The following is a 72,089-nucleotide window of genomic DNA, read 5'->3' on the forward strand; positions in this document are numbered from 1 at the left end:
ATCCATTAGATACACTCCAACTTTCTTTGATATACTTTAATAATCTCTTACCTGAATGACCATGACCACTTCCTAAGTAGTCTCCTTGCTCCTTGCCTTGCTTTCATCACTCCATCCTTGTCCTGCCAATGTTCCCTTCATTTACAGTAAAATTATCATCCATTATTAACATAAAGTGATAGTTTCCAATATAGTATCATCAATCCTCTGATCAGATCCTTCTTTGGTTTCTCCTTTTCTTTTGAATCAAGTACAGGTTGTCCAATATGACTTCAAGGTCATGCATGATTCATTTCTGCTAACTTTTCTGGCTGCATTCTGGACCTCTTCACCCATGGAAGTGTACTGCTTCAGGCATTCTAATTTTTTTGATAATGTAGTTTCCCAAATTTGTAATCCTTTGTCTTCTCTGGCTCTTTTTCTGTTCCTCTCTTTTTCTCCCAAATACTCTTTCTCTACAGTGTCTGTGTCACCCTTTACTTATTTTGGTTGTCTGGGGTGCCTGCTTACATGTAACATCTTACAAGTCTACCTGCTTGACCCCTTAAATTTAAGATTGACAGCCCCCCTCTATGCTCTCATCACACTCAGCACTCTATACAGACTTTCTTAAAGCATTTGCCAGACACTGTTTTGTCCAGCCTGCACATCAGATTGAGCTCTTTGAGAGAAAAAGAACCCAGTGTTTTTAAACATATAGTCATAGGGCCCTGGCCGGTTGGCTCAGCAGTAGAGCATCCACCCAGCATGTGGAAATTCCAGGTTTGATTACTGGTCAGGGCGCACAGGAGAAGTGATCATTCTCCATTCTTCTGCCCCTCCATATCTCTTTCTTTCTCTCTCTCTCCCTTCTTTCTCTCTTCCCCTCTTGCAGCTATAGCTTGAATATTTCTTTTTTTTTAATTTATTTATTCATTTTAGAGAGGAGATAGAGAGATAGACAGACAGACAGACAGAAAGGAGGAGCAGGAAGCATCAACTCCTGTATGTGCCTTGACCAGGCAAGCCCAGGGTTTTGAACCAGCAACCTTAGTGTTTCTAGGTCGACACTTTATCCACTGCGCCACCACAGGTCAGGCCAATATAGCTTGAATATTTCAAGCAAAGTTGGCCCTGGGTGCTGAGGATGGCTCCATGGCCTCGCCTCAGATGGTAAATTAGCTCGGTTGCCAAGCAACAGAGCTGCAGCTCAGTGGGGCAGAGCATCATCAGGTAATGGGCCTGCTGAGTGAATACAGGTTGGGGCGCATGCTGGAGTTTGTTCCTTCCTCACAGCCTGCCACTTTATATATTTACTCATAGTCCTCACAAAATCCTTACTATATAGTAGGTACACACTATTTTCATGAACGAGTAAATGAATGAATGAGTTAGTGAAAAATAATAAATAAAATGCTCTGTCCTCTCCTTGATTCTGTAACTCTTCTCTATATTTGCCAGTCTTAGTGGAGTAGGTCTCAGAAGGCTTCTCACTCATTCTTATGGTTAGAATAGGTTTTGAACCCTGAGACGTGCCTACTATTATTATGTCATGACTGTACAATAATTATCCCTGTATGCATGCAGGTATTTCTGTAGGAAGAAAAGAAATCTCTATTTCTGAGAAACAGAAACCCAACTCTTCCTTGAAAAGTGCTTTTATTGCCCAAGGATTAATAGCAGCTCTCCTTCCGGTTCCAGACTGAATACGTATGAGGAGGAAGAGGTCCGCATTGGGCAGAGCCGAGTGGTTCAGGGAGGCTTCATGTGCAATGGAACCAGACTGTGGGTCTGAAGTTACTGAGTTGGGGTCTGAATCCTCATTGGGCCATTTTTTTTTGAGACAGTCTCACACTCAATAAAAAGGGAAAATATTATCTCCCTCAAGAATTATGGTGAGGGTTAAATGAGTTCATAGACATGAAAATTCTTTTTAATTTTTTTTTATTAAGTGAGAGGCTGGGATGCAGAGAGACAGACAGACTCTCGCAGGTGCCCTGATTGGGATCCATCCAGCAGGCGCACTAGCCCACTAGGGGGCGATGCTCTGTCCATCTCCAGTCGCTGCCCTATTGCTCTGAGTGGAGCTACTTCAGGATCTGAGGCGAGTCCATGAATCCATCCTCAGCACTCAGAAACAAATTGCCATGGGAGCCATGACTTCGGGAGGGGAAGAGAGCAAGATAGACAGAAAGAGAGCAGGATGGAGGAGGGGGCATAATGGTTGCTTCTCCTGTGTGCCCTAACCGGAAATCGAACCAGGGACTTCCACATGCCTGGTCGATGCTGTACCGCTGAGCTAACCAGTCAGGGCTGAAAATTCTATAAAAATAAATGAATCTGCAAATATAAAAGTTCTCATTTATATTCCCAAAGGAGTTATCTTTAGTCTATGGCTAAGGCGTATCTCCACTGAAAATGGTTAAGGAAATGCAATAATTACTCCCAAATTGTCCCTTGTCTCTAGAAATTTATGGCCCTGGTTTCTCAGTCTGGTTGATAGAAGTGGATACCTTTGTCATTACCTGGATCTGGTTTAAAAGACAGAGTGACCTTGTCCTCACTTTAGGGTTAAGTTATTACCTTATCTTTCTTTCCTGATCTAAGACTTTTGGAGAGAAAATGAAATATTAGTTCATACCCTGGGGATGACAGTATTTGAATCTATCACTTCTGAGCTAGGTTAGGGCAGTTCTTGTAAGCTCCACTCAGCAAAGTGTGTGTGTGTGTGTGTGTGTGTGTGTGTGTGTGTGTGTGATCTGTGCCAGACACTTTATATAATTTTGTTGTGTCCTCTTGAATAACTTAGGTGAATGGAATTAGCTTAATTCTTCAGGGTTGGTACTTTTCTCTCTGGGAAAATGTTATCCCTTTCATAGTTTTGCTGCCTATCTGACCAGCATCCAAGCTATGAGCACGACCTTCCAGGTTGAAAAAGAAAGTGCTCTGTATTTTTTGTGAAGGATTGCAAACATGCCAGTGTATACTTTTCTGTTATGTTCTTTCAATTATTATAATATAAGCTTTTCATGACCTCCTTTTATTGGTTATGTGTTATCATTTCCATGGATGTGTCCCATAGCTGCCTAACCTTTCTCGGGAGTCCATCAGAAGCATCATCCAAGGTCTGATCTGCCTTTGTCCTGGAGTCCTGAGAAATTTGCTTTAAGAACAGCTGTCTTTGTAAAGTCAGTAGGTGGTATCCTAGCTTCTCTACTCACTTTCCATCATCTGATGAAGGACTAAGGCAATACATCTGTTCAAAAGCTTTTGGGAAATTTTAAAACCCATCTTCTTTTTAATGCAGAGCAGATGTCATTTTTGGGGTCAAATCATGCTCTGATAGAGAAAATGTAGTGTGGTGGTTAGAAACATGGATTTGAAATCAGATAAACCTGGGGTTGAATGGCCTGTCCATCATTTTCATGCTGAATGTTTTAGGCAAATTACTTACACTCTGTAAGCCCTAGTCTCCAACTGGGTAAATAAGAATAATGCCTTTTAATGTGGCCCTGTCAGGCTGATATAATAAAGTAATACATCACAGCAGTTGGCCTGTATTCCACAATCAATATATGATTCATGAATGGTTTTTATTATAATTGTTATTATTGTCACTTATTATTATTATTTTTTTTTCATTTTTCTGAAGCTGGAAACAGGGAGAGACAGTCAGACAGACTCCCGCATGCGCCCGACCGGGATCCACCCAGCATGCCCACCAGGGGCGACGCTCTGCCCACCAGGGGGCGATGCTCTGCCCATCCTGGGCATCGCCATGTTGCGACCAGAGCCACTCTAGTGCCTGAGGCAGAGGCCACAGAGCCATCCCCAGCGCCCGGGCCACCTTTGCTCCAATGGAGCCTTGGCTGCGGGAGGGGAAGAGAGAGACAGAGAGGAAAGCACGGCGGAGGGGTGGAGAAGCAAATGGGCGCTTCTCCTGTGTGCCCTGGCTGGGAATCGAACCCAGGTCCTCCGCACGCTAGGCCGACACTCTACCGCTGAGCCAACCGGCCAGACGTCACTTATTATTGATATTAACATCTAGGAACATATCTTGAGACCATAGGTTTTTCATTCATTCTCAAACTTCCTGATTTATTTCTTAAAATCTTAGAGTGCTCTCAGGCAGCAAGGACTGTCTTACTCGAGAATATAGTTAATAACGCTATAATATAGTGGGAAGTATTTAGTCTTTGAAGCCAGATAGATCTAGGATCAATCCCAGGTCACCATATATTGAGCAAGTTTCATCACTGAGTCCCAGTTCTCTCCTCTGTAACATGAGACTTAGAACACCTATGTTGAAAGATTGTAGGAAGAAGTGAGCACTATTTGGACACACCCGGTGTAAATTAGGTGCTGAGTCAGATTTTATTAACAATGTGACTATTTCTAGGCCTATTGCAGCCATCTCAGCCAAACTGGAAAGATAATAAATTTGCTTTCAGGGTCTGTAGCCTCTGCTTTCACTCTGCTTGCAATCCCCACTCCTCAGCCCTATCCCTCCTCACTTCCTCTGAGGCCAATGCCCTTGGTCAGCCATCCAGACCTGGCCCCCAAAACGTATGGCTCCCAGCCACTCTGTCCCAATGAGAGTGTTGAACAGAGGACTGTCTGTCCTGGGAATACTTACCTTTACACCTGATCTGTTTTCAGGACCTTAAAGCCTTTCACTCTGCTGAAAGAATCGAAGGTATCAGCAGGCTATTGAGGGAGTGTTTAGGGAAAGAATATGGAAGCCTCAATGTTCTGGAAGTCACACTACCTGTGGCTGTGGTTCTGCATGTCCCCTAAGTAAAACTGACACAGGTAATTTGAAGAATCTCCAGAAATGTAAGAGAGTATTTCTTTGCTCCTTTCCCATGACCCATGGAGGTTATTGGGTGAGGTTTGGGTCCAAAGTGCTGGAATGTGTGAAGAAAGCCTTCTCTGTCTCCAGGAATAAGTACCAAACAACATGTACCTGTTTCTGGAGACCTAATGATTATTTGTTAATATTCTGATGTGATATCTGGTTCCAGATATTCTATGGAGCCAGCTGGCTGCTTTGCTGCAGTTATTGAAAGTCACCATTTGGCATGAATTTTTATTTACTTGATTAAGTTGGCTCATAATTACTCTCCTCCTTTCACTCAGTTGAGGGTGGCGGAACCAGGTCTGGTGGCACAGAGCTGCCTGCTGAAGCCAGTTGACAAAGTGACGGTAGAACTCTGGGCACTATCTTCTTTTCCTGCTTCTCTTCCTTGTGGTGGATGGAGTATGTTTAGGTAGGAATGACTGAAGCAGTCTTTGCCCCTTTATTAAATGGGACATGATGACCAGGGCATGGAATCTGTGCCTCCTATAGCATCATTATGACAATAGTTTTCTTAGGCTTGACTAACTGGCTGAAGAGCAGAAGATTTGACCTTTGCCACATACTGGTGGGAATGACAATTTGCTCATTGGCTATAGAGGTTGGTTCAAGGGGTTGCATGAAACTTTAGTATTAAAACATATCTAAACTGCTAGTAGGAAAATATAAGATTAAAGGAATACTGGAAATGGACAGGGAAAAATAGAGGGAGACACACAGTCTTTATAACATTGATTATTAAAAAGTCATTCTGTAAGGGTCTAAATATTACCATGCTGTGCAGGGCCCCAATCAAATGGATAGTGTATGATTGTGAACTGGCTTTACCCAGACAGATGTTTTCTAGATTTGAACCTTCCTCACTCTCCATCCTGCCTCCACCCCTCATCCTCTACCTCACCCTTCTCAACCAGGAACATTCTCTGGAGAATGTGATCTTAGGCATGTTTCTCTTTTATTTAGAACAAAATCTTGATTATTTAGTATTGAAAAACTTAATAAAATATGTGACCCCACGTATTCACACTCAGGTTTCACAAATATTAGCATGTTGCCACATTTGTTTTGACAATTAAAACCAACAACATAGAATGTTGCAGACACAGCCAAAGCACCATCCACCCGCCCCATTCCCTTCCTCCTTCTCGATAGGGTTCAGTGCTACCATGAAGTTTTTTATACTTTTTACTGGTTCTTATACATTTATCACATATATGTGCCACAAATAATATAGCGTTGTTGACTGTTTTGATAGGATATCATACCATAAGCATAATTTTGCATAATATTATTATTTTATTGATTTAATGATTGATCTATTATTGATTGATTTTTTTAGAGAGAGAAGGGGATGGGAGAAGTGGAAAGCATCAAAACTTGTAGTACTTGCTTCTCATATGTGTCTTGACCTGGTAAGCCCAGGGTTTCAAACCGGCAACCTCAGCATTCCAGGTCAATGCTCTATGCTCTGCGCTACCACAGGTCAGGTAATTTTGCATATATTTTAAACCAAAATTAATTTTTAAATATCTGTTCTTGTAGACACTGTGGTTTAAAGTCCATTCAGTTTTACTGCTAGATTGATAGGGTTGATTGTATGACTAGACTCACCTCAGTTAATCTATTTCTTGACTATTGGACAATTAACTGTTTTAGTTCTTCACTATTACAAAGTTGCAAATAATGATGTCATCATCTTCTTTGTGAAGGGAATGAGCATTTGTCCACAACAGGTGTAGTCAACAGGTAAAGTCAACCACTTTTGTATCTCTGTTAGTAGTAAAATTTTCTAACCACCCACTGGTTCCACAGCAATGGTGATTTATAAAGTAGGGAAGTAACTTTACTTTATAAAATTTATAAAGCAGAGTTATAGCAATATAAAGCATATAATAATAATTACTTACCAAGTACTTTATGTTGGATTTTTGCTAAATTTGGCAGAATAAGTCTTTATAAAGCAACTTACTATAGTTAAATCTATCTTTTTATTTATACTTTGGTTGCTCTGCTACCGCCCACCATGAAAGCTGGAACGCCCACTAGTGGGCATTAGAGACCAGGTTGACTACCACTGGTCTACAACATCTATGGAGAAAAACTAGCATATCAAAGAGGCTATAAATCTTCAACTTTGTAAGATACATTCAAAGTAGAGAAACTGCTTTAAACATCCAATAGCAATGTCTGAGAGTTTCTTTCCTTCACATGCTTCTCTTTGCATGATGTGCTAATCTATATTTAAAATTTTTTATCAATGTTATTTCACTGTGGTTCTAATTTGCATCTCCCATCACTTGGAAAATAAATACTCTTTTGATTTATTGGCTATTTTAATTCCATTTAATGTGAATTTCCAGCTCATATTGATTGAACTTTTTGTCTTGTCCTTATTTATTCCCAGGAGTTCTGCGTGTATCCCAAGTGCTAGTCTTTTGCTGATTCTGGGCAGTGTGCATTCTCCCATTCAAGCTTGTCTCTATGTGGCTTTGTTACAGGGATAGTTGTAGCTGTACTAACAAAACTTTATGAAATCGAATTTATTTTTATGTTGTATGCTTTGGCATTCTTGATTAAGAAATGTGTTACTATCCTAAGATTATAATGTAAGCTACAAATTCTTTTTCTAATGTTTTTGAAATTTTACTTGGTATATTTAGGTCTTTAATACTTCTGGGATATTAAAAAATGTATGATGTGAGGTAGGGATATAATGTGATTTTTCCCTACAGAAAAACAACTACCTCAGCAAGAGTCTATATTTTATTCACTGATTTATAATGCCACTCTGTGAATTGCAAACACCTTATTATAAATGTGTCTGTTCTTAGGCTCTCCATTTTCCCCCACTGTTTTATTGGTTTACCTCTGTAAAAACAAATTATTTGTTGTAATCATTATAGCTTTATAATAAGCTTTGATATGTTAGATTGAATTCCTACCTTTTAAAAATATATAGATATTTTAATAATTAATGATCTGGGTTAGGAAATAAATCTCTTACATGCCATTTTAGAACACTAAAATGATTAGAAACATGTTTTAAAATTATGTTTGACTTGTAGAATGTACTTCTTTGAATGTTTTGCTGTGTGGCAACTAAAAACATGTGGCTCCAGGATTATTAGTTTTTAACCTGGGTCTTAAATAAGGCCTGAGGTAAGTTTCTTGGAAGGTTGTATTTTTCTAGGAATTTATCCATTTCTTCTAGGTTGTTGAATTTAGTGGCATAAAGTTTTTCATAGTATTCTACAATAATTCTTTGTATATCTACGGTGTCCGTGGTGATTTCTCCTCTTTCATTTTGGATTTTGTTTATATGAGTTCTTTCTCTTTTTTCCTTGGTAAGTCTTGCCAAGGGTGTGTCAATTTTGTTGATCTTTTCAAAGAACCAGCTCCTTGTTCTATTAATTTTTTCTATAGTTTTTCTGTTCTCTAATTCATTTATTTCTGCTCTGATTTTTATTATCTCCTTTCTTCGGCTGGTTTTGGGTTGTCTTTGTTCTTCTTTTTCTAGTTCCTTAAGGTGGGAAGTTAAGTGGTTCACTTGGGCTCTCTCTTGTTTGTTCATATATGCCTGAAGCGATATGAACTTCCCTCTTATCACTGCTTTTGCTGCATCCCATAGATTCTGATATGTCGTATTGTCATTTTCATTAGTCTGTATATATCTTTTGATCTCTGCGCTTATTTCTTCTTTGACTCATTCATTTTTTAAAAGTATGTTGTTTAGTTTCCACATTTTTGTGGGATTTTTTTCCTCTTTTTTGCAGTTGAATTCTAGTTTCAAGGCTTTATGATCAGAAAATATGCTTGGTACAACTTCAATTTTTCTGAATTTGCTGATGTTGTTTTTGTGGCCCAACATATGGTCAATTCTTGAGAATGATCCATGTACACTGGAGAAAAATGTATACTCAGTCACTTTGGGATGAAATGTCCTGTAGATGTCTATCATATCCAGGTGCTCTAGTGTTTTGTTTAAGGCCACTATGTCTTTGTTGATTCTCTGTTTGGATGACCGATCTAGAGCCGTCAGCGGTGTATTGAGGTCTCCAAGTATGATTGTATTTTTGTCAGTTTTTGTTTTAAGATCAATAAGTAGCTGTCTTATATATTTTGGTGCTCCTTGGTTTGGTGCATATATATTAAGAATTGTTATGTCTTCTTGATTCAGTGTCCCCTTAGCCATTATGAAATGGCCATTTTTGTCTCTAAGTACTTTTCCTGTCTTGTAGTCAGCATTATCCGATATGAGTATTGCTACACCTGCTTTTTTTTGGATGTTATTTGCTTGGAGTATTGTTTTCCAGCCTTTCACTTTGAATTTGTTTTTATCCTTGTTACTTAGATGAGTTTCCTGTAGGCAGCATACAGTTGGATTTTCTTTTTTAATCCATTCTGCTACTCTGTGCCTTTTTATTGGTGAGTTTAATCCATTTACATTTAGTGTAATTATTGATACTTGTGAGTTCCCTATTGCCATTTTATATCTTGCTTTCTGTTAGTTTTGTGTCTTGTTTGATCCTTCTCTTTCGTTTTTCTATCTTTTGTTTTTATTTGGTTGTATTCCATACATCTTTCCTCTGTTGCTATCTTTTTTATCTCATGTGCTTCTGTGGTGGTTTTTTCAATGGTGGTTACCTTTGAGTAATGAAAAGGGTCCCTACCCTGTTCATTGTAGCGAACTATTTTGTGAGTACTTTTGCACTCCATCGTCCTTTGCTACTGTTAATCTCCGTCTTCTCCCCCTCTTTCTTTTTGTTGTTGTCACAGTTTAAATTTGGTTTTATTGTGTTCTTCTTGGAGCTTTTACTTGTGGCTCTGTTTTTTTTGTTCTTTGTATCTGATTGGAGAACCCCCTTTAGTAATTCCTGGAGTGGGGGTTTTCTGATGATAAATTCCCTCATCTTTTCTGTATCTGTGAATGTTTTTATTTCTCCTTCGTATTTGAAGGATAGCTTTGATGGGTATAGTATTCGTGGCTGAAAGTTCCTCTCTTTCAGGACTTTAAATATTGGGGTCCACTCTCTTCTAGCTTGTAGAGTTTCTGCTGAGAAATCTGATGATAATCTAATGGGCCTTCCTTTATATGTTGTATTCTTCTTTTCCCTGGCTGCCTTGAGAATTTTTTCTTTGCTGTTGGTTTGTGTCAATTTCATTATGATATGCCTTGGAGTAGGTTTGTTGGGGTTAAGAAAACTTGGAGTTCTGTTTGCTTCTTGAACTTGAGGCTTTAGTTCTTTCCACAGGCTTGGGAAGTTCTCATCAATTATTTGTTTAAGTATGTTCTCCATTCCATTTTCTCTCTCTTCTCCCTCTGATATACCTATTATTCTTATGTTATTCTTTTTGATGGAGTCAGATAATTCTTGTAGGGCTATCTCATTTTTTTTAATTTTTGAGTCTCTTTCTTCTTCTCTCTGTTGTGCCTCAAGTTGCTTGTCTTCTATTTCACTAATCCTCTCTTCTATCTGACCTGTTCTATTAGCTAAGCTTGTTACTTCGTTTTTCAGCTCGTGAATTGAGTTTTTCATCTCTGTTTGATTTGTTTTTATAGTTTCAATTTCCTTGGACATATATTCTTTGTGTTCATTGAGTTGTTTTCTGAGCTCCCTATATTGCCTTTCTGTGTTTTCTTGTATATCTCGGAGGATTTTTAGGATTTCTATCTTGAATTCTCTGTCATTTAGCTCCAAGGTTTCCAATATATTAAATTTTTTCTCCATAGATTTTTCCTCATCTAGCTGTGTTACCTCTCTTTCTTTTGTATCCATGATATTCGATTTTCTCTTCCTTAATGGCATCTGAGGGTGGTTTTGTTGATAGTATTAATGAGATTTAATAAAGAATAAAAAGTTAAAAAAAATAAAAAAAATAACAAATCGAAAAGAGTTGTTTTTTTAAAAAAAAATTAATAATGAAATAAAGAAAAATAAAATAAAATAAAAATTTTTAAAAAAAGGAAATTATTCCCCCCCTCTTTTTTTCCTCTCCTCTCCTCTCCCCTCTTTCTTGAGAAAATCTTGTGGTGGACTGTGAGTTATAACAAACAATGCCTGTGATGGAGGGCCTGAATTGGGGAAAAGTAATAAAGGGGCAAAAAAGAGAGAAAGAAAAAAAAAAAAAAAAAAAGGAAAAAAAAAAAAAAAGAAAAAAGAAAAAAAAAGAGCGTATGGACCCACAAAAAGCAAATAAGGAAAAAATTTGGGTCAAGAATAAAATGATTTGCTTTTAGGTGTTGGTTTTCTAAGAGTTATGATGAGAGGAATAAGAGGAAAATGGAAAAATGGGGGGACAAATTAAAAACTTACTATTGTATTTAGTGGAACAAGAACTAGATAATATGGAGAGCCAGGGATGGGAGCACTGCTAGTGAGTTAAAAAGGTGAAGTAAAAACCCCCCAAAATGCCACAAACATAGGTTTGAGTCCGAGATAAGATAATTTGTTTGTTATTGAGGTTTGAATGAGAGGAGATGTAAAGGAGAAAGGAAGAAACTAATATAGAGGGAGAAAAGAAAGAGAGAGAGAGAAAAAAAGAGGGAACCACTAAGAGAAGAAAAAAGAAAGGAGAGAGAGAGAGAGAGTTAAGGGTTTTGTAGTGCAACCCTCATAGAGAGAAAGGAAGAGAAGAGAAATGATAATGGGAGATGTAACACTTATGGGTAGTGTAGTTCAGGGAGAGGAGAGAGTAAGACCGGTAGAGAGTTAATCGGCCAAATTGGAGGAGGAAAAAAAAGTCTCAAGAATGAAGATAAGAGAAACAAATGAACAAATATAATAAAATGGGATAGGTTATAAAGTCTGCAGATTATTCTTGATTTTGAGAGGTTATCTTCTTGCTTTTTCTTTTGTCTCCCTCTTCCTGGTCGGTGACTCTGTACCCCGGGTTCTGCCCCTTTGGCACGCTCAGGTAGAGGTTTGCAGTTGATAAGTCTCTATGGCAATGTCATGTATTGTGCTTTATTCTCGTTGGGAGTCGAGGCTCATTAGCATTTATAGGCTCCGACAGTGAGAGAGTCTGTGTTCCTGGAGCCTTTCTCCTAGTCTTTCCTTCCTCAATTAGTAGCCTGATAGTCCAGGTATGGGGTTGCTGCTGCCTCTGCCTGGATAGTAAGAGGCTCAAATTGCTGGCAACTCCCCACTCTATTTCCACTCAGCACAGGGCTCTGGGTAAGGCTCAGTCAGTCAGAGCTGCTAGCATAATCAGGCGGGCTTTCCGCCCACTCGAAGACCTCTGGCTCTGCCACTCTGTCCGGTAACACAAGCGGGCGCCCACTTCCGGGGCGCTTGGAGGAAACTCTCACTCACTGTCTGCAACCAGGATATCCGGCCAGCAGTCTCACGCTCTGAGTGAAACCCCCAACCGCAGGGAAAAGTTGCAGCGTTGGAATTGAGTCTCGCTCCGTCCCCGTGTGCGGCTTTTGCAAGGCGCTGGGGCGGCCCGAGATTCCTCTTTGGCCCACACAAAGGCCCCTGACTCTGCCCCTCTGTGCGATAACACGGGCGCGCACTGCCGAGGCACTCGGAGGAATCGCTCACTCCTTATCTGCGCGCGCAAACCAGGATATGAGGCCGGCCGCGGTTCCCTCTGAGTGAAACAGCCTCCAGCACGGAAAATCTCCACCGTTGGGATTCGTTCTCACTCCCTCCTGTGCGTGGCTTTCCCAGGGCGCTGGGGCTGCCCAGAGACTCTGCCCTCAGCCCACAGAAAGGCCTCTGACCCTGCCTCTCCGTGGGGCAACACGGGCACCCACTTCCGCGGCTTAGGAAGAAATCTCTCTTCCACTAACTGCGCACCGACCAGGAGATCGGGTAAAATGGCCGCTCCGCTTGTCTTTCTTTGTTTGGGTTTGGCGCGAGTGTTAGCTTGTATTGCCCGGGTTGCCACAGGATCAGATTTTCCTCGGCTTGTATCTCTGAGCCACAGCCTGGTTCGGCCGTTTTTGCTGTGGTGGCCTGGATCTATTCACCCCCTTTGCCCGCCTCAGTTTCTATATTCACAGTTACCAGAAAAAGCCGCCCTGTTTAGGTTAGTGAGGAAGGCGGAGCATTTCTTACTCCCTATTTCCTTCGGGGTTTGGTTATATATTTAGCCAATTTTTCACTCAATCATACCTTTGGGTGTATTGCGAAGAATCTGGAAGCTCCAAGTATAGGTTTTTCTGTTTCTGGTTGAAGATCTTGTTGAGTTTTGGGGGAGATTTATCGGTATCGCTTCCTACTCCGCCATTACTCTGACGTCATCCCTGAGGTAAGTTTCTTAAAGAGGCTTCCATGATGAATTTAATTTGGATGTGCCACCTTTTATTTGGTCAATGAATTTATATTGTTTATGCATTAATTATTTGTATGATACATTCTGGGTCTACAATCAATGAGCCACCTTTTCCACCAGTGTCCTCCAGCTAGTATAGCAGCATGGGGCCCGAGAACCAGAGCAGTGTGTCTGAGTTCCTCCTCCTGGGGCTCCCCATGTGGCCAGGGCAGCAGCGTGGGTTCTTCACCCTGTTCCTGGGCATGTACCTGACCACGGTGCTGGGCAACCTGCTCATCATCCTGCTCATCAGGCTGGACTCCTGCCTGCACACGCCCATGTACTTCTTCCTCAGCCACTTGGCCTTCTCTGACATTCTCTGTCATCCGTCACTGTCCCGAAGATGCTCACGAACATGCAAACCCAGCACCTATCTATCCTGTATGAAGGCTGCATTTCACAGACCTATTTTTTCATATTCTTTGCTGATTTGGACAGTTTCTTTATCACTTCAATGGTGTAGGACAGGTATGTGGCCATCTGCAGTACACCAATATCATGAGTCAGAGTGTGTGTGTCATGCTAGTTGTTGAGTCCTGGGTCATTGCTTATGCTTGTGCTCTTTTACACACCCTTCTCCTAGCCTGGCTGTCCTTCTGTGCTGACTACACTGTGCCCCACTTCTTCTGTGACCTTGCTGCCCTGCTCAAATTGTCCTGCCCAGACACTTCTTCCCTCAACCAGTGGGTAATCTTTACTGCAGGATCAACTGCCATTATGCTTCCGTTCTTATGCATCCTGGTTTCTTTTGGCCTCTTTGGGACCACCATCCTCTGGGTTCTCTCTGCCAACAGCATCTGCAAGTCCTAGTCAATGTGTGGACTTTCTATTATGGGTCAATTATTGTTATATATTTTCCTTCTTCATCCAACAACATCAATAACATAATTGCTTCAGTGATGTACACAATGGTCACTACCATGCTGAACCCCTTTATTTATAGCCTGAGAAATAAGGAAATGAAAGGGGCCTTGAGAAAACTCTTGAATAAGAAAATGTATTCTTCCAACTGATATCTACCTTTCTTTTAAAAATATCTGTGTCATCTTATTTCCTTAATAACGTGTAGATACAAATTGTTAAAAATATAGCTCACTCATCTTCCTTCTATAGCTGTCACTCATGAACCCTGGCTGATAGTATTCTTGGAGCTGTTGGGGGCTGGAAAAACAGGATACACTTATAGGACTTAATTTGCTCTTTTCTTGGATAATGGGGATTGTAAGCTACTTTGAGGGTGCTGTGTCACTTTGGCTGGTCTCATTAAATAGAAGCTGTCTGGGCTGGTTTTTCCCCCAAGTTTTGTTGTTGTAAAAATGTGTTGGACTTTTCACACCTCCATTGTTAGAGAATTTCCCATTTTGGTGATAATATGGCTTCTCTTTTCCTAGGCACTCACACATCCAGGGATACTGAGTACTTCTAGAACTTTCAGGGAGTAGGTATTAAATTTTACTTACACAATGGCTAACATACTGCTTTCTTGCCCTTTATGAATATATCTCACATATCCTTTCTCTCTAACACATGCATGTATTTAGCAGCAAAATAAATGTCACTTCATTATTTCAGGTACCAGTCAGAGAGCTTAATATGCACTAAAATTATCACTTTTTTTTCCAAGTTAGAGGAGGAAAGATTGAGAGACAAACTCCTGCATGTACCCCGCATGGGATCTACCCAGCAACCCCCATACAGGCCGATGCTCTGGGGCCATACTCATGGCTGAGCTATATTTAGCACCTGAGAAGGAGGCTCCATGGAGCCATCGTCAGTGCCCAGGGACATTATACTCTAACCAATTGAGCTACTGTTGCGGGAGGAGAAGAGAGAGAGAGAGAGAGAGAGAGAGAGAGAGAGAAGGGAGAGTGGGAAGGGTGGAGAAGAAAACAGATGGTTGCATCTTTTGTGTGTTCTTATGGGGAATTGAACTCAGGACAATCACACAAACGACTGACCTTCTACCACTGAGCAAATAGTCAATGCCAGAATCATCACTTTTAATCCCAAGAACAACCCTAAGAGATGTGTGGGAAAACTCAAGCTCAAAGAGGTTAAGAACACTTAAGTTTTGCAATTAGTAAAAGGAAGACATGAATTTTGGCTGTCCGACTCCAGAGAAATTTAACAAAGGACTATAACCATTTACATAGAACACTGTGTTCTGAAGAGGAATGATGAGCTCAGCGTAGTGGCAGAGGATATAGGACAAACTGTCCAGCCAAGGTGTTGTGTTACCAAAGACTTAAGAAATCAGAATCTTCTAAACATACAACGTTCTATCTTGTCCTGATGACGCAGGCAGAGGAAGCAGCATGTCTCAAGATGTACAACCGGAACTTCCAACTGAGGCACCAAGACTTCAGGGACACCAGATACCAAAGTGAGTTGTAAGACAGAACCTAAGGATGTTTATAGGAAATACCCAATAATCAATTTCCTAACTCTTGAGCCTCTGAACCTAGATGTGGATTTAAAAAGTGCTTAGAGATAGAGATGAGAGGTTCTTGTTAAAGCTGTTTCTTTTGGATAAAACTGTGCGGTGAACCTTGTGTTCTCTCTTGGAGGGAGTTTCTTTCTTCTCACATTAACCTTAGTGGGAAAAGCCACATTTGGAGAGTTTGATATATATCTCTTGATTTTATGAGAGTGAAGGGCAATGGAAAAGATGAAATGAGAGGATGGGGAGAGAGAGAGTTAGGTTTGGGAAATACCTTCACTTATTTTCATAGTGGGCAATAAAAGCAACAGTGAGTCCTATGGACCACAGGTGGATTGTGTGTGAGAGAGAACTGATACGTTACCACTTTCAGTTCCTCCCAAGACCCTATTTGAACATCTAGGGAATTCCCAGATAGAATAAGAGATGTGATGGGGATGTACCACCACCAAACTGGGGGGTATGGGGAGAGACATTCACAGGAAGAAAATATAATTTAGTTATATACAGAGGATGTGTGGCATGGCAGTCCAGTGCAGAAGTCTCTGAATGTCCCCTGGCCTGGACACAATAAAGAAATACCTAAAAACATTGGTATGCGAAGACACATGCACCTCCATGTCATCTCAGCATTATTCGTAGTGACCAAGACACGGAAACAACCAAAGTGTCCTTTGATAGCAGATTGAATAAAGAAGATGTGATACATATATACAATGGAATACTACTCAGCTATAGAAATGATTACAGATTGCCATCAAATGGCAGCAAAAGAATGAGTTAGTTTTAACCACCAGCCAGGCCTTGTCAAGTATGGTAAGAACCAAAGAAGCATACTATTGTCACCCCTTTCTCACGTTTCCTCCCATGCTCCGTCCTCCAAGGGTGGGCACAACATTAATGCAGCTAGACTTTGGGAAAGTGAGTTGGAAAGAGATTATAAAACCATTCTGACAACTTCCTGGACCTCAAAGTCTTTCCTTCAGCTGGATCCCATGAGGGAAAGGGAAATTTAAGTGTAGAACTGAGGCTGTGATGAAAACTAATCTTTGCCCTTTCTGATACTTGAGGTTTAGAAGTGAATTTATGGGGTACCTAGGAGTTGTTGTTAAGCAGAAGAGGAAGACAAATCCTCAACTAAATAAGTTTAGGAAATATTACATTTTGAGTAGTACCCTTTTTATAAAACTTCCATTTTATTAATTTTTTAAAATTTTCCTTAGAAAATGATAATTAATAGGGTAACATTGATCAGTCAGAGTGCATAAGTTTTAGGCAAACATTTCTATAGCATTTGAACTTTTGATTATGTTGTGTACTCATCACCGAATGCTAAATCATTTTTGTCCTCCTGTATTTGGCCCTCTTCACTCCCTTTTCCCCGAGTCCATCCCTGTGGTAACCACTTCATTCTTATCTATGTCCATGAGTCTTAATTTTATATCCCACTTATGTGTGAAATTATATAGTTCTTAACTTTTTCTGATTTTCTTACTGCACTTAGTATAATGTTCTCAAGACCTTTCCATGTTGTCTTAAATGGAAATATGCCATCATTTCTTATGGCTGAGTAGTTTCCATTGTATATATTTACTACATCTTCTTTATCTGATTCTATATTGATGGAGATTTTGGTTGTTTCCATGTCTTGGCCACTATGAATAATGCTGAGATGAACATGGAGGAGCCTGTGTCTTTGTGTACCAATGTTTTTAGTTTTGTTTTTTTAATTGTGATTGTATATAGACATGGTTCTGGGTTCAATAATCACTTAGATTACTTATTTTATTTTACCCTTTATTCTATTCATGGTAGTAATTTGTAATATATTTAGGTTTATTTGTTTTGTTTTGTTTTATCTTGCCTTATTTACCACCTATTCTATTTATTTTTTAGTGGCAAAACACAACATAGTCAAAACTATACAAATAATCATACTGATCTTCTGATTCTTCTGCCCCATGTCCTATAGGTAAACAATGTCATTAGTTTCTATTTATTCTTCCTGTGTCTCTGTGTTTTCAAATAGGCAGACATATGTGCATTGTATTTTTATTTTATGTTTACATTAAAAAGTAGCATGTGATAAGTGCTCCTTTACACATTACTTTTTGCCCATTTAATCAGATATCCCGAAATTTCTCCATATTGATTCATAGATATCTTTGTTCTTATTTTTTCACATCTGACAAAACGTTAAATGTACTGATGTTCTACAGTGTGTTTTTTAGGGGTTGCGAATGAGATATGGGTGATGTGTGTCCTTAATGTCAATGAATTGTAGACATCAAAAGGCTAAAGTAGTAAATTTTATGTCTTGAATATTAAAATGCAATTTAAATAATTAAGGAGAAAGTAAACAATAATATCAGCATATATCACAGAAAAGAATTATTAAATTATAATAATATTGAGTAGTTAATTGATTAAAGACAGGTTTTGGAATATCAAAATATTTGTTTAATAAATCAAAAGGAGAAAGGCGAGAAAAAAATGTGAAACAGGTATATCAAATGCACAATTTCTAGAAATATCTCCTAATTATAAATGAAGTAGTGTATTGTTAAATACTTTTGTAAATGTCCCCCTCTCTCTATTTTATAAGGCCTCATTTTGAAGGACCTACACATCTTTATATTGCAATTATTCTGACCATAGCTAATTGCAGTCTACCAAAAAGATGCCATTTAGTGTGAGTTGAAAACATTGTGCTGATGCAGCTTAAAGCCAGTAGAAGCCAACATAAAGAAATCACTTTTAAAAAAAAAGCCAAGTTCATCAGGACCAGATTATGATGTTAAATCATTGTGTCCCTATGACATAAATAAAAGCTGAAATGTCTCAAATGAAAAATGACAAATTTCATTAATAATTGTGCAATATTTTGCATGATATTTTGCATACATCTAAGAAGAGATGATGAACAAGAAAAGATAATAATTAGGAATAAATAATTATTAACAATCTAGGTGGCAAACTTAACCAGGTTGACATGTTAATAATACTTATACATGATAACAGAATGCATATTTTATTAAAGTTATATGGAGATGTCAACCATACAATATTTTAGAAGATAGAGCTCATTGTGCTCCTGACTGCACACTAACTGTGCTGAAACACATTTCCAAGGCCTGTTTGATGTCTCTGTTCCTCAGGCTGTAGATGAAGGGGTTCAGCATGGGGGTAACTACTGTGTACATGACCGAAGCAATGATGTCTTTGGAACCCCATGATGAGGAGAAAAAGTAAACACCTACAAGTGTCCCGTAGTATAAGAACACCACAAAGAGATGGGAGCCACAGGTGGAAAAGGCTTTATAGAGTCCCTTAGTGGAGGGGACCCTCAAGATGATGCTCCCTATACGAACATATGAGCCTAAAATAATACACAAAGGCAGGAATGAAAACAGTCCTCCCTCAGTGAAGATGACCAGCTCATTGAGGGAGATGTCAGAGCAGCTCAACTTCAGGACTGCAGTGAGGTCACAGAAGAAGTGGCTGATGGTATTGTTGACACAGAAGGACAGTCGGACCAAGAGGAGGGTGTGCAACAGGGCACTGCCACAGGACAAAATCCAGGAGCCAGCCACCAGCAGCACACACAGACCCTCTCTCATGATGGTGGTGTAGTGTAGAGGGTGACAGATGGCCACGTACCTGTCATATGCCATTACTGCTAGGAGGAGATTGTCTATACAAACAAAAAATATGAAAAAATACACCTGAGCAATGCATCCCACATAGGAGATGGATTGTTGCCAAGTCTGCATGTTTGTGAGCATCTTTGGGACAGTGACGGATGACAGAGAAATGTCAGAGAAGGCCAAGTGGCTGAGGAAGAAGTACATGGGCGTGTGCAGGCAGGAGTCCAGCTTGATGAGCAGGATGATGAGCAGGTTGCCCAGCACCGTGGTCAGGTACATGCCCAGGAACAGGGTGAAGAACCCGCGCTGCTGCCCTGGCCGGATGGGGAGCCCCAGGAGGAGGAACTTGGACACGCTGCTCTGGTTCTTGGACCCCATGCTGCTTCCTGTCTTCTGGGAAGGAAGGAGGTTTGGGACTCTCAGCATCCTGGAAAAGATGACCAGGACCATCACATCTCAGACTCTAATTCTCTAGGAAAACTATGATTTTTAATCTACCATCCTATTAATTTATCATCTTCACTCTACCACAGTCTGGTTCCAGGAACACTTTGCACCCAAAAGTAGTCAACAAGACCTCATTACACAGAAGCAAGACTGCCTTCTATGTTTCATTCATCATTATTGATTGAATATCGAGACTTTGTTTCTACCTCTTACAAAGATTGAGAGCAGGACTGAAAAAGAAAAGCAAGGTCCCAACTTCTGTGAGGTTAGATCGTGATGGGCATGGAGTGATCATTTTTCCACCACTCTAGAGCCACACCACACTAAGTCAGTGTGGCAGAAATAGAGGATAACCCTGGAAAAATGGTTTTAGTTGTTTATGCCTTAAAGTAACATGAGACTCAGTGCTGCTCTGGTGTGGTTGGAGCGGTGTTACACTCTTCCTGTGGATCTTCCAGGTACCATTGACCTGCAGCTGTAAACTCACGGTCACTTAGAAACATGTGGCCATGGAAAGCCCTTGATGCCAGAATGGCTCCAAAGCCAGAGTAGTCCACAAACTACCGTTCTTAGTATGCTGAACATTTTGGTGAACATTCAGCACTGGGCTGAGGACTTTATCCAAGTTTCCTAATTGGATCCACACATCAGCTTTAAGTCCCTGGTTTTAAGAGCTGTTCACATCTGCACTAAGAGTTTGTGTTTACTAACCTATTTTAACTTTTAAGGGATAGACGCTTAAATGATACAAATGCTACAGGCACACAACAGTGCAGTAGGGGACAGCATGGCACACATACGTGTGTATATCTGTATCTGTATGTGATGTGTAGTGAATACAACTGATATATATGTACTATCATTTCCTATAAATTAAAAATTTCCAAGTATTGGCTACTTCACGGGGTTCAGTCTAACATGTGTGTGATCAGAACCCTTGCTCTTAACCATCACACACGGGATCCCCCCTTTTGTTGGTTAGGGAAGCCAAGAACAACATATTATTTTAGAGCTTTGAGGGTGCAAAGTTGTCAAAAGCTTTTTTGTCCTCTTCCTCAGTAATTTAATTCCTTCATAGTTAGGTACTTTCAGCTGACAAAGCCTTCTCAGATACCCTGACCTCTGTTGGCACAGCAAACACTGCCCGAGCGCCTCTGGGGTTCACGAGGCAAGGGCCCTTCTTTCCTCTCCATGGATGTGGAAACAGGCCAAGGACTGAGGAAACTTTCCCAGAGTGTCAGTGAGATTTGTCAGAGATTTTGCTGAAACTTCTGCCAGCATGATGACTAAAATGTTTTTTCTTTAGGATGTTTAATAAAAGTAAAGAAAAAGTTTCAAAGCTCAAATCAACTGACACTCAGATACATGAAATGACAGCTGATCTGTTTCATGCAAGAGGAAGTTGCTTAGGGTTCGGTTTTCTCAGTCATCGGAGCTGCAGAAGGAGGACACCTTAGGAAATATGTGAGGTCATGGGTGCAGATCACACACACAGAAATGCACACATGTTCACGCACACACATGCTGCTTATTTGAGAATTGGTCACCTGTGTCTAACTTCCCATCCTAAGGAAAGGATCACCGATATGTGATTCAGCTCATAAACACTTATATACATACATACAAGTCATAAGTAACACACAGAATGAGACATATACAACACACAATTATGTATCACTCAACCACAATCACACTCACAATGCACATCAACAACCCGACTCAGGAACCACCTGCTAAACACTTCCCTTACCACATAGAACTCTAACACTGAACGTAAACATCTCTGAAAACCCTCAAGAGTATAAAAATTCAAAAATCATGCATGCATATCCAGCCACACTGACTACAACATCAACACACACACTCCTATTACTTAAAGTCTTGCTCCTGCAGCCCCTGACTCACCCCCCGCTGGGGGAGGGCAGTCAGCATAGGGCAGGCTCGCCTATTCTGTCACAGGTGTGGTCATTACACCACCATCTACGTGTCACATGCACATGGTAACCCACAGACAGAGGAAACCAAACAATACATTTTCCTGCTCTCACACACGAGTGTATCACTCAAACTAGCTAGCATGGGCAGAAGCACACTCTGTGGAGACAGGTGTGAGCCCTCTCTGACCTTGGTCCCCGGTGAGGTCGGCGTCTTCTTGTCCAGCAGCCGCGATGATAGTGTCACTCCTGATGCCCAGCTGTGCTGTAGGTGTTTATGGTCACAGACATGAACCAGGGGTCCCTAGTCACACAGCAGAAGGTGATCATTTTGTCTATACCCGCTATAAAAGGGTTCCAATGAGTTCTAAGTCACTAAAAAGATTAGGCTATGACTCAAGACATTAGCGCACACACACACATACACACAGAGCTATTAAACAGCATATACACAAGCATACACTATATATAAAAACATACACACATGCAGACACACACACACAGTCATGGACACAGAGTCTCACATGACCCGTAGCACACAGGCAGACCCATCGCCAAGGGCAGAGTCCCAGCCCCTCTGACCTGTGCCTGTCACTGCTGAGTCAGACCCTTCTGCTCCAGACTGCTGCGGACTCCTCAGGTTTCTTCAGGAGGCCTTAGTTCCAGACACAGAGAAGAAATATCTGTGGCTCTGGCCATGGCCCTTCTAGAGACCTTCATTCTCCTCCACCAGCTCCAGGGAAATGAGTCCAAGACAAGACTTATTACTAATGAGTGGCTGAAACCCAGTCCCCAAGCTTTGGGCTACTTTCTGACTGCCCTTTGGGGAGCTGTGTGTCCCGGAGCCAGAGGGACTGGAGTCCTGGGGGACAGTGTCCCTGATTCCAGTGATGCTCTGGGCTCCTTCCTTCTTGGGCATTGTTCCAGCTGGATAGAGAATTTTTCCACTTTTTCTTTCACAGTGATTTTCAAGATATAGAAAAGTTGTGAAAATGATATAAATATTTCTGGACAGACTTCACCTTGATTCTCAAATGATTAAATTAATATTGTATTATGTATGTATTCTGTGCTTATGTATGTGTGTATTTATATTTTATGGTTAGATTTTCATCAGATATGCCAGAGTGCTTATTATTAGTTATGATATTAATTTTATTTAATAACTAGGGTTTTTATCCTTGATCAGTTAGCTAAGGTGGTGACTGCCTGGTTCTCTACTGTAAAGTTACCACTTTTTAAATGACATATGATCCCACTCATCAGTGAAATCTAACAAACACAATACACTGATGGACAAAGTAGAAACAAAGGCCTGGACACATGGACTAGATACACAGTCATGAGAGGGAAGGGGTGAGGGGACAGGATGAAAGGAGGGGAAGAGATTAGCTAAGAAAACATATACACATAGCACATGGATACAGACAACAGGGAGGCCATAGCCCGAGGGAAAGGGGTGAGGAGGTGGGGAGAGAAGTGTAGAGTGGGGGGTCGGGGGCAGGGAGAGATCCGCATGGGGCAAGGGTGCAGGAAGCTGCGTGTGGATGGGGTGATATTGAGTTGGACACTTGAATCGTGTATGGTTTGGTGAACCATGTTACCCAATTAATTTAATATAAATTTTTAAAAGTTACTGTTTTAACCTTGTAATTTATAGGTATCATTTGAGTAGATGCATTTAAACTAGATAAACATAACTATTTTCTTTTTTTTATTAATTTTAATGGGGTGACATTGATAAATCAGGGTACGTATGTTCAGAGAAAACATCTCCAGGTTATTTTGCCATTTGATTATGTTGCATACCCATCATCCAAAGTCAAATTGTCTCCGTCACTTTCCATCTGATTTTTTGTGCCTTTCTTCTCCCCCCACCCTCCTCTCCCACTACCCCTGGTAATCGCCACACTCTTTTCCATGTCTCTGAGTCTCATTTTTATGTCCCACCTATGTATGGAATTATATAGTTATTAGTCTTTTCCGATTTACTTATTTCACTCAGTATAATGTTATCAAGGTCCATCCATGTTGTTGTAAATGATCCGATGTCATCATTTCTTATGGCTGAGTAGTATTCCGTAGTGTATATGTACCTCATCTTTTTTAGCCAGTCATCTGTTGAAGGGCTTTTTGGTTGTTTCCATGTCTTGGCCAATGTGAACAATGCTGCAATGGACATGGGGCTGCATATGTCTTTATATAGTGTTGGAAATTCTAGCCAGAGCAGTCAGAGAAGAAAAAGAAATAAGGGCATGATACTGGAAAAGAAGAAGTAAAGGTTTCACTTTTTGCAGATGATATGATCCTATACATTGAAAACCCCAAAGACTCCACAAAAAGACTACTAGAAACAATAAACCAATACAGTAAGATCACAGGATACAAAATTAAGATACAAAAGTCCATTGCCTTCCTATATGTCAACAATGAAACATCAGAAAATTAACTAAAAAAATAATCCCCTTCATGGTTGCAACAAAAAAAATGAAATACCTAGGAATAAACATAACAAAGAATGTAAAGTACCTATATAATGAAAACTACAAGCATTGTTAAGGGATATCGAAAAAGATACAATGAAATGGAAAAATATTTCTTTTTCCTAGATAGGAAGAATAAATATAGTCAGAATGACTATATTACCCAAAACTATTTTCTTATTATAATTTCATCCACTATATTTAACACCCTTTGGTGATTCTTATATGACAAAATTATTGCAAATATGTTTGCCAAATGGTGATTTTTCTACTTTTGTTATTTCTCCTTTGTTGTTTAATTGTATTTTCTGAAAAGAATTTATCCTTGCTTCCCACTCATTTGCTATTCATTTATTTATTTATTCACTTATTTATTTATTCATTTAATTGTTTATATCATTATAGTCTAATAATTATTGTTATTCTGTTAGTTATAAACCATTACTGTTGTTACTCATTTTGAACTTTAGGAATGTTCATTATTTTCAAGGCTATTAAATGATCTCAGAGAAGCCAATGTGTATATATAGAAACACAAGAAGGAAAACCTAGAAACTAAGAAGCTAAAGGAATATTTAACTATAGGAGGTAAGACAGGCGTGGGACAAAAAGAATGGGAATGAGCTTGAGCAGGTGGTGGCACAGTGGATAGAGCATCGTCCTGAGAATCAAACGACCCAAGTTAGAAAGCCCAAGGTCGCTGGCTTAAGCTCAGGCTCACCAGTGTGAGATCGGTGTTGCTGGCTTGAGCATAGAATCAGACATGATCCCATGGTCACTGACTTGAGCTCAGAGGTCACTGACTTGAAGCCCAAGGCCACAGGCTTGAGCCCAAGGTTGCTGGCTTGAGCAACATGTCACTGGCTCTGCTGCAGCCCCCCTCGTTCCCATCCTTGGTCAAGGGATGTATGAGAAAGGAATCAATAAAGAACTAAGATGCCACAATGAAGAATTAATGCTTCTCATCTCTTTTTCTTCCTGTTTGTCTGTCCTTCTCTCTACCTCACTTTCTCTCTCTCTCTCTCTCTCTCTCTCTCTCTCTCTCACTAAAACAAAACAAAGCAAAACATATGTGGGATGGGAACACTGTATATGTTGACATAGAACATATATATTTTTATCTGTTTATACTTTCTTAAATCCATGAGTTGACATCTCTAATTCTAGTTTGACCGCAGAGAATTCATTCCAGCCTCTCTTTCTGTATGTACACAGCACCTTCTCCATGAGTGAGGACTCACTCCTTTTCCTCTATATTAATTTTCTGAATCTTTGGACACATGGTGAACTGTTTCAGAATCTTGAAATCAGCCCCGGCTGATGTGCTCATTGGTACAGCATAAGCCCATTGTGTGAAGTCCATGTGTCGATTCACAGTCAAGACACACAGAAGAAGCAAGTATTTGTGTTACAACCCCTCCCATTTTCATTAGACTCTCAGTCCTTCTCCCGCAACCATGGCTCAAACAGTTTGAACGAGTTGACCCCAGTTACTGAGGATGGCTCCATGGCTTCGCTTCAGGTGCTGAAATAGGTCAGTTGCCGAGCAATGGAGCAACTGCCCTTAACGGGCAGAGCATCACTTGGTAGGAGGCTTGCTGGGTGGATCCCTGTCGGGGTGCAAGCGGGAGCCTGTTTCTCTGCTTCCTGGTCTCCCCACCTCTCATTTAATTAAAAAAAGAGAACCTTGAAATCATAACACTGTTAATAATGAACTACAGCTAAAACTCTGTTTTCACTTTTTTTTATGATGGTAGTATATAGACATGATTCTGGGTTCAATAATTACTTAGGTTACTCATTTTATTTTCCCCTTCAGTCTAATTATGGTAGTAATTAGCAATATAGTTAGATTCATTTGTTTTATTTTATTCTATCTTGCTTTACTCACCACGTCTTTTTTTCTTTTACTTTTAAAAATACATTATTTTAGATTTTGGAGAGAGAGAGAGAGAGAGAGAGAGAGAGAGAGAAAGAAGTGGGGAAGCAGGAAGCATCAACTACCATATGTGCCTTGACCAGGAATGCCGAGGGTCTTGAACCAGCAACCTCAGCATTCCAGGTTGATGCTTTATCCACTGTGCTACCACAGGTCAGGTTCACCACCTCTCTATTTATTTTATATTGGCAAAAGACAACATAGTCAAAACTATACAAATAATCATACTCATCTCTGACTCTTCTGCCCCACATCCTGTAGGTAAACAATGTCATTAGTTTCTATTTATTCTTCCTGTGGCTCTGTGTGCTGAAATAGGCAGATATATGTACATTGTATCTTTCTTTTATTTTTACATAAAAAGTAGCATGCTGTAAGTGCTGCTTTACATATTGTTTTCTACCATTTAACCAGATATCCGGACATTTCTCCATATTGATTCATAGATATCTTTGTTCTTATTTTTCCACATTTGAGAAATACTTAAATGTATTGATGCTCTATGATGTGTTCTTTAGTGGTTGTAAATGAGATATGGGTGATGAGTGTCCTTAATATCAATAAATTTTATACATCACAATGCTAAAATGATTAATTTCATGTTTTGAATAATAAAAGCAATTTAAATAACTAAGGAGAAAGTAAAAAGTAATGGCAGCACATAGCACAGAAAAAAATGATAAAATTATAATAATAATGAATAATTAATAAGTTTAAGAGGGATATTGGAGTAACAACATATGTATTTAATAGATTAAAAGGAGGAAGGCAAGAGAATAAGTGTGAAACAGGTATATCAAATAAAATGCATAGTAATATGAAAAATAGAAATTTAAATATATTATGATTACTTTAGATGTCAGTAGATAAAATTGTCCACTGATATGCTAATGTTGCTTTACATAAAAACAGCAAAATTCAACTTTACACGATTAACAATGGACTCTTCACAGATATAAGCTCATAAGAAAAGATTAAAGTGATGGGAAAGAAATACCATATAAACCTTAACCTTAAGAAAGCTGCATCATTACTTCCGATACTATAACAGTATCTCTGTTTCTCTATCTCTATCTGTATTGTGTCTAGATCTATAGATACCGGTATAAATATCAGAAGTAGGTGAGGTGTTAGGTAGGACCCATTGATAGAGATATCTTCTAATCATAAAAAGAGTAGTGTATTGTTAAATACACTTATAAAAATCTCCTTCTTTTTTTTAAAAAAAACCTTCCTTTTTAAAAAATGGGCAAGTACTCCTGCCCATTTTCATAGTGTAATTAGTCCAATCATGGCTGCTTGTGGTCTACCAACACTATGTCATTAAATGTGATTTGGGAAGAATTACGCCAAATCAGCTTAAAGCTGGTGTAAGCCAGCATAAAAGAATGGGTTTAAAAATAAAGCCGGGTTCATGGGGAGCAGATCATGATGCTAAGTCAGCGTGTCTCACAATATACAGAAAGACGGACATGTCTCAAAGGAAGAAATACAAATTCGCATTTAGAATTGTGCAATGTGTTGCTTAAGTTTTTGCATACATCTTAGAAGAGACAAAGAAAAAGGAAAATATATTAATCAGAAATAAATAATTATTAACAATCCAGGTGGAAAACTTGACTAAGGTGACATATTAACAACACTTATACATGACAACAGAATGCCTGTTCAATAAAGTTATATGGAGATGACAACCATACAATAACTTTAGGAGCTATGTCTCACTTGCTCCTCCTGACTGCAATAGGAGGATTAAGTGACTGCCATTTAAAGACGTTAACCTTCTTGACACACATTTCCAAGGCCTGTTTGATATCTCTGTTCCTCAGGCTATAGATGAAGGGGTTCAGCATGGGGGTAACTACCGTGTACATGACCGAAGCAGTGACGTCCTTGGAATCCCATGATGAGGACAGTAAGTAAACACTTGCAACTGTCCCGTAGTATAAGGACACCACAAAGAGATGGGAGCCACAGGTGGAAAAGGCTTTAAAGAATCTCTCGGTGGAGGGGACCTTCAGGATGATGGTCCCTATACGTATATATGAGGACAAAATAAAAACCAAAGACAAGTATAAAAGCATTCCTGCCTCAGTGGAGATGACCAGCTCATTGAGGGAGATGTCAGAGCAGCTCAGCTTTAGGAGTGCAGTGAGTTCACAGAAGAAGTGGCTGATGGTGTTGTCGGCACAGAAGGACAGTTGGACCAAGAGGAGGGTATGTAACAGGGCACTGCCACATGACAGAATCCAGGAGCCAGCCACTAGCAGCACACACAGCCCCTCCCTCATGATGGTGGTGTAGTGTAGAGGGTGACAGATGGCCACGTACCTGTCATATGCCATCACTGCCAGAAGGAAATTGTCAAGACAAACAAAAAACATAAAAAAATACATCTGAGCAATGCATCCCACATAGGGGATGGATTGTTGCCGAGTCTGCATGTTCGTGAGCATCTTCGGGACAGTGACGGATGACAGAGAAATGTCAGAGAAGGCCAAGTGGCTGAGGAAGAAGTACATGGGCGTGTGCAGGCGGGAGTCCAGCCTGATGAGCAGGATGATGAGCAGGTTGCCCAGCACCGTGGTCAGGTACATGCCCAGGAACAGGGTGAAGAACCCGCTCTCCTGCCCTGGCCGCATGGGGAGCCCCAGGAGGAGGAACTCGGACACGCTGCTCTGGTTCTCGGGCCCCATGCTGCTCCCCGTCTGCTGGGGAGGAAGGAGGTTTGGGACAATCAGCAACCTGGAAAGGACACCCAGGACCATCATGTCTCATGCTGTCATTTTCCAGGAATACCATTCTTTTTAAACACAGAATAATTTATGACATGTGTAGGAGTGTGTGTCCTCGCTCTAACCCAGAGTGGCTCCAGGAAAACATCGCACCCTTAAAGCAGCTGTGAGACCTCATTACAGTCCAGAGGGTGTTCACTGTTGCACTCACCATTGTTTATAGAACACAGAGTCTCTGTCTTGATCTCTACTGAGGACTTAGATGGAACAGTAAACAACAACAATAAAAAAGGAAGGTCCCTACTTCTGTGAGGTTAGATCGTGATGGACATGGAGGGACAGTTTCTGCCCCAGGCCAGAGCCACACCACACTAACTCACTGTGTCAGAAATAGAGGATGAGCCCAGAAAACTGCTATCAGGTGTTTATGCCTTAAAGTAATGTGAGACTCGGTGCTGACTGGCATTGTTGGAGTGTTCTCATACTCTTCCTGTGGACATTTTCAGTCCCACTGCCCTGAAGCTGTAAACTCATGGACACTCTAGCAGTGGGTGGCCATTAAATGTCATTTATACCTGAATAGCTCTAAAGCCAGAGGAACCCACAAACTCTCTTTCATAATAACGGTGAACACTGTGGTGGACATTTGGGTACTGGGCTGAGGGCTTTACCTACCTTTCCTGATGAAGTTCACACATCAGCCTCCATTCTCAGAGTTAAAGACCTCTTCACGGTGGCACTATGCACTTGTGTTCTTCCAACTATTTTAACTTGTAAGAATTGGAAACATAAAAGGTACAAATGCTGTCAGCGCAAAATTGTACATTCCCTAGACAGAATGGCGCACACGTGTGTATATCTATACCTATAGTATATGTGATATGTAATCTATTAACGTAATATATGTAACTGTTTTCTATAAGTTAAAACTTACCAATTTTTAGCTACTTTGTGGGGTTCAATTTACCATGTCTGTGTGAGCACAACCCTTGCTCTAAACCATCACACATGAAAACTTTTTTTTCTTTCTTAGGGGAGCCAAGTACAATATATTATTTTAGAACTTTGAGGACAAAACGTTGTTCAAAATTTTCTTAGTCCTCTTTCTAGATAATTTTTTTTCTTTATATTTATATACTTTTCAATTGGAAAAAAATCTCCAATACATTGACTTCTATTCATACAATAAGCATGTACCTGGGCCTCTGCAGATTCACCACCAAGGGTCCTTCTTTCCATTTTATGGATGTGGAAATGGAGGGCAAAGCACTTCAGTAACTTTCCCAAGATCTCACCCATATTTACAGTGATTCTGCCAAATAACCTCACATAGCATGGTGCTTGGGTATTTTTTCTTCTTCTTGCCTGAGATGTTTAATAAAAGTAATAAAAGATTTTAAACTTCTAAGTGACACAGTCACATGCAGGAACCTGAAATGATAGCTGATCTGTTCTAAGAAACAGGGAGTTGCTTACAGTTTGGATAGCTCAGCTGATGGAGCTCCGGAAGGAGGACTCCAAAGGAAATACTTGAGGTCATGGGTGCAGATAATACACACACACACACACACACACACACACACACGCACACACGCACACACGCACACACACAGAGTCATGGACACAGAGTCCCACATGACCCGCTAGCACACAGGCAGACCCATCGCCAAGGGCAGAGTCCCAGCCCCTCTGACCTGTGCCCGTCACTGCTGAGTCAGACCCTTCTGCTCCAGACTGCTGCCCGACTCCTCAGGTTTCTTCAGGAGGCCTTAGGTCCAGACACAGAGGAAACATCTGTGGCCCTGGCCCTTTTACAGACTTTTAATTTACTTAACCAGCTCTAGAGAAATGAGTGCAAAGATAACAATTACTAATGAGGGGCTGAAACCCAGTCCCCAAGCTTTGGGCTAATTTCTGACTGCCTTTTGGGAGCTGTAGCCAGAGGGACTGGAGTCCTAGGGGACAGTGTCCCTCATTCCACTGATGCTCGGGGCTCCTTTCTTCTTGGGCATTGTTCTAGCAGGGTAAGGGACTTTTCATACTTTTGTTTTGAAATGATTTTAAATAAACAGAAAAGCTGTAAAAATGATATAGAGAATTCCAGGAAGGCTTTACCCAGATTCCCCATTAGTTAAATTAACATTTAACTATGTTTTTTTTCTATGTATATGTATATATGTATATTTCAGGCTTGGATTTTGAGCCAATATAACACAGTGCATTTTATTAGAAGATATTTGACATTAATTTTTCAAGTTACTTATGTTTTTATTTATGATCTGTTGGCTAAGGTGGTGTCTTCCAGGTTCTCTTCTGTAAAGGTACCATGTTTATTCTTTAAAAAATGTTTTTCTTTAGAAAATTAAATTTAATAGGGTGACATTGATCAATAAAAGTACAGAGGTTTCAGGTAAACATTTCTATAACATTGGAACTGTTCTTTAGGTTGTATACTCATCACCCGACGTCAAAATCTTTTCAGTCACTCTCTGTTTCTCTTTACCACCTCAACCAACTCCCTTCCCTTTCCCCTCCCCCTGGTAACTACTTCACTTTTATCTATGTTTATGAGTGTCAGTTTTATATCCCACCAATGCGTGAAATCATACAGTTCTTAGCTTTCTCTGATTTACTAATTTCAGTCAATATAATGCCATATTTCCAAAAGCAATACACAGATTTAATGCAATTCCCATCTAAATCCCAATGTTATTAAAAAAAAAGAATAAGAAATCACCAGATTTGTTTGGAACCATAAAAAAACAACAACTGTATAGTCAAAGTAATCCTGAGGAAAAAGAATGAAACCACAGGTATCACAAAGCGTGCCTTCAAATTATACTGTAGAGTCACAATAATCAAAACAGCATGGTATTGAGAAAAAAACAGACATACAGACTAATGGAACAGAATCCAGAGCCCAGGAATAAAACCCACATGTATATATGGACAAATAATTTTCGACAAAGGAGCCAGAAACATACAACAGAGATAAGAAAGCCTCTTTAATAAATGGTGCTTGGAAAATTGGTAAGCCACGTACAAAAGATACCATTTTCTTAAACTTACTCTTTTAAGCTTGTAATCAATAAGGATCATTTAGGGCCCTGGCTGGTTGGCTCAGTGGTAGAGTGTCAGCCCATCATGTGGAAGTCCTGGGTTTGATTCTCAGCCAGGGCATACAGGAGAAGCACCCATCTGCTTCTCTACCCTTGTCCCTCTCCTTTCTCTCGGTCTCTCTCTTCTCCTACCTGCAGCCAAGGCTCCATTGGAGCAAAGTTGGCCCGGGTGCTGAGGACAGCACCATGGCCTCCTCCTCAGGCACTAGAATGGCTTCGGTTGCAACAGAACAATGGCCCTGATGTGAGGATCATCGCCCTCAAGTGGGCATGCATGTGGATCCCTGTCAGGCACATGCAGGAGTCTGTCTCTCTGTCTCTCTGCCTCCCCACTGCTCATTTCAGAAAAATACAAAAAAAAAAAAAAAAAGATCATTTAGGTAGATATTTTGATACTATATAAACATAACTTTTTCTTTTTTAAATTTTACCCACTATATTTAACATTTATTGGGGATTCCTAAATGACTAAATTATTGCAAACATGGTGCCAAATGGAGATTTTTCTCATTCTATATTTTTCTTTGTTTATTACATGTAATCTCCTGTAATAAGAAACTTACTCTTATTCTGTACTTGTTTGATGTTTATTTATGTATGTATGTATATCATTAGGGACTCATGGATTCTTAATTACTCTCTGAACTATAATGCATTACTGTTGTTATTCATTTTGAAGCTTTAGGTTTGTTCATTGCTTTGAGGATTCCAAATGTTCTCAGAGAAGCCAACTGGGAAAGACATAGAAAAGAAACACAAGTAAAAACTAGAAAGTATGAAACTAAAGGAATATTTACCCACAGGAGGTGGGTCAGGAGTGGGACAGAAAGAATTGGATATGGGAACTGTATAGATTTTGACCTATAACATATAAATTTCTATCTATTATACATGTAAAATCCTATGAGTTCAAATTGAGATTGCCAATTCTCATTGGACACCACAGAGTTTTTGGCAGCCCCTCCTTCTCCGTGTGCACAGCACCTTCCCCGGGAGTGGGGCTCCCTCCCTCTGCCTCGGGGTTACTTATTTGCTGAATCTTTGGATGCACGGGGAAGGGTTTCAGAATGGTGAACTCATGCTACAGTTAATGACACACTAAGTACAGCTTAAAACTTTGTTTTTAGTTGTTTTTTTTTAATTGTTGTGGGAGTATATAGACATAATTATGGTTAAAAATTATTTAGATTATATATTTTCACTTTTAGTCTAATTATGGCATTAATTTGAAAATGTAGTTCGGTTCATTTGTTTTTCCTTATTCTATTTTCCTTTATTCACCACTTTCTTTATTTTTATTTATTTATTTATTTATTTTCTTCTTTTTCCCAGTGAGAGGAAAGGAAGTAGAGAGACAGACTCCCACCTGTGCCCTGACTGGTATCAACCTGGTGACACCCATCTGGGACCATGCTCACAACCAAGCTATTTTTTTTTTAGCACCTGAAGCTAAGGCTCCACAAAGCCATCCTCAGTACCTGAGGTTGATGCATCGGTTCCAACTGAGCCATGGCTGTGGGAGGAGAAGAGAGTAAGAGAGAGAAAGTGAAAGGGGAGGGGTAGGGGGAAGAGTGGAGAAGCAGATGGTTGCTTCTCCTGTGTGCCCTGACTGGGAATCGAACCCGGGACATTGATACACCAGGCTGACGCTCTACAACTAAGCCATTCAGCCAGGACCTATTTTTATTGTTTTTAGAGAGGGAGAGAGACAGAGACAGACCAGAAGAGAGATAAATGAGAAGCATCAACTCGTATTTGCGGCAGTCTTAGTTGTTCAATTGATTGCTTTTTATATATGTCTTGACCAGGTGGTTCCAGCTAAGCTAGTGACCCTTTTCTCAATTCAGCAATCTTGGGCTCAAGCCAATGACCTTGGGCTCAAGCCACTGACTTGGAATCAAGCCAACAGCCTTAGCTCAAGCCATCAAGCTTTGGGTTCAAGTCAGCACTCAAGCTGGTGAGCCTGCACTCAAGTCAGATGAGTCCACACTAAAGTTGATGACATCAGGGTTTTGAACCTGGGTCTTCAGCATCTCTAGTCATTGCTCTATGCAATGCTCCACTCCCTGGTTAAGCTCTTCTATTTATTTTTTTTAGGGGCAAAGAACAACATAGTCAAAACTATTCAAAGAATTATACTCATTTCTCATCATTCTGCCCCACCACCTACAGGTAAAAGATCTCATTAGTTTCTGATTTATTTTTCCTGTGTCTCTGTTTGGTCACATGAGCAAACATATGAATATTTTATTTCCCATTCATTTTTACATAAAAAGTAACATGCTACAAATGCTCTTCCACAAATTGCTTTTTTCCCCCATTTAACAATATATTCTGATATTCCTCTATGTTGATAGATAAATATTTTTCTTTTTATCTCTTCACAGTTGCAAAATACTCAATTGAATTGATGTTTAATACAGATTCCTTTAGGGCCCCCAGAATGAGTAATTGATGATGAATGTTCTAAATGCCACTGAATTGTATTCCTCCAATGGTTAAAATCTAAATTCCATGTTTTTTATATTAAAGTATAATTAATAATTAAAGGGAAAGTAAGAAGTAATCGCTGCACAAAGCAAAGAATTACACACTAATTATAATCATGTTTAATTAATAAATTAAAAAGGAAATAGAATAATTTATATATATGATTAATCAAGAAAAGAGTGAGACATGAAAGAACAAATGTAAAACACATATCATCATTAAAAAACATAGCAATATGAAAAATATAAATTAAACTTTATTATGATTGCATTAGATATACATAGGTAATACTCTTCAGAAATAGAATAATGGTTGCTCTACATAAAAAGAGCTAAATTCAGAGTCACAGTTAACAATGAACACCTCACAGAAATAAGGACATAGAAGGGTTTTAAATGGTGAAAAAAAAATACCATATAAAAACTAACCACAAGAAAGCCACATCTTTATTACCTGTATTATTTTGGTATCTCAATTTCTCTATCTATATCTGTGTATGTAACATATCTATAACTGTATATATTAGTACCTATACTCTTACAGCATCTCTAATCTATATTTATATATATAACTATATCTATAGTTATAGCTATAAATGATATAATAATATTAGAAATAGATGAGATGTAAAGGTAAGACCTTTTGCTTACCTTTTATATCTCCTGATTACTGATTTTTTTGTTCCATAAAAGGCACCTTAACATTAGACACAACTTGGGTTTTAAGGAGGAAAATAAGAAAAAAAATATTCTGAACCAAATGGTGTGTTAAAATATTTAATAAAATACCATTATTATTCGCTCCATAAGATACATGGGAATTTCCCCATCGACTTTTGGGGGGAAAAATGTGCGTCTTATGGAGCGAAAAATACAGTATATTTCTCCTAATTATAGACATATCTCCTCATTATAAATGCAGTGGTATGTTGTTAAATGTATTTATAAAAGCCTCTCTCTCTTTTATTAAAAAGGCCTAGTTTTGGAGCACTTGCCAACTTTCATAGTGTAATTATTCTTACCATGGGTGATTGCAGCCTACCAACACAATGTCATTGAATGTGATTTGGGAAGAATTATGCCAAATTAGCTTAAAGCCAGTGTAAGCCAGCATAAAGGAATCAATTTAAAAAAAAGAGTTCACAAGTTCTCCAGAAGTGAATCACGATGCTAAATCCATGTGTCGTCAATACCATAGTGAAAATACACATAAGCAAAACCTACCATATCCCAAAGAAGAAGCTGGAAAACCCATAATTATAATTATGCAACATGTTTTGCATAATATTTTGCATATATCTTGTAAAAGTTGATGAATAAGAAAAGAAATAATTTAGGAGTGAAGAATTATTAAGATTATTAAACAGTGCAGTTAACAAACGTGACCTAGTAGACAGAGACAGAGACAGAAGAGGGACAGATAGGGACAGATGGACAGGAAGGGTGAAAAGTGGGAAGCATCAATTCTTCTTGGTTCCTTAATTGTTCATTGATTGCTTCATCATGTGTGCCTTGACCGGGAGGCTACAGCAGACCGAATGACCCCTTGCTCAAGGCAGCGACCTTGGAAGCCGATGAGCCTTGTTCAAACCAGATGAGCCCACATTCAAGCTGGCGACCTCGGGGTTTCCAACCTGGGTCCTCCATGTCCCAGTCTGATGCTCTATCCACTGTGCCACTGCCTAGTCAGGCTAGTTGACATTTTAACAACACTTATCCATGACAACAGAATGTGTACTCTGTTGAAGTTATATGGAAGTGACAACCATACACTGTTACAGGACATGTATCTCACTTGCTCCTGACTATAATAAGAGGATGCAGTGATTGCCACTTAAAGCAGTTAACCCCGTTGACACACATTTCCAAGGTCTGGTTGATATCTCTGTTCCTCAGGCTGTAGATGAAGGGGTTCAGCATGGGGGTAACTACCGTGTACATGACTGAAGCCATAACGTTTTTGGAATCCCATGAGGAGGAAAATATATAAACACTTGCAACTCCCCCATAGTACGAAGACACCACAAGGAGATGGGAGCCACAGGTAGAAAAGGTTTTTAACAATTTCCTAATGATGGGGACCCTCAAGATGATGGACCCTACATGGACATATGAGCCCAAAACAATACCCAAAGGTGGGAGTACAACCATTCCTCCCTCGGTGAAGATGACCAGCTCATTGAGGGAGATGTGAGAGCAGCTCAGCCTCAGGAGCACAGTGAGTTCACAGAAGAAGTGGCTGATGGTGCTGTTGGCACAGAAGGACAGTCGGAGCAAGAGAAGGGTGTGTGTCAGAGCATGGGCACAGTTGATGATCCAAGAGCTGGCCACCAGCAGCACACACAGCCCCTCCCTCATGATGGTGGTGTAGTGTAGAGGGTGACAGATGGCCACTTACCTGTCATATATCATCCCTGCCAGAAGGAAACTGTCAATAACACCAAAAGGTATGAAACAATATACCTGAGCAATGCATCCCACATAGGAGATGGATTGTTGCCGAGTCTGCATGTTCGTAAGCATCTTTGGGACAGTGACGGATGACAGAGAAATGTCAGAGAAGGCCAAGTGGCTGAGGAAGAAGTACATGGGTGTGTGCAGGCGGGAGTCCAGCCTGATGAGCAGGATGATGAGCAGGTTGCCCAGCACCGTGGTCAGGTACATGCCCAGGAACAGGGTGAAGAACCCGCGCTGCTGCCCTGGCCGGATGGGGAGCCCCAGGAGGAGGAACTCGGACACGCTGCTCTGGTTCTCGGGTCCCATGCTGCTCCCCGTCTGCTGGAGATGAAAGGACAGTGAACAGAAGTATAATTAACAAATGTTGATCCTGGGAGATGTCCTACAGTAGGTGACATTGATGCCCTTAAATATAAAATGCAAAGTCCTCCGGTGAAGAAACTCAGCGCCTTGTCTTTAGTGGATCTCAGGCGAATGTAACTGAGGGAGTAGGTATTTCCTGCGTCCAAGGTTTGATGCCCTTGATAAAGGTATGCAGCTCTACTAGGGATAAAGGCAGGGCATCCTCGAGCAGGCAGCTGGCTCTATTCCTCATCTCCCCCAGGCTCACGGTTAACGTTATGAGAGCCACTGCCCAGAGGTGATTGTGCAGTCCCTGTCTTAAGGAATTAGTAATAAGAAGTGAGTTCAGCAAGAGCACAGAGAAGTGATGAGCACCTGTACACACACACACACACACACGCACACGCACATGTACACGCATACCTGCTCCTAACAACAGATACCCAATCTGCTCTAAACTTATGCTGAAGTCATCTGGCCTCCAGGTGTATGGACTTGTTTCTCAGCTTTTCTTTAGGACACCTGGAGGTTTCTGGGTCCTAACCTTCTCATTGACATCGGAAAGAACAGCCACAAACCTGGAGTTTACTCTTCTCAGTTCACCAGCTTCAGAAATAGTGACATGAAGATGCTACTCTACCCACCCGAGAAAGGAGCCAAGGGAACAGGGCGCCAAGCTCTTGGTTAGAGACGTGCACTAAACATGTATTAATTGCTCAGTTTCCTTCTTACTCCCTCTGGGACAGATGCCTTGGGGCAGTGGTCCCTAAACTTTGATGTTTGGCATCATCCCCTGGGGAGCTTGTTAGAGATGCAGATCGAAGCTTCTCCTCCAGAGATGGTCATCTATGAGCTCTGGGACTGGGTAATTCTGAGGCAGATGGTTTTAGGGGCACACTGTCCTCAGGAAGAACATCAGGGTGGATGCCCTGTGAGTGTGAGCCCAAACAGAGATGTAGAAAGACTTTCTGACTGGCCCTGCCCTACCTGAATTTTTTGGCCTAGTTAGGCCATAACTTGGGATGTAAAGGTGCATTTTTCTCCCCAATGAACATTCTTCTTCTTTTTTTAAAGTGAGAGAGAGGAGATAGTGAGACAGACTCCTGCATGTGCCCCCACCTGGATCCACCCAGCAACCCCTATCTTGGGCTGAGGCTCGAAGCAACCAAGCTATTTTTAGCACCCGAGGTTGAGACACTGAGACCGACCGAGCTATCCTCAGCACCCGGGGCCAACGCTGGACCCTACCGAGCCACTGGCTGTTGGAGGGGAAGAGGGAGTGAAGTGGGAGAGGGAGGGGGAAAGGAACAGATGGTCACTTCTCATTTGTGGTCTGACCCGGCATCAATCGCAGGATGTCCATATGCCAGGGCAACACTCTATCCACTGAGCCAAACTGCCAGGGTGATATTCCTTTTTGGTTTGCTGCTTAAACAATTAATTCTGCTCTGATGGGAATCCAAACAATGTAGACATGAAAACAAAGCATAAAGTCAAATTACATCACCCCTTCATTATTCATTTTCCACTTTTCAAAAATGGTTTTTATTCATAAAATTTTATTTACACAAATAAAATTTATTTAAACAGTATGTTATAGCTTTCTTCTGCTATAAGAACGTAACGTTATTAGCATTTCTACTGCTATGCATACCAATACATAGGCTACACACAATATCAATATATCAATCTACTTAAGCATTTTGTTTTAATCAATCTTTTATTGAATTAACATGAAGACTTACTGTGAGATTTTTTAAAGATTATACCAAGCCTTGAAATCTCTATTTCAGTCATCTGATCAAGGCTACATTAAAATCTCCAAAAGTGTCTATTTCAATGGGCTCCATGTTTCTTAGTGCCTGTGTCTCGCTCCTTTGAAAAGAACCTAACTTTGAAAATGCCCCTAAAAATATATGAAGAATCCAAGTCCAGGCGGAACCCCGTGGAAAGACAGGCAACAAAGCCAGATTGTTTTCATTTACTGGTTGCCTAAGTGAAAGTTTACAGAATGGCATTAATGAGTAATAAGGGAAAGTTGCTCTTTAATAGTCGACACATATATCAAATATCAAACTCTTTTAAATATTTTGATTTTCAGCTCACACCTCAAATAGACTAGAGTTTGGGGCTTCACCACAGCCTTAAATGTCACTCTCCCTGTTGATTATATACTAAGAAATATTATATTTTTGAATAAAGTTGGGTAAACATACTGTATTTTGTAGAGGGCAGTCACAGAAACAGATGAAAACAGGGGTAAAAGCTTGATGCCCACAGTAACGGTACTATGGATGGGATTCCAGACAAAAGCTACCTTGTGGACTATGTCAAGAAGCATGGCAAGTCAAATGGGGACTTTTAGACATGAATGAGCTCATAAGCCATAAAATTGTTCAGGGCCTTGTCAAGAACTCAGGTGTCCCTTCGTGGACATACAGACGCTCTAAAATCAAGTCCTGTCTTATAACAAATGTGCCTGATTTCAATGGGCTGATCAGGCAGTAGGGCAGTGGATAGAGTGTCAGACTGGGACACATAAGACTCAGGTTTGAAATTACGAGGTCACTGGCTTGAGCGTGGGCTCACCAGTTTGAGAGTGGGGTCACAGACTTGAACATGGGATAATAGACATGACCCCATGGTCACTGACATAAGCCTATAAACCCAGAGGTCACTGTCTTGAAGCCCAAGATCACTGGCTTGAGCCCAAAGTCACTGGCTTGAGCAAGAGGTCACTTACTCTGCTGTAGCCCCCCAGTCAAGGCACATATGAGAAAGCAGTCAATGAACAACTAAGGTGCCACAACAAAGAATTAATGTTTCTCATCTCTCTCCCTTCCTGTCTGTTTGTCCCTATTTGGTCCTCTCTCCATCTCTGTCTTTCTCTCTAAAAAACAAAAAGAAAACAAGAACAAATGTACATTTGATTGTGCATTGTATGTGAAATAATTGTTAGTTAAAAGTATTAAAATTTGTTTTTGAATGTCGCTAACAAAATTACAAGTTGCACTGAAATCCCACAGAGCTTAATAAAGACAAAAGCCGCTGAGGGATATAGGAGTAATTTTTTCAAATTACTCCTTTGAAAAAATTTGGCTTCATTTGCCTTGAACACGTAGTCTGGTGTGGTGATACACAGCATGTTCCTTAGTATCTGATATGTCAATATTACATATGGAAGAGCATCTGATAGGTTAGGAAAAAACATCTGACATTAGAGAGTAGAAAAAAGACATTTACTGCAGCCTAATCAATCTGAAAATATCCACGTGAACTGCGCATTTCTCTACTGCTAAAATAATTGAAACATTCCCTTGTTTCACTCCCCCCTCCCAGAATTCAGGGAAAGTGTTACAAATGTGCAGCCCACAAGCTCCATGATCTGATCCCTTACACCAGTGCTCTTCACACCACCGCTCACTGACCTGCAGCCTTAGAATCATGTGGGAGCAGAAGATGTGCAAAGTTGGGGGCCCCATCCCTGAACTACTGAGTGGGAATTCATGGTGGTAGATCCCGGGAACCTGCGTTTTAACCAGCTCTCCTGGAATTTTTATGCACACTAAAACTTGAGATGCTTTGCTTACATTCTTTTTTAAAAAATTGATTTTATAAATTAAATGTAATGGGGTGACATTTGTCCATAGGAACACAGAGGTTTCAGATATACATTTCCACAGGATGTGAACTATTCATTGCATTGTGCTCCCATCACCCAAAGTCAAAGCCCTGCCACTGGTAATCACTTCATTTTTGTCTCTGTCCATGAGTCTCAGTTTTATATCCCACCTATGTGTGAAGTCATATAGTTCTTAGCTTTTTCAGACTTACTTATTTCACTTAGCATAATATTCTCAAATCAAGGTCCATCCATGTTGTCACAAAAGGCTGTTTGAACAGGCAGGATATTCGTGAAGGATAGTCTGCTGGAACTGAAGTGGCATTTGTAGGAAAGCAATTAGTGCTCAGAGAGTGTGCTCTAACATGTGGTCATAGTATTGACAAAGGATGACAGCAGGAAGCACCCTTTCTTTAATGACTGGATGTGGGGCTCAGGAATGGCAACTGCATAGTACTGGCCCGCGTGGTCCCTGGCCAGTCTTGATTTCCTCCAGGGACCTTTGTCTTCAGAGTTGTAACATTCTATACCATGAAGCAGAGTGATACATTTCCTCTGATTTAAGTGACAAGTAGGTTGTATTCTTTGATTTCAATAGACACATAAAATGAAAAGAAAACCCATTTAATCTGTAAACGATTGTGCAGTGAAATAATATAGCTAATTCCTTAGAATCTGGGATGTGTTAAAGCCTAAGATTATGATCCCAAAATATAAAGGTTTCAAAGACCTCCTCAAATAACAGATTAAAAAACTGTATATTTTCTGAATATATATTCAATTTATATATATATTCTGAATATATATATATTTCTGAATATATATATATTATTGTATCATTTATGCCCCCAAGTTGCAGAAATCAGTAAGAAGATTAATTTAGCATTTGCTAATCAAAAATTATTTGTGAGGAAGCATTGTTAAGAGAATGAGAAATTATAGTCAAGAAATATTTACAAAGAACATCCAACATGCTATTATTTGTCTTAGTGTTTATGGCTCAGGAGACCTTAACATATTCAGATATATTCAAATGGAAAATCAAAGCTGTGAGATAAACAAAAATGAGTTTCTGATTTAAATAAAAGTTACAGATATTACTGTGAGAAAAATTTTACTTTACTGAAAAGTTTCCCAAGGGCCTCTTTCATGTTCCTGTTCCTAAGACTGTAGATGAAGGGGTTCAACATCGGTGTGACCACTGTGTACATGAGAGCCACAATCATGTCCTTGCTAATAAAACTGCTTACTGTTGGGAAAAGGTACTGCCCAAATATTGCCCCATAATACAGAAACACCACAGAGAGGTGGGACCCACATGTGGACAGGGCTTTACAGATCCCCTTGTTGGAAGGGACACTCAGGATGGTGGCCCCAATGTAACCATAAGATACCAGGATACATATAAATGGTAGAGTAATGACTGCCACACCTACTGTGAATATGACTAACTCGTTGAGAAAGGTGTCTGAGCAGGATAGCTTGAGCAGGGCACCAAGGTCACAGAAGAAGTGGGGAATGGTGTTAGCAGCACAGAAGGATAACTGAGTCAGGAGGAGGGTGTGGGAAAGGGATGTGGCACAGGACAGGACCCAGGACACTGCCACTAGTAAGGCACACAACTCTTTCCTCATGATGATGGTGTAGTGAAGAGGGTGACAGATGGCAACATATCGGTCATATGCCATTGATGTAATAAGGAAGCTGTCTAGGGCAGTAAAAAATATGAAAAAATACATCTGTGAGATACACCCTGCATAGGGAATGGATTTGTACTTAGTCTGCATGTCCATCAACATCTTCGGGACAGTGACCGATGAAAAGGAAACATCCGTGAGGGCCAAGTGGCTGAGGAAGAAGTACATGGGCGTGTGCAGGCGGGAGTCCAGCCTGATGAGCAGGATGATGAGCAGGTTGCCCAGCACCGTGGTCAGGTACATGCCCAGGAACAGGGTGAAGAACCCGCGCTGCTGCCCTGGCCGCATGGGGAGCCCCAGGAGGAGGAACTCGGACACGCTGCTCTGGTTCTTGGGCCACATGCTGTTCCCTGTCTGCTGGGGAGGAAGAATGGTTGAGAATATTAAGGGCTTTGTAGTAATTGTTTTTAGTCATCATATGATAAATATATATGTTTTATTTCAGAAACTGGAAACTTAGCCTGTTTCTCATATGTTCCTTATATGTTGGCACATAAGAGAGTTAGTAACATTGTCAATGAGGTATGCTAATGTGAGCCAGCTCTTCTTGGTTCACTGACAATATAGAATTTGTGCATCTTTAGCACTGAGGTTAAGAATGTGTTGATTATGATGTCTCAGCTCTGTTATTGACCCAAAATTGCTCTGTGGTGAGCACTCCAAGCCATCAACTGTGGCATACAACCTTTACAAGATTTGACTTCAGTCCCCATTGTTAAATTTCAGATGAGAGGCACATTTTTAAATGCAAGTATGCAAAGAATAGTGTTGCATTCCATAAAGAAAACTCTTTAATATACTTATACTTTTATTTATTTCAATTCAGTAAAGGATCCTTAAGAAACTGGGTAGTGTGTTAATTCATTCTCCACACTGCAGTGAGGGAGATAGTTTGAAAGTGCCGGAGGCATTCTTTAAACTCCTGGCTTAACCACCTAAATGGTTTTGGAATGCCTGCGTTGTGGGTGGTCCGGGTCTGGTGTTCCATGTCAGGATCCAAAGGAAGTGGGAGTCTGTCCTGAAAGATGCTGCTTCCCCGTAGTTCTGTCTTTATCTCTTGGGTCACTTTAATTTCTTTTTACCTCTTTCTCTTTTCCTATCTATCCCTTTACTTTATCTTTCTTTTAAAAAAAAGTATTGATTGATTGAATTGAGAGAGAACCATTGATGTGTTGTCCCACTTATTCATGTCATCATTGGTTTTTTTCTTATATCTGGGATCATCCTGCAACCTTGGAATATTGGGTTGATGCTCTAAGTAACTGAGCTATTTGGCTGGACCACTTTATCTTTCTCTCCCTCATTTTCTGCTTCCTTCCATCTTACTCTCTCTGCCGCTGTGTCTTCATTCTTCTGTCACTTCATGTCTCTTCTCTCTCTCTGTCTTTTTCATTGTCTTTTCTATTCCATGTCAAAATCAGCATGGAAGCAATCTTAATCTTCCTCTTCTATACACATGTGTAGATTCATATATTGCTGAGACAATACTACCCATTCCATTCATAATACTGACCTGACCTGCAATTTATGATCCAGTTGGTGTGTCTGGAGAATCTCATTAGGAGACAGCGTCCAAGGTCCAAGACATTCATGGGCTTCGAGAAGAAATGCTACAAGCTCTGACTCTCACGTTAGTCTACCAGTCTTAGAGCTATGAACTGAAGGGCATAACTAGCCAAGAAGAGAACCCTGGAGCATAGGGAGCAGAACTTGTAATTTCCGGTTAAAGACATCCATCAGCTTGGATTAATTGTCCAATTTCCCCCTTGACTTCTTTAGAAAACATGTCCTGTGGGAGGCATGTTTGTGCTGGGACCTTGGAGAATGAACCCGCAGAGAAAGGCCTTCAAGGCCCCCCTGGTCTCCCTTCTGTTTCAGGCTCTGCTTTCCCGGCCTTAGGCACACTTTGCCGTAGGTCCAACTCCAGGGATTAGAGAAGAGAATGGACCCAGCTGGGTCCAAACAGAAAATCAAATGATCCAATGACCTCTGAGAATTTAGGTAGGACCATATTCCACACAAAGGGGTCTCATTGGGCACTAACCCACCAGTTAGCCCAAAGGAAATGATGTTGTGTTTATTTTCTCTCCAGTGATCATTATTAAATGCAAAGTGGGAAAAGGAGGATAATCAACTTTTTTGGAGGTTTTGTTACTTTCTTGAAAATTTAGGTTTTTTGGAAGAAAATGATTGTAAGCATGCATCTATATAGTTTTATATTCTTTTTTTCCCAAATTATATCATAAGCTTTTTATAAACATAATTCTAATGGTTACATAATATGCCAATGGAAGCATGCCATAGTTGCCTTAAATCTTCCCTTATTGATGGAAACTAAGCTGAAACTAATTACTCTCTTTTAAAATTATGCTGTAATTAAACATCTTTCTTCATAAAACCTTTTTAATACTGGACAAAAACATAGAAACTGTAATGTCAAAGCTTACACCACCAACTACCAAACTGGAATTATTCCTATTTCTTTTTTTTTTTTTTTTTTTTTTTTTTGTGTGTGTCTTGATAATTTCTTTTTTTTTTTTTTTTAATAAATTTTTATTAATGGTAATGGGATGACATTAATAAATCAGGGTACATATATTCAAAGAAAACATGTCTAGGTTATTTTGTCATCAAATTATGTTGCAAACCCCTCGCCCAAAGTCAGATTGTTCTCCGTCACCCTCTATCTAGTTCTCTGTGCCCCTCCCCCTCCCCCCTAACTCTCTCCCTCCCTCCCTCCCATGTCCTCCCTCCCCCCCACCCTTGGTAACCACCACACTCTTGTCCATGTCTCTTAGTCTCATTTTTATGTTCCACCAATGTATGGAATCATGTAGTTCTTGTTTTTTTCTGATTTACTTATTTCACTCCTTATTATGTTATCAAGATCCCACCATTTTGCTGTAAATGATCTGATGTCATCATTTCTTATGGCTGAGTAGTATTCCATAGTGTATATGTGCCACATCTTCTTTATCCAGTCTTCTATTGAAGGGCTTTTTGGTTGTTTCCATGTCTTGGCCACTGTGAACAGTGCTGCAATGAACATGGGGCTACATGTGTCTTCACGTATCAATGTTTCTGAGGTTTTGGGGTATATACCCAGTAGAGGGATTGCTGGGTCATAAGGTAGTTCTATTTGCAGTTTTTTGAGGAACCACCATACTTTCCTCCATAATGGTTGTACTACTTTACAGTCCCACCAACAGTGAATGAGGGTTCCTTTTTCTCCACAGCCTCTCCAACATTTGCTATTACCCGTCTTGTTGATAATAGCTAATCTAACAGGAGTGAGGTGGTATCTCATTGTAGTTTTGATTTGCATTTCTCTAATAACTAATGAAGCTGAGCATCTTTTCATATATCTGTTGGCCATTTGTATCTCTTCCTGGGAGAAGTGTCTGTTCATGTCCTCTTCCCATTTTTTTATTGGATTGTTTGTTTGTTTGTTGTTGAGTTTTATGAGTTCTTTGTAAATTTTGGATATTAGGCCCTTATCTGAGCTGTCGTTTGAAAATATCAGTTCCCATATAGTTGGCTGTCTGTTTATTTTGATATCAGTTTCTCTTGCTGAGCAAAAACTTTTAATTCTGATGTAGTCCCATTCATTTATCTTTGCCTTCACTTCTCTTGCCATTGGAGTCAAGTTCATAAAATGTTCTTTAAAACCCAGGTCCATGATTTTAGTACCTATGTCTTCTTCTATGTACTTTATTGTTTCAGGTCTTATATTTAGGTCTTTGATCCATTTTGAATTAATTTTAGTACACGGGGACAGGCTGTAGTCGAGTTTCATTCTTTTGCATGTGGCTTTCCAGTTTTCCCAACACCATTTGTTGAAGAGGCTTTCTTTTCTCCATTGTGTGTTGTTGGCCCCTTTATCAAAGATTATTTGACCATATATATGTGGTTTTATTTCTGGGCTTTCTATTCTGTTCCATTGGTCTGAGTGTCTATTTTTCTGCCAATACCATGCTGTTTTGATTATCGTGGCCCTATAATATAGTTTAAAGTCAGGTATTGTAATGCCCCCAGCTTCATTCTTTTTCCTTAGGATTGTTTTGGCTATTCGGGGTTTTTTATAGTTCCATATAAATCTGATGATTTTTTGTTCCATTTCTTTAAAAAATCTCATAGGGATTTTGATGGGAATTGCATTAAATTTGTATATTGCTTTGGGTAATATGGCCATTTTGATTATATTTATTCTTCCTATCCAAGAACAAGGAATATTTTTCCATCTCATTGTATCTTTTTTCGATTTCCCTTAACAATGCTTTGTAATTTTCATTATATAGGTCCTTTACGTTCTTTGTTATGTTTATTCCTAGGTATTTTATTTTTTTTGTTGCAATCGTGAAGGGGATTATTTTTTTGAGTTCGTTTTCTAATATTTCATTGTTGGCATATAGAAAGGCTATGGACTTTTGTATGTTAATTTTGTATCCTGCGACCTTACTGTATTGGTTTATTGTTTCTAATAATCTTTTTGTGGAGTCCTTCGGGTTTTCGATGTATAGGATCATATCATCAGCAAAAAGTGATAGCTTTACTTCTTCTTTTCCGATATGGATGCCTTTTATTTCTTTGTCTTGTCTGATTGCTCTGGCCAGAACTTCTAGCACCACGTTGAATAAGAGTGGAGAGAGTGGACAACCCTGTCTTGTTCCTGATTTAAGGTAGAAAGTCCTCAGTTTTATGCCGTTTAATAGGATGTTGGCTGATGGTTTATCATATATGGCCTTTATCATGTTGAGATATTTTCCTTCTATACCCATTTTGTTGAGAGTCTTAAACATAAAATTGTGTTGTATTTTATCAAAAGCCTTTTCTGCATCTATTGATAAGATCATGTGGTTTTTGTTCTTTGTTTTGTTGATATGGTGTATTACGTTAACCGTTTTGCGTATGTTGAACCATCCTTGAGATTCTGGGATGAATCCCACTTGATCATGATGTATTATTTTTTTAATATGTTGTTGTATTCGGTTTGCCAGTATTTTGTTTAGTATTTTAGCATCTGTATTCATTAGAGATATTGGTCTGTAGTTTTCTTTCTTTGTGCCATCCTTGCCAGGTTTTGGTATGAGGGTTATGTTGGCCTCATAAAATGTGTTTGGAAGTATTGCTTCTTCTTCAATTTTTTGGAAGACTTTGAGTAGAATAGGAACCAAGTCTTCTTTGAATGTTTGATAGAATTCACTAGTATAACCGTCTGGGCCTGGACTTTTATTTTGGGGGAGATTTTTAATAGTTTTTTCTATTTCCTCCCTGCTGATTGGTCTGTTTAGGCTTTCTGCTTCTTCATGACTCAGTGTAGGAAGGTTGTATTGTTCTAGGAATTTATCCATTTCTTCTAGATTGTTGTATTTGGTGGCATATAATTTTTCATAGTATTCTACAATAATTCTTTGTATTTCTATGATGTCTGTGGTGATCTCTCCTCTTTCATTTTGGATTTTATTTATTTGAGTCCTGTGTCTTTTTTCCTTGGTGAGTCTTGCCAAGGGTTTGTCAATTTTGTTGATCTTTTCAAAGAACCAGCTCCTTGTTTTATTGATTTTTTCTATAGTTTTTCTGTTCTCTATTTCATTTATTTCTGCTCTGATTTTTATTATCTCCTTTCTTCGGCTGGTTTTGGGTTGTCTTTGTTCTTCTTTTTGTAGTTCCTTAAGGTGTGAAGTTAAGTGGTTTACTTCGGCTCTCTCTTGTTTGTTCATATAGGCCTGAAGTGATATGAACTTTCCTCTTATTACTGCTTTTGCTGCATCCCAGAGATTCTGATATGTCGTATTTTCATTTTCATTTGTCTGTATATATCTTTTGATTTCTGCGCTTATTTCTTCTTTGACCCATTCATTTTTTAGAAGTATGTTGTTTAGTTTCCACATTTTTGTGGGTTTTTCCCCCTCTTTTTTGCAGTTGAATTCTAGTTTCAAGGCTTTATGATCAGAAAATATGCTTGGTACAATTTCAATTTTTCTAAATTTGCTGATGTTGTTTTTTTGGCCCAACATATGGTCAATTCTTGAGAATGTTCCATGTACACTAGAGAAAAATGTATACTCTTTCGCTTTGGGATGAAGTGTCCTGTAGATGTCTATCATATCCAGGTGTTCTAGTATTTCGTTTAAGGCCACTATATCTTTATTGATTCTCTGTTTGGATGACCGATCTAGAGCCATCAGCGGTATATTGAGGTCTCCAAGTATGATTGTATTTTTGTTAGTTTTTGTTTTAAGGTCAATAAGTAGCTGTCTTATATATTTTGGTGCTCCTTGGTTTGGTGCATATATATTAAGGATTGTTATGTCTTCTTGATTCAACTTCCCCTTAATCATTATGAAATGACCATTTTTGTCTCTGAGTACTTTTTCTGTCTTGTAGTCAGCATTATTAGATATGAGTATTGCTACGCCTGCTTTTTTTTGGGTGTTGTTTGCTTGGAGTATTGTTTTCCAGCCTTTCACTTTGAATTTGTTTTTATCCTTGTTGCTTAGATGTGTTTCTTGTAGGCAGCATATAGTTCGATTTTCTTTTTTAATCCATTCTGCTACTCTGTGTCTTTTTATTGGTAAGTTTAATCCATTTACATTTAGTGTAATTATTGACACTTGTGGGTTCCCTACTGCCATTTTATAAATTGCTTTCTGTTAGTTTTGTATCTAGTTTGATTCTTCTCTTTTGTTTTTCTATCATTTGTTTTTGTTTGTTTGTGTTCCATACTTCTTTCCTCTGTTGCTACCTTTTCTAAGTCAAGTGTTTTTGTGGTGGTTTTTTTAAGGGTGGTTACCATTAAGTAATGAAAAGGGTACCTACCATATTCATTGTAGTACCCTATCTTATAAGTATTTCTGCACTTCATCATCCTTTGCTACTGTTAATCTCCATCCTCTCCCCCCTTTTTTTCCTTTGTTGTCACAGTTTAAGTTTGGTTTTATTGTGTTCTTGGTGGAGCTGTTACTTGTGGTGTTGTTTTCTTTTGTTCTTTGAATCTGGTTGGAAAACCCCCTTTAGTATTTCCTGGAGTGGGGGCTTTCTGTTGATAAATTCTCTCATCTTTTCTGCATTTGTGAATGTTTTTATATCTCCTTCATACTTGAAGGATAGCTTTGATGGGTATAGTATTCTTGGCTGAAAGTTCCTCTCTTTCAGGGCTTTAAATATTGGGGTCCACTCTCTTCTAGCTTGTAGAGTTTCTGCTGAGAAATCTGATGATAATCTAATAGGCCTTCCTTTATATGTTGTACTCTTCTTTTCCCTGGCTGCCTTGAGAATTTTTTCTTTGTCATTGGTTTGTGTCATCTTTATTATGATGTGCCTTGGAGTGGGTTTGTTGGGGTTAAGAAAACTTGGTGTTCTGTTTGCTTCTTGAATTTGAGGCTTTAGTTCCTTCCACAGGCTTGGGAAGTTCTCGTCTATTATTTGTTTGAGTATATTCTCCATTCCATTTTCTTTCTCTTCTCCCTCTGATATACCTATTATTCTTATGTTATTCTTTCTGATGGAGTCAGACAATTCCTGTAGGGCTTTCTCATTTTTTATTATTTTTGAGTCTCTTTCTTCTTCTCTCTGTTGTGCCTCAAGTTGTTTGTCTTCTATTTCACTAATCCTATCTTCAATCTGGGCTGTTCTGTTAGCTAAGCTTGTTATCTCGTTTTTCAGCTCGTGAATTGAGTTTTTCATTTCTGTTTGATTTGTTTTTATAGTTTCATTTTCCTTGGTAATATATTCTTTGTGTTCATTGAGTTGTTTTCTGATCTCCCTATATTGCCTTTCTGTGTTTTCTTGTATATCTCTGAGTATTTTTAAGATTTCTATTTTTAATTCTCTGTCATTTAGCTCCAAGGCTTCCAATATGTTAAGTCTTTTCTCCATAGATTTTTCCACATCTATTTGTGTTACCTCTCTTTCTTTTTTATCCATAATATTTGATTTCCTCTTTCTTATCGGCATCTGAGGGTGGTCTTATTGATAGCACTAATTAGAATTAATAAAGAGTAAAAAGTAAAAAAAAAAAAAAAAAGTAAAACACCCCACAAAAAAAACAGTAATAATTTATTATTTCCCCCTTTTTTCTCTCTTCTCTTTCCCTCCTCTCCCCTCCTCAGGGAAATATCGTGCCTATAATGGAGGGCCTGATTTGGGGTGAAGAGTTCAAGGGGCAAAAAAAAGGGAGTAGGGACCTACTAAATGCAAAAAAAAAAAAAGGAAGAAAATCTTAGACAAGCATAAGATGATTTGCTTGTAAGTGATGGTCAACTAAGAGATATAATGAGAGGGATAAGAGGGAACCAGAAAAAAGGACCAAAAAAGAATAATAAAGAAGAAAAAATAAAAATAATAAGTAAAAATCTGTTGTATTAAGTGGAGCGAAGACTAAATACAATGGAGACCTTGGGTTGGGAGGACCCAAAATGCCACAAAAATAAACAAACAAGAAAAAAAAATAAAAACAAAAGCAAAAAAGAGAAATAAAGCCAAAAAAAAGCCTTGAGTCTCAAATTAACTAATTTGTTCGTGATTGAGGATTATATGGGAGGAAAGTAAAATGAGAAAAGAAAGAACGAATAGAAAGGAAAAAATAAGAAAAAGAGAAAAACGAAGGAAGAAATAAAATAGGAAGAGAAAAAAAAACAAAATAAAGCAAGACAGAAAAAAAAAAAACAAACAAAAGAGGAGAGAGTGAGAGTTAAGTGTTTTGGAGTATAACCTTAAAGGAGGGTGAGGATGAAGAAGAAAAATAAAATGCAACACTCATGGGTAGTGTAGTTCAAGAAAGGGGAAGCATAAGATGGGCAGAGAATAGAAGGACCGAGGTGGAGGAAATAAAGGCAAAAAGATAGAAGAAACAAACAACAACAACAACAACAACAACAACAAAAATTAGTGGATCAAGTTGTAAAGTCTGTGGGTTTTTCTTGATTTTGAGAGGTTAACTTCTTCCTTTTTCTTTTCTCTCCCTCTTCCTGGTCGGTGACTCTGTACCCCAGGCTCTGCCCCTGTGTCACTCTTAGGTAGGGATTTGCAGTTGATGGGATTCTATGGCAATGTCATATAATTGGCTTTAGTCTTGCTGGAAGTAAAGGCTTGTTGGCGTTTGCAGGGTCCAATGATGAGAGAGTTTGCTTTCCTGGATTCTCTCTCCTAGTCCCCCCTTTCTGAATTAGCAGCCTGGTGATCCAGCTATAAGGCTGCAACTGCTTCTGCCTGGGGAGTAAGAGGCTCAAAGAACTGGGAAATCCCCACTCTATCCCCACTCAGTGCAAGGCTTTGGGAAAGGCTCTGAGAGTCAGGGCCTCCAGTGTAATCAGGCGGGGGTGGGAGTCAATTGTTGTCAAGGTGACTGTTCAGCGCCTATCATTTAGTTGGACCTCTCAACCCAGGCTTTCCACACTTTGTAGCCTGTTTTTGCAGGGAAGAAGAGGCACTAGTCTCTGCTTACGACTAGTGTAGTATAGACCTTATTATCTGCCAAGTCTTTCTTGTTAGCGTTTATCCCTGAATATGGAGGCTCTATCAATCAGAAGTTGCCCCCGCCCCTTTAGCGAGAGGCACTAAAAAATATCACGCCTCTTGTCTTGGATCGCTGAACTGAGAGAGATCTTATCAATTAGAACCGAGGGTGCGCAGATTTTATGGGTTAAGCTAATTTCAGTGATTGGGTCGCAGCTGTGCTTCCGAAGGTATTTTAAGCTGCCTGCACGCGCCCCTCCCCCAACGCTTGATTGTTAGCTTGAATGGCTGGGTGAGGTGCCCCGCCCACGGAGAGAATCTCCCAAGCCTTTCCCGCTCACCCCGCCGCTGGCGGCTGGACCGCACCAGGCGCAGGATAATGGAGCCCCCTAGGTGTGCGGGCCAGCAGGGCGCCCTGGGTGCGTGGAATGCCCAAGGCACGCGCGAATGGGGCGTTCCGGGCACCGGTGGCCCGCGACCCCCACTTGCAGTGTGCGGGCTGCTGGGAACGTCAGCGGTGCTCAACCGGACCGGGCGCGCGTGCGGCCGCTCGCGGTGGCGGTTCGCGGGGGCTCGCCGCGGCTCGCAGTGGCGGCTCGCGTCGGCCGCTCACTGCGGCTCGCGGTTCCCAAGTATATGGGCTGACTGACCGCAGGCGCACTCCCTCGCGGCTTGAATGAGCGTCGCTGCGGTAGCTTCCTCCACACCCTCGTCTCTCAGATTCAAGTGATAACAGTCCTTTTGCTTTCAGTTTGTGTGGAACTCCGGAATGCTCCGAGGATAAATTTTTCTGTTTCTAGTTGATAAATTTGTTGTGATTTAGGGGAGAGCTGTCGGACGCGCTTCTCACGGCGCCATTTCCGTGACGTCACTCCGAATTATTCCTATTTCGTTATGGATTTTGACACTTGGATCAGTGGACGTCCCTCCTACCAATCACTATCATCTTGGGAGTCATCAGCATTGGCATGAATGAACCATTCAACAATGTGGCGTACTTAGTCTTCGATCTCATCTTCCGTGACCTTGACTTCCATTGCACTTTTGCCATCTCTTCCCATGGCCTTATTACAGAGACTGGATTTGCTTTACCTGTAAAATATTAAATTTAGACACTCAATTCTTTGTTCTTTTCCCACCTTACCCATTATATTGAATATTTGGTCTCATAAATCCTACTCAGTCTCTGGTCCTGTCCATGTCCCCCCCAAATTTGTTTTGTCTTCACTCTGTGACCTCTCCAGGATGGGTTTCATGGCTTATCACTCTCTTACCGACTTTCCTGCTCTTCCTTTCTTTCCGTTTCCTCCTCAATCCACTGTAAACTGGCTTCCCTTCCTACTACTCACTGACATTACTACTGGTCACATCACAACCAAAGTCCTTTACAAATTCAGTGGATTTTTAAAAACACCTAACTTTCTCTTTTCTTAGTTCTCTGGATCCCACATTTTCCTACGTCTCTGGTTCTTTCATGTCTTTCTTTGGGACACCCTTTCTCTGCCATTTCTTTAATTGTCAGTGTTCCCTATGGTCTGTCCTCAGGCTCTATTCCCTTTCCTTCCCTCTTTCTCTTCTTCTTTCTTGTCCTCTTTTCTCAACTCATCTCCTTTCTTTTTAGGCAATTTCATTCTCCCCTGTGTTGGTGGTCCATGAATTTCCATCTCTATCCAAGATAAATCCACCTTCCTCCTGAATATCTTCCTTAGATATTGGTACTCCATACTCAGTGTGTGAAAAACTTCTCAAATCGGTCTCTCTGTGGTTGTTCCCTATCTCAGTAAATAGCACCACTATACACTCAGCTGTCTAAGCCATAAATTTCAAGAGAGGTTTTTAGGTACTTTGTTTTCCTCCTTTGCTATGGTCTGACGAAAATTAGCTCATATCAAAATTACTTACTACATCTTTTAGATTCTGACTCTGAAGAAAACCTTAATATATATAGTTCTCTCTAACTCCTTTATTTGATATACTTTTATAATCTCTTTTCTGAATGACCGTGACCATTTCCTTACTAGTCTCCTTGCTTCTTGCCTTACTTTCGTCACTCCATCCTTGCCCTGCCAATATTCCCTTCATTTACAGTAAAATTATTATTATTGTTGTTTTGTGTGTGACAGAGACAGAGAGAGAGAGACAAGCAGATAGGAAGATAGAGAGATGAGAAGCATCAATTCTTCCTTGTGACACCATAGTTGTTCATTGACTGCTTTTTCATATGTGCCTTGCCTGGGGCTCCAGCAGTGTGAGTGACCCCTTGCTCATGCCAGCAACCTTTAGGCTCAAACCAGTGACCATGGGGTTATGTTTATGATCCCATGCTCAAGGTAGTGACACCGTGCTCAAGCTGGGGAGCCCATGCTCATGTTACCAACCTCGAGGTTTCGATCCTGGATCCTCTGCATCCCAGTTGGATGCTTTATCCACTGTGCCACTGCCTGGTCGGCTACAGTAAAATGATTATCCATTATTTACCTATGGTGATAGTTTCCAATATGGCACCATCAATCTTCTGATCAGATCCCTTTTTGGCTCCCTCTTTCCTTTTGCATAAAGTATAGACTGTCCAATATGATGTCCAAGGTAATACATGACTCATTTCTGCTAATTTCTCTGGTCACGTCCTGAACCTCTTCCTCTGTTGAAGTGTACCACTTCAGCCATTCTAATTTTCTTTTTTTCTTCTTTTTTTTTAATTCTAATTTTCTTGATAATATAGTTTCCCAAACTTGTCATTCTATGTCTTCTCCAGCACTTTTTCTATTCCCTTTTTTCTCCCAAAAGTTCTTCCTTAGTGTCTATGTCACCTTCTACTTGTTTTTCTTGTCTGGGGTGCCTGTTTACATGTAACTAACATCTTACAAGCCTACCTGCTTGACCCTCCTAAATTTAGGTTTGACTGCTCCCCTCTGTGCTCTCATCATACTCAGCACCCTATACAGACATTTTTTAATTGATTTTAATTTATTCTGTTTACATAGATTCTAGTGTTGCCCCGAATTCATCCCCCCTCCCCCATATTCTCCTCAACATCTCCCTTGCCCCCTCCTCACTGTACCCTCCCCCCTTCCCCTCAGGTTTATCCCATTCTATCATCCTCTTTACCTCTGTTCTCTTTTCCCCTGGTCTCTGTGATCCCGCTTCTGTCTCAATCCCGTTTCTCAGTTCACATTGTTCATTGGATTCCTCAAATGAGTGAGGTCATATGATATTTTTTTCTTTTTCTGCCTGGCGTTTTTTCACTTGACATAATAGTTTCCATGTCCATTCATGTTATCGCAAAAGGTAAGATTTCCTTCATTTTCATGGCCCTACAGTATTCCATTGTATATGTACCATTGCTTTTTAATCCACTTGTCCACTGACGGACACTTGGGCTGTTTCCAGATCTTCGCTATTGTGAACAATGTTGCCATAAACATGGGGGTACATTTCTACTTTTGAAACAGTGCTATGGTGTTCTTAGGGTATATTCCTAAAAGTGGAATAGCTGGGTCAAAAGACAGTTCAATTTTTAATTTTTTGAGGAATCTCGATACTGTTTTCCACAGTGGCTGTACCAGTCTGCATTCCCACCAGCAGTGCAGAAGGGTTCCCTTTTCTCCACATCCTCGCCAGCACTTATTCTGTGTTGTTTTGTTGATGAGCGCCATTCTGACTGGTGTCAGATATCTGAGGTGATATCTCATTGTGGTTTTAATTTGTATTTCTCTAATGATTAGTGATGTTGAGCATTTTTTCATATGCCTATTGGCCATCTGTATGTCCTCTTTGGAGAAGTGTCTATTCATTTCTTTTGCTCATTTATTGATTGGATTGTTTATCTTCCCGTATTGAGTTTTACAAGTTCTTTATAAATGTTGGATGTTAACCCCTTATCAGACGTATTGTTGAATATATTCTCCCATTGTGTAGTTTGTCTTTTTATTCTGTTCTTATTGTCTTTAGCTGTGCAAAAGCTTTTTAGTTTTATATAGTTCCATTTGTTTATCCTGTCTTTTTTTTTCCCCTTGCCCGTGGAGATAAATCATCAAATATATTGCTCCGAGAGATGTTGGAGAGCTTACTGCCTATGTTTTCTTCTAAGATGCTTATAGTTTCACAGCTTACATTTAAATCTTTTATCTATTTTGAGTTTATTTTTGTGAATGATGTAAGCTGGTGGTCTAGTTTCATTTTTTTGCAGGTAGCTGTCCAATTTTCCCACCACCATTTGTTAAAGAGGCTGTCTTTACTCCATTGTGCGCTCTTACCTCCTTTGTCAAATATCAGTTGTCCATAAAGGTGTGGGTTTATTTCTGGGTTCTCTGTTCTGTTCCATTGATCTATGTGCCTGTTCTTATGCCAGTACCAGGCTGTTTTGAGTACAATGGGCTTGTAGTATAACTTGATATCAGGAAGTGTGATACTCCCACTTTATTATTCCTTTTCAAGATTGCTGAGGCTATTTGTGTTCTCTTTTGGTTCCACGTAATTTTTGGAATATGTGTTCTATATCTTTGAAGTATGTCATTGGTATTTTAATTGGTATTTCATTGAATTTATAAATTGCTTTGGGTAATATAGACATTTTAATGATGTTTATTCTTTCTAACCATGAGCACGGTATATGCTTCCACTTGTTTGTATCTTCCTTGATTTATTTTATAAATGTTTTATAATTTTCTGAGTATAAGTCTTTAACCTCCTTGGTTAAATTTATTCCTAGGTACTTTATGTTTTTTGTTAAAGTACTGAAGGGGACCACTCCCTCTGCCGCTGCCTTGGGCGTTCGGGTATGGGCATTGCCGGTGCTAGCCGGCTGCGGCCGTCACTGTGGTTTCTGCATCTCCTCCACCGGAGGGGCTGTGTTCATGTCCCTAGTCTACAAGCCTCAGCCTTCGCCCTGCCACCATGGTGGGGCTGTGTGCTGTGCCCGGGGCCACAAACCTCGGCACCAAGGACAAGGGTGAGCACCTTTGCTCCGCCGCGGGTCTCCGCCTCTTCCTGGGCTTTCACCCTGCCCCCGTGGGTGGAACTGTGCTTCTGAATCAGGCTGCAAGCCCCGGCTCTGCGCGCGGCCACCGGGCCGCGCCTGTGCTCATCCGTCGGTCTGCTCCTGTTCTCAGGAGTTGCGCTCACATGTCGGGCCACAAGCCCTGGCTCTGTGGGTCGGGCAGGGCAGTGTGCCGGTGCTCAGCCATGGTTTCTGTAGATCCTAGGCTTTTGCCTTTCCCCTGCGGGCAGGATTGCGGTCGGGCCTGTAGCCTGCTGGACCGCTTTCGTGCGCCCTTTCGGCCTTTGCTGGGTGAGACTGAGCTCACGCCTGGCCTCAGTCATAGCCAAACCGATTTCTGCCCCACTCCCCCCCCTGCCGATGGGACCACGCTTCCATGTCCCGCAGTCGCCCGCCCTCCAGCTAGCCCTAAGCAGTGTGGTTTGGGGCACCGCACCTCAGACCCTAGCATTCAATATTGTATTCCTTACGGTTTCCTCCTATTTTTTTTTAATTTATTTATTAAATTTAATGCAGTGACATTGATAAATCAGGGTACATATGTTGAGAGAAAACATCTCTAGATTATTTTGCCATTTGATTGTGCTGTATACCCCTCCCCAAAAGTTAAATTGTCTTCTGTCACCTTCTATCTGGTTTTCTCTGTGCCCCTCCCCTCCCCTAACCCCTAACCCCTCTCTCCTTCTTCACCCCCTCCCCCCTCCCCCAACCTCCCGCCCCTGTTGCCATCACATTTTTGTTCATGTCTCTGAGTCTCATTTTTATGTCCCTTCTATGTATGGATTCATCTTAGTTTTTTTTTTTTCTGATTTACTTATTTCACTCCGTATAATGTTATCAAGGTCCATCCATGTTATTGTAAATGATCCGATGTCATCATTTCTTATGGCTGAATAGTATTCCATAGTATATATGTACCAAAGCTTTTTAATCCACTCGTCCTCTGACGGACACTTGGGCTGTTTCCAGATCTTCGCTATTGTGAACAATGCTGCCACAAACATGCGGGTGCATTTCTCCTTTTCGAGCCGTTCTATGGTGTCCTTGGGGTATATTTCTAAAAGTGGGATAGCTGGGTCAAAAGGCAGTTCGATTTTCAGATTTTTGAGGAATCTCCATACTGTTTTCCACAGTGGCTGCACCAGTCTGCATTCCCACCAGCAGTGCAGGAGGGTTCCCTTTTCTCCACATCCTCGCCAGCACTTATTCTGTGTTGTTTTGTTGATAAGCGCCATTCTGACTGGTGTGAGGTGATATCTCATTGTGGTTTTAATTTGCATTTCTCTAATGATTAGTGATGTTGAGCATTTTTTCATATGCCTGTTGGCCATCTGTATGTCCTCTTTGGAGAAGTGTCTATTCATCTCTTTTGCCCATTTTTGGATTGGGTTGTTTGTCTTCCTGGTGTTGAGTTTACAAGTTCTTTATAAATTTTGGTTATTAACCCCTTATCAGACGTATTGTCAAATATGTTCTCCCATTGTGTAGTTTGTCTTTTTATTCTGTTCTTGTTGTCTTTAGCTGTGCAAAAGCTTTTTAGTTTGATATAGTCCCATTTGTTTATCCTGTCTTTTATTTCACTTCCCCGTGGAGATAAATCAGCAAATATATTGCTCCGAGAGATGTCGGAGAGCTTACTGCCTATGTTTTCTTCTAAGATGCTTATGGTTTCACGGCCTACATTTAAGTCTTTTATCCATTTTGAGTTTATTTTTGTGAGTGGTGTAAGCTGGTGATCTAGTTTCATTTTTTTGCAGGTAGCTGTCCAATTTTCCCAACACCATTTGTTAAAGAGGCTGTCTTTACTCCATTGTATTTCCTTACCTCCTTTGTCAAATATCAGTTGTCCATAGAACTGTGGGTTTATTTCTGGGTTCTCTGTTCTGTTCCATTGATCTATATGCCTGTTCTTATGCCAGTACCAGGCTGTTTTGAGTACAATGGCCTTGTAGTATAACTTGATATCAGGAAGTGTGATACCTCCCACTTTATTCTTCTTTTTTAAGATTGCTGAGGCTATTCGTGTCCTTTTTTTGGTTCCATATAAATTTTTGGAATATGTGTTCTATATCTTTGAAGTATGTCATTGGTATTTTAATTGGTATTGCATTGAATTTATAGATTGCTTTGGGTAATATAGACATTTTAATGATGTTTATTCTTCCTAACCATGAGCACGGTATATGCTTCCACTTGTTTGTATCTTCCTTGATTTCTTTTATCAATGCTTTGTAATTTTCCGAGTACAAGTCTTTAGTCTCCTTGGTTAAGTTTACTCCTAGGTACTTTATTTTTTTGGTTGTAATTGTGAAGGGGATTGTTTCCTTAATTTCTCTTTCTGACTGTTCATTGTTGGTGTATAAAAATGCTTCTGATTTCTGAGTATTGATTTTATATCCTGCCACTTTGCGGAATTCATTTATCAGGTCCAGTAGCTTTTTGACTGAGACTTTAGGGTTTTCTATATACAATATCATATCATCTGCAAATAATGATAGTTTTACTTCTTCTTTTCCAACTTGAATGCCTTTTATTTCTTCTTCTTGTCTGATTGCTGTGGCTAGGACTTCCAGGACTATGTTAAATAAGAGTGGTGAAAGGGGGCACCCCTGCCTTGTTCCTGATCTTAAGGGTATTGCTTTTAATTTTTGCCCATTGAGTATGATGTTGGCTGTGGGTTTCTCATAGATGGCTTTTATCATGTTGAGGTATGTTCCCTGTATTCCCACTTTGCTGAGAGTTTTGATCATGAATGGGTGCTGGAATTTATCAAATGCTTTTTCTGCATCTATTGAAATTATCATATGGTTTTTCTCCTTCTTTTTGTTTATGTGATGAATCACATTGATTGATTTATGAGTATTGTACCAGCCTTGCCTCCCCAGAATAAATCCCACTTGATCATGGTGTATGATTTTTTCCATATATTGTTGGATCCGGTTTGCTAATATTTTGTTGAGGATTTTAGCATCTATATTCATCAGAGATATTGGCCTATAATTTTCTTTCTTTGTGTTGTCTTTGCCTGGTTTTGGAATCAGAATTATGCTCTGCCTCATAAAAGGAGCTTGGAAGTCTTCCTTCCTCTTGAATTTTTTGAAATAGTTTGAGAAGGATAGGAGTTAGTTCTTCTTTGAATATTTGGTAGAATTCTGTTGTGAAGCCATCGGGCCCCCGGACTTTTCTTTGTTGGGAGTTTTTTGATAACTGTTTCGATCTCATTTGGTGTAATCGGTCTGTTTAGGTTTTCTGATTCTTCCAGATTGATTTTTGGAAGATTGTATGTTTCAAGGAATTTGTCCATTTCATCTAGGTTGTCTAGTTTTTTGGCATACAGTTCTTCATAGTATTTTCTTACAATATTTTGTATTTCTGTTGTGTCAGTTGTTATTTCTCCTCTCTCATTTCTAATTTTATTTATTTGAGTCCTCTCTCTCTTTTTCTTGGTGAGTCTACTTAAAGGTTCATCAATCTTGTTTACCTTTTCAAAGAACCAGCTCCTAGTTTCATTGATCCTCTGTATTGTTTCTTTAGCCTCTATGTCATTTATTTCTGCTCTGATCTTTATTATTTCCTTCCTTCTACTACATTTGGGCTTTACTTGCTGTTCTTTTTCTAATTCTTTTAGATGCAGGGTTAAGTTGTTTATTTGAGCTTTTTCTAGCTTCTGAAAGTGTGCCTGTAGTGCTATGAACTTCCCTCTCAGCACTGCTTTCGCTGTGTCCCATAAATTTTGAGTTGTTGTATGCTCATTGTCATTTGTTTCTAGGAATTTTTTTATTTCTTCTTTGATCTCATTCTTAATCCATTCATTATTTAACACCCTGCTATTTAGTTTCCATGTGTTTGAGAATTTTTGAGCTTTTCTGCTGTGATTCATTTCTAGTTTCATGCCGTTGTGATCGGAGAAAGTGCTTGATATGATTTCAGTCTTCTTAAATTTGTTGAGAGCACTTTTGTGCCCTAACATGTGGTCTATCCTAGAGAATGTACCATGAGCACTTGAAAAGAATGTATATTCTGCTGCTTTAGGGTGAAAGGATCTGAAGATATCTATTAAATCGAGTTGATCTAGTGTGTCCAATAAGTCTGCTGTTTCTTTGTTAATTTTCTTTCTTGAGGATCTATCTAGTGATGTTAGTGGGGTATTGAAATCCTCTACTATTATAGTATTGCTGTTGATCTCGCCCTTTAAATCCAACAAAGTCTGTTTTATATATTTGGGTGCTCCTATATTAGGTGCATAGATATTTATAATAGTTATATCTTCCTGTTGGATTACTCCCTTTATCATTATGTAGTGGCCTTCTTTATCTCTTACTATATCCTTTGTTTTAAAGTCCAATTTGTCTGATATAAGTATTGCTACCCCAGCTTTTTTTTCATTTCCATTTGCATGAAGCATTTTTTTTCCATCCTTTTACCTTCAATCTATGTGTGTCTTTTGTTCTAAGGTGTGTCTCTTGTAGACAACATATGTATGGGTCCTGTTTTCTTATCCACGCAGCTACCCTATGTCTTTTGATTGGATCATTTAATCCATTTACATTTAAGGTTATTATTGATATGTAGTTGTTTATTGCCATTTTCTTCTTTAAAGGTGTATTCCTTTTTTTGCTATATTCTTTTCCCACTTTGATCTGTTTACAACAGGCCCCTTAACATTTCCTGCAGCATTGGTTTGGTTGTAATGAATTCCTTGAGTTGTTTTTTTGTCTGGGAAGCTTTTTATTTCTCCTTCGATTTTAAACGATAGCCTTGCTGGATAAAGTAGTCTTGGTTGTAGGTTCTTGTTCTGCATTACTTTGAATATTTCTTGCCATTCCCTTCTGGCCTCAAGTGTTTCTGTTGAGAAGTCAGATGTCATCCTTATGGGGGCTCCTTTGTAGGTGATAACTTTTTTTTCTCTTGCAGCTTTTAATATTTTCTCTTTATCACTTAGCTTTGGTATTTTAATTATGATGTGTCTTGGTGTAGGTTTCTTTGGGTTTCTCTTTAATGGAGTCCTCTGTGCTTCTTGGACTTGTGAGAGTTTCTCTTGCATTAATTTAGGGAAGTTTTCAGCTATGATATGATTGAACAAAGTCTCTATCCCTTGTTCTTTTTCTTCTTCTTCAGGAACCCCTATGATGCGGATGTTATTTCTCTTCATGTTGTCACAGAGCTCTCTAAGAGTTTCCTCTGACTTTTTGAGTCTCTTTTCTCTTTTCTTCTCTGCTTTCATGCCTTCATTCCAGTTGTCCTCTAACTCGCTGATTCGATCCTCTGCTCTGTCTATCCTGTTTTTAATTCCTTCCATTGTGGTCTTTATTTCTGATATTGTATTTGTCGTCTCCAACTGATTCTTTTTTATACTTGCTATTTCTTTATTTAGGTTTTCAAACTGCCCCTCCATTGTTGTTCTAAGATCCCTAAGCATCCTTACAATCATTATTTTGAACTCCGCATCTGGAAGTTTGATTATTTCCATATCACTCAGTTCATCTCTCGAAGGTGTCTCTTGTGGTTTCATTTGGATTGCACTTCTTTGTCTTCTCATCCTCTTTTTTTTGTTTTATTTGTAGAGTTGGTTGAGTCTAGGCTTGGTGTTGTCTGCCTCCAGTTTTCAGTTGTGTTATTTCTAGGTCTTCTTGGGTTGGTATCAGCTGTTATCTGTAATCCACTTTCAGATTTGGGCAGCTTAGAAGTCTTGATTTGTTTGTTTTCTTAACAGGTGATAGTCTTGTTTACTGATCTCAGCAGGGGGCTTCCTTGAACCTGTATCCAGAAATGCGGTGGGTGTAACCTGAGACTCTGAAGGCCTCTTTAGCCAGCTAGACTCACTGGGGGCAGGGTGTTTTCTCAGCTTCATTAGGGGGAGGTGTATCTCAGATCTCCATGGAGACCTGAGTTACTGCCCCTCCTCCCCACTTCTTGTTTTCAGCTGTGTCTTGTTGCGCTGATTGGAGCTGGAGAGATGTCCAGAGGTCTCTGATCCGGAAGCACTTCAGCTCTGTTTTGTGAAAGGTTCAGTCCCTCCCCCAGCTATGGCCGCATCCAGCACGGATGAGTCAGCCCTTTTAGCTCCTCTCCTGCATTCCTTATCCCCTCACAGTCTGTTCCTCTCCATGTCCTCTCCACCTGGGAGATAAGCTGGTCCTTTCAACACACCTTGCTCCCTGGTTGCCAGGTAAGTGGCTGTGAGCAGTAGTTTCTGCTCCCCTCCCTCCGAGATCCTCTCTGGGCTCTCAGCCCCCCCCCCTGTTCCGGTAAGCAGAGGAGGTTCAGGGGCTCCCTACCAGGACTCCTGTCATTTCCTCTTTGCTCCTTGGTTTTTGAGAGCCGTTCTTGCAGTTCAGAGTTGGTTTTTCATGCTGATTTTTCCTAAATTGATTTGTATTCCAGTTTGGTGTTGAGAGCTGGGCGTCTGTGCATCCGCCTACTCTGCTGCCATCTTTTTTCTCTCACGACTTCCTCCTTCTAAGTGACTCTGCTCTGAGTGCCTTGCAAGAGTTTGGCTGGTGTCCTGCTTCCCTTTGTTGGTATTGCTGTTTCCAGGGGAAATATTCACTTCAGATTTGGGGAGTGACTCAGCCCAGGGGTTAGGGTGACTGTCCCTCAAAGTGTTTCTGCCTGTGCCTCCTAGATTACACTCTCATCCTGCTACTCTGGTCCTCTCCTCTCTTCCTGTTCCTTGGAGCCCTGTGTGGGTGGTTGTGAAAGCGGTTTTCTGCATTGTCCCTTAAGAAGAATTCTGGTTCTGAGAAGTCTGTCTCTTTCTCACAAACAGTATCCTGACTTTTTTTGCAGCTAAAGACTGTCCATATGCTTTTCCTAGACTTTGGGGCTGCAGGCTGGGGCTTTGTTCCTGGGACCCAGGGCCCTCCCCTTCTGCTAAACTCACTTCCCTTCACATGAGTCCCTCCAGCTGCTGTTCGCTGCTGGGAGCTGGGCAGCCCTCTCTGCATTTCTGCCTTTCCTACCAGTCTCTGTGTGGCTTCTTTGGTGTTCCTTGGTTAAAGAATCCTCTTAGTTTCATCCAAAGTTGGCCTTTCCAGATGATGGTTGTTAAAATTAGGTTGTAATCCACTTTGGTTCTGAGAGGTGGAAGTTTATATGTCCGCCTACTCCATCACCATCTTGCCACCTCCCATACAGACTTTATTAATGTATTTTTCACACACACTTTTGTCCAGCTTGTTCATTAATTAGATTGGGCTCTTTGAGAGAAAAAGAACCTGGTGTTTTCAAATACACTGCTCACAAAAATTAGGGAATATTTTTATCACTTCGTGTTAATTTTTAAATATCTCCTAATTTTTGTGAGTAGTATATATACACATTGGGCCCTGGCTATTTGGCTCAGCAGAACATTAGCCCCATGTGTGGAAGTATCAAGTTTGGTCACAGCACACAGAAAAACTGACCATTCTCCACCCCTCGACACCATCTCGCTCTCTCTCTTCTTCCCCTCTCAAGGCCATGGCTCAAATGATTCGAGCAAACTTGGCCCTGAGCACTGAGGATGGCTTCATGGCCTCACCCCAGTTGCTAAATTAGCTCAGTTGTCAAAAAACAGAGCTGAGGCCCAGTCAGGCAGAGCATCACCCAGTAGTGGGCTTGCTAGGTGGGTCCTGGCTGGAGTGCATATCAGAGTCTGTCTCTGCCTCCCTGCCTCTCACTTCCTAAATAAATAAATAAATACTCATAGTTCTCACAAAATCCTTGCTGTATAGTAAATACACGCTATTTTTATGAACGAGTAAATGAATGAATGAATTACTGGAAAATAATGAATAAAATGCTCTGTCCTCTCCTTGATTCTGTAACTCTTCTCTGTATTCACCAGTCTTAATGGAGTAGGTCTCAGAAGGCTTCTCACTCATTCTTATGGTTAGAATAGGTTTTGAATCCTGAGATGTGCCCACTATTATTATGTGTCATGACTGCACAATACTTATACCGGTATGCATGCAGATATTTCTTTAAGAAGAAAAGAAATCTATTTCTGAAAAACAGAAATCCAACTATTCCTTGAAAAGCGCTTTTATTGCCCAGGGATTAATAGCAGCTCTCCTTCCGGTTCCAGACTGAATACGAGGAGGAACAGGCCCGTAGGCGGCAGAGCCCAGTGGTTCAGAGAGGCTTCATGTGCAATGGAACCAGACTGTGGGTCTGAAGTTCCTGAGTTGGGGTTTGAATCCTCATTGGGCCATTATTTTTGAGACAGTCTCACACTCAATAAAAAGAGAAAATATTATCTCCCTCAAGAATTATGGTGAGGGTTAAATGAGCTCATAGATGTGAAAATTCTTTATAAATAAACAAAATTGCAGATATAAAAGTTCTCATTTATATTCCCAAAGGAGTTGATTATCTTTAGTATGGCTAAGGCATCTCTCCACTGAGATTGGTTAAGGAAACACAGTAATTACTCCCAAATTGTCTCTTGTCTCTCACCAAAAAAATTTGTGACTCTGGTCTCCTGGGTTCCCAATCTGGCTGATTGAAGTAGATATCTTTGTCATTGCTTGGATCTGGTTTAAAAGACAGGTGACCTTGTCCCCACTTCATGGTTGAGCTGTGGCTTTTCTTTCTTTCCCAGCTCTAAGCCTTTTGGAGAGAAAATGAAATATTAGTTCATATCCTGGGAATGACAGTATTTGAATCTATCATTCCCGAGCTAGGTAAGTGCAGTTCTTGTAAGCTACACTCAGCAAAGTGTGTGTGTGTGTGTGTGAGAGAGAGAGAGAGAGAGAGAGAGAGAGAGCTGTGTTGGGCACTTTATATAATTTTGTTGTGTTCTCTTGAATAACTTCTGTGGATGGAATCATTTTAGTTCCTCGGGGTTGGTACTATCCTATCTAGGAAAATGTTATTCCTTTCATAGTTTTGCTGCCCATCTGACCGGCATCCAAGCTATGAGCACGACCTTTCAGGTTGAAAAAGAGAGTGCTCTGTATTTTTTGTGAAGGATTGCAAACATGCTAGTGTATACTTTTCTATTGTGTTCTTTCAATTATTATAATATAAGCTTTTCATAACCTCCTTTTATTGGTTATGTGTTATCATTTCCATGGATGTGTCCCATAGCTGCCTAACCTTTCCCTTATTGGTTGAAACTTGGGAGTCCATTAGAAGCATCAGCCAGGGTCTGATCTGCCTTTGTCCTGGAGCCCTGAGAAATTTGCTTTAAGAGCAGCTGTCTTTGTAAATTCAGTAGGTGGTATCCTAGCTTCTCTACTCACTTTCCGTTATCTGATGAGGGACTAAGGCATACATCTGTTCAAATACGTCTTTTAAGGAATTATAAAATCCATCTTCTTCTCTTCAATGAAAAGCAGATGTCATTTTTTGGGTAAAATCATACTCTGCTAGAGAAATGTAGTATGGTGTTTAGGAACATGGGTTTGAAATCAGATAAACCTGGGGTTGAATGGCCTGTCCATAATTTTCATGCTGAATGTTTTAGGTAAATTATTTACACCCTGTAAGCCCTGATCTCCAACCACTTAAATAAGAATAATGCCTTTTTATGTGATCCTGTCATGCCGATATAATATAAAGTAATACATCACAGCAGTTGGCCTGTTTCCACAATCAATATGATTCATGAATGGTTTTTATTATAATTGTCAATGTAATTTATTATTGACATTAACATCTAGGCACATATATTTCATTCATTCTCAAACTTCCTGATATATTTCTGAAAATTTTGGCATTGGCCCATTGGCTCAGCAGATCATTGGCTCAACGTGTGGACGTTTCTGGTTTGATTCCAGGTCAGGGCACACAGAAGTGACTATTTGCTTCTCCACCATTCCTCCTCTTGTTTCTTTCTCCTTTCCTCCCACAGCCATGACTCCTTTGGAGAAAGTTGGCCTTGGGTGTCGAAGATGGCTCCATGGCCTTGCTTCCGGCACTAAAATAGCTTGGTTGCTGAGCAATGGAGCAAGTCCAGACATGCGGAACATTGCCTGATAGGAGGCTTACTGGGTGGATCCTGGTCAGGGTGCATGCAGAAGTTCGTCTCTGCCTCCCTGCCTGTCACTGAATTAAAAAAAAATTTTTTTTTAGAGTGCTTTCAGGAAGCAAGGACTCTCTTACTCGAGGATATAGTTAATGACAAGGATTTAGTCTATGAAGCCAGATAGATCTAGGATAAATACCAGGTCAGCATATATTGGGCAAGTTTCATCACTGGGTCCCAGTTCTCTCCTCTGTAACATGAGACTTAGAACACCTATGAAAGATTGTAGAAAGAAGTGAGCATTATTGGAAAAGCACCTGGTATAAATTAGGTGCTAAATCATATATTTTTTCTTTTTTTGTATTTTTCTTAAGTTGGAAACGGGGAGGCAGTCAGACAGACTCCCGCATGCGCCCGACCGGGATACACCTGGCATGCCCACCAGGGGGCAATGCTCTGCCCATCTGGGGCGTCGCTCTGCCTCAATCAGAGGCATTCTAGCACCTGAGGCAGAGGCCACAGAGCCATCCTCAGCGCCCGGGAAAACTTTCCTCCAATGGAGCCTTGGTTGCGGGAGGGGAAGAGAGAGACAGAGAGGAAGGAGAGGGGGAGGGGTGGAGAAGCAGATGGGCACTTCTCCTGTGTGCCCCGGCCAGAAATCAAACCCAGGACTCCTGCACGCCAGGCCGACGCTCTACCACCAAGCCAACCGGCCAGGGCCTCTAAATCATATTTTATTAACAATGTGACTATTTCTAGCACAGCCATCTCAGCCAAACTGGAAAGATAATAAATTTGCTTTTAGGGTCTGTAGCCTCTGCTTTCACTCTGCTTGCAGTCTCCACCCCTCAGCCCTATCCCTCCTCACTTCCTCTGAGGCCAATGCCCTTGTTCAGCTGCCCAAAGCTGGCCCCCAAAATGTATGGCTCCCAGCCATGTCATCTCAGTGAGAGTGTTGAACAGAGGACTGTCTGTTCCGGGAATACTTTCCTTTAAACCTGATCTGTGTTCAAGACCTTAAAGCCTTTCACTCTGCTGAAAGAATTGAAGTTATCAGCAGGCTATTGAGGGAGTGTTTTGGGAAAGGATATGGAAGCCTCAATGTTCTGGAAGTCACACTATATGTGGATGTGGTTCTGCATGTCCCCTAAGTAAAACTGACCCAGTTAATTTGAAGAATCTCAAGAAATGTAAGAGTATTTCTTCTCTCTTTTCCCATGACACATGGAAGCTATGGGTTCAGGTTTGGGTCCAAAGTGCTGGAATGTGTGAAGGAAGCCTTCTTTGTCTCCAGGAATAAGTACCAAATGACGTGTACCTGTTTCTGGAGACCTAATGATTAAGCAAGTGGTTCTCAAAGTGTGTGCCAGGGTGCGCTAGTACACACTAGAAGATTTCCAGGTGCACCCTATGTTATTCTAGAGAAATATGTGCCTGTTGGGAACCACAAAAACAACAAGGTTTTTGGAGTTACTATTAACATTTTAAAAATTAATTTTAATGGGGTGACATTAATATATCAGGGTACTATGTTCAGAGAAAACATCTCCAGTTTATTTTGACATTTATTTATGTTGCATACCCATCACCCAAAGTCAAATTGTCTTCCGTCACCTTTTATCTGGTTTTCTTTGTGCCTCTCCCCTCCCCCCTCTCCCTTCCATTCCCCCCCCCATAACCACCACACTCTTGTCCATGTCTTTTTGTCTCATTTTTATTTCCCACCTATGTATGGAATCATAAGGTTCTTAGTTTTTTCTGATTTACTTATTTCACTCTGCATAATGTTATCAAGATCCATCCATGTTGTTGTAAATGATCTGATGCCATCATTTCTTATGGCTGAATAGTATTCCATAGTGTATATGCACCACATCTTCTTTATCCAGTCATCTATTGAAGGGTTTTTTGGTTGTTTCCATGTCTTGGCCACTGTGAACAATGCTACAATGAACATGGGCTGCATGTGTCTTTACATACCAATGTTTTTGAGTTTTTGGGGTATATACCCAGTAGAGGGATTGCTGGGTCATAAGGTAGTTCTATTTTTAGTTTTTTGAGGAACCATCATATTTTCTTCCATAATGGTTGCATTACTTTATATTCCCACCAACAGTGGATGAAGGTTCCTTTTTCTCCACAGCCTCTCCAACACTTGTTATTACCTGTCTTGTTGATAATAGCTAATCTAACAGGTGTGAGGTGGTATCTCATTGTAGTTTTGATTTGCATTTCTCTAATAACTAATGAAGATGAGAATCTTTTCATATATCTGTTGGCCATTTGTATTTCTTCCTGAGAGAAGTGTCTGTTCATGTCCTCTTCCCATTTTTTTTATTGGATTGTTTGTTTGTTGTTGAGTTTTATGAGTTCTTTGTATATTTTGGATATTAGCCCCTTATCTGAACTGTTGTTTAAAAATATCATCTCTCATTTAGTTGATTGTCTGTTTGTTTTGTTGTCAGTTTCTCTTAATATGCAAAAACTTCTTAGTCTGATGTGGTCCCATTCATTTATCTTTGCCTTCACTTCCCTTGCCTTTGGAGTCAAATTCATAAAAAAGCTCTTTAAAACCAAGGTCCATGACTTTAATACCTATGTTTTCTTCTATGTACTTAATTGTTTCAGGTCTTATATTTAGGTCTTTGATCCATTTGGAGTTAATTTTAGTACAAGGGGACAAACTGTAGTCAAGTTTCATTCTTTTGCATGTGGCCTTCCAGTTTTCCCAGCACCATTTGTTGAAGAGGCTTTCTTTTCTCCATTGTATATTGTTGGCCCCTTTATTGAAAAGTATTTGACCGTACATATGTGGTTTTATTTCTGGGCTTTCTACTCTGTCTGAGTGTCTATTTTTCTGCCAATACCATGCTGTTTTGATTGTCGTGGCTCTATAATATAATTTGAAGTCAGGTATGGTAATGCCCCCAGCTTCTTTTTCTCCATAGGATTGCTTTGGCTATTTGGGGTTTTTTTATAGTTCCATATAAATCTGATAATTTTTTGTTCCATTTCTTTAAAAAATGTCATTGGAATTTTGATGGGAATTGCATTGAATTTGTATATTGCTTTGGGTAATATGGTCATTTTGATTATATTTATTCTTCCTATCAAGAACAAGGAATATTTTCCCATTTCATTGTATCTTTTTCATTTTCCTTTAACAATGCTTTGTAGTTTTCATTATATAGGTCCTTTAAATTCTTTGTTATGTTTATTCCTAGGTATTTTATTTTTTTAGTTGCAACCGTGAAGGGGATTATTTTTTTGTTTCTTTTCTGATGTTTCATTGTTGGCATATAGGAGGGGAATGGACTTTTGTATATATATTAATTTTGTATCTTGCAACATTATTGTATTGGTTTATTGTTTCTAGTAATCTTTTTGTGGAGTCTCTGGGGTTTTCGATGTATAGGATCATATCATCTGCAAAAAGTGAAACCTTTACTTTTTCTTTTCCAATATGAATGCCTTTTATTTTTTTCTCTTGTCTGATTGCTCTTGCTAGAACTTCCAGCACTATATTGAATAAGAGTGGAGAGAGTGGGCAATGCTGTCTTGTTCCTGATTTAAGGTGGAAAGTCCTCAGTTTTATGCCATTTAATATGATGTTAGTTGATGGTTTATCATAAATGGCTTTTATCACATTGAGATATTTTCTTTTTTATCTCCATTTTGTTTAGTGTTTTAAACATAAAGTTGTGTTGTATTTTATCAAATGCCTTTTCTGCATCTATTGATAAGATCATGTGTTTTTTGTTCTTTGTTTTGTTGATATGGTGTATTATGGTAACCGTTTTACATATGTAGAACCATCATTGAGATTCTGGGATGAATCCCATTTGATCATGATGTATTATTTTTTAATATGTTGTTGTATTTGATTTGCTAATATTTTGTTTAGTGTTTTAGCATCTGTATTCATTAGAGATATTGGTCTGTAGTTTTCTTTTTTTGTGCCGTCCTTGCCAGGTTTTGGTATGAGGGTTATGTTCGCCTCATAAAAAGTGTTTGGCAGTATTGCTTCTTCTTCAATTTTTTGGAAGACTTTGAGTAGAATAGGAACCAAGTCTTCTTTGAATGTTTGGTAGAATTCACTAGTATAGCCGCTTGGCCCTGGACTTTTATTTTTGGGGAGGTTTTTTGTTTTTTTTTTTTCATTTTTCTGAAGCTGGAAATGGGGAGAGATAGTCAGACAGACTCCTGCATGCGCCCAACCGGGATCCACCCGGCACGCCCACCAGGGGCGACGCTCTGCCCACCAGGGGGCGATGCTCTGCCCATCCTGGGCGTCGCCATATTGCGACCAGAGCCACTCTAGCACCTGAGGCAGAGGCCACAGAGCCATCCCCAGTGCCGGGCCATCTTTGCTCCAATGGAGCCTTGGCTGCGGGAGGGGAAGAGAGAGACAGAGAGGAAAGCATGGCGGAGGGGTGGAGAAGCAAATGGGCGCTTCTCCTGTGTGCCCTGGCCGGGAATCGAACCCGGGTCCTCCGCACGCTAGGCCGATGCTCTACCGCTGAGCCAACCGGCCAGGGCTGGGGAGGTTTTTAATATTTCTTTTTGTTTCCTCCTTGCTTATTGGTCTGTTTAGACTTTCTGATTCTTCATGGCTTAGTCTAGGAAGATTGTATTGTTCTAGGAATTTATCCATTTCTTCTAGATTGTTGAATTTGGTGGTATATAGATTTTCATAGTATTCTACAATAATTCTTTGTATATCGATAATATCTGTGATGATTTCTCCTCTTTAATTTTTTTTTTTATGAGTCCTTTCTCTTTTTTCCTTGGTGAGTCTTGCCAAGGGTTTGTCAATTTTGTTGATCTTTTCAAAGAACCAGCTCCTTGTTTTATTAAATTTTTCTATAGTTTTTCTGTTCTCTATTTCATTTATTTCTGCTGTGATTTTTATTATTTCCTTTCTTCGGCTGGTTTTGTGTTGTCTTTGTTCTTCTTTTTCTAGTTTTTATAATGTGAAGTTAAGTGGTTTACTTGGGTTCTCTCTTGTTTGTTCATATAGGCCTGTAGCGATATGAACTTTTCTCTTATTACTGCTTTTGCTGCATCCTATAGATTCTGATATGTCATACTGTTATTTTCATTTGTCTGTTTGTATCTTTTGATCTCTGTGCTTATTTCTTCTTTGACCCACTCATTTTTAAGAGTATGTTGTTT

The 72,089-nt window shown here is 40.0% G+C and overlaps 4 protein-coding genes and 1 pseudogene across 4 annotated transcripts; 1 reads left to right on the forward strand and 4 right to left on the reverse strand.

The window, feature by feature from the left end:
* Positions 1 to 13,260: 13,260 nt before the first annotated feature.
* Positions 13,261 to 14,169, forward strand: LOC136322744 (olfactory receptor 1J1-like; annotated as a pseudogene).
* Positions 14,170 to 18,679: 4,510 nt separating this feature from the next.
* Positions 18,680 to 19,621, reverse strand: LOC136322149 (olfactory receptor 1J4-like). Its single transcript, XM_066254304.1, has one exon. It carries the CDS (start codon positions 19,619 to 19,621, stop codon positions 18,680 to 18,682), a length of 942 nt encoding a protein of 313 aa, XP_066110401.1.
* Positions 19,622 to 27,767: 8,146 nt separating this feature from the next.
* LOC136322150 (olfactory receptor 1J4-like) lies at positions 27,768 to 28,742 on the reverse strand. Its single transcript, XM_066254305.1, has one exon. The coding sequence runs from the start codon at positions 28,740 to 28,742 to the stop codon at positions 27,768 to 27,770; it is 975 nt and encodes a 324-aa protein (XP_066110402.1).
* Positions 28,743 to 36,180: 7,438 nt separating this feature from the next.
* LOC136322151 (olfactory receptor 1J4-like) lies at positions 36,181 to 37,152 on the reverse strand. Its single transcript, XM_066254306.1, is given in 1 exon segment — positions 36,181 to 37,152. A coding segment is annotated over 1 exon segment (972 nt).
* A 4,723-nt stretch (positions 37,153 to 41,875) lies between these two features.
* On the reverse strand, positions 41,876 to 42,849 carry LOC136322745 (olfactory receptor 1J2-like). Its single transcript, XM_066254649.1, has one exon. It carries the CDS (start codon positions 42,847 to 42,849, stop codon positions 41,908 to 41,910), a length of 942 nt encoding a protein of 313 aa, XP_066110746.1. The 3' UTR covers positions 41,876 to 41,907.
* Between the last annotated feature and the right edge of the window lie 29,240 nt (positions 42,850 to 72,089).

This window comes from Saccopteryx bilineata, chromosome 2 (genome assembly GCF_036850765.1).
Source record: "Saccopteryx bilineata isolate mSacBil1 chromosome 2, mSacBil1_pri_phased_curated, whole genome shotgun sequence".
NCBI lineage: Eukaryota > Metazoa > Chordata > Mammalia > Chiroptera > Emballonuridae > Saccopteryx > Saccopteryx bilineata.

Bases quoted from the DNA above. Each gene is read 5' to 3' on its own strand.
- LOC136322149 (XM_066254304.1), bottom strand. From the start codon at position 19,621: ATGGGGTCCAAGAACCAGAGCAGCGTGTCCAAGTTCCTCCTCCTGGGG.
- LOC136322150 (XM_066254305.1), bottom strand. From the start codon at position 28,742: ATGGGGCCCGAGAACCAGAGCAGCGTGTCCGAGTTCCTCCTCCTGGGG.
- LOC136322745 (XM_066254649.1), bottom strand. From the start codon at position 42,849: ATGTGGCCCAAGAACCAGAGCAGCGTGTCCGAGTTCCTCCTCCTGGGG.